This window comes from Simochromis diagramma, unplaced genomic scaffold (assembly GCF_900408965.1).
Source record: "Simochromis diagramma unplaced genomic scaffold, fSimDia1.1 OVJJ01000451.1, whole genome shotgun sequence".
Lineage (NCBI taxonomy): Eukaryota > Metazoa > Chordata > Actinopteri > Cichliformes > Cichlidae > Simochromis > Simochromis diagramma.
Window position 1 is genome coordinate 300,684 of NW_024387276.1, and position 71,825 is coordinate 372,508.

At 41.9% G+C, this 71,825-nt stretch overlaps 4 protein-coding genes across 4 annotated transcripts; 2 read left to right on the top strand and 2 right to left on the bottom strand.

Annotated features, from left to right (window-relative positions):
* Positions 1 to 22,598: 22,598 nt before the first annotated feature.
* On the bottom strand, positions 22,599 to 25,387 carry LOC120715671 (G2/M phase-specific E3 ubiquitin-protein ligase-like). The gene is made up of 2 exons (XM_040002759.1): positions 25,036 to 25,387; positions 22,599 to 23,734 (listed from the first exon to the last, which is right to left on the bottom strand). The coding sequence occupies exons 1-2, from the start codon at positions 25,310 to 25,312 to the stop codon at positions 23,484 to 23,486; spliced, it is 528 nt and encodes a 175-aa protein (XP_039858693.1). The 5' UTR covers positions 25,313 to 25,387; the 3' UTR covers positions 22,599 to 23,483.
* Positions 25,388 to 25,466: 79 nt separating this feature from the next.
* Positions 25,467 to 29,579, bottom strand: LOC120715670. The gene is made up of 6 exons (XM_040002758.1): positions 28,640 to 29,579; positions 28,090 to 28,226; positions 27,646 to 27,860; positions 26,367 to 26,425; positions 26,219 to 26,284; positions 25,467 to 26,016 (listed from the first exon to the last, which is right to left on the bottom strand). The coding sequence occupies exons 1-6, from the start codon at positions 28,759 to 28,761 to the stop codon at positions 25,929 to 25,931; spliced, it is 687 nt and encodes a 228-aa protein (XP_039858692.1). The 5' UTR covers positions 28,762 to 29,579; the 3' UTR covers positions 25,467 to 25,928.
* Positions 29,580 to 30,564: 985 nt separating this feature from the next.
* Positions 30,565 to 35,843, top strand: LOC120715668. The gene is made up of 4 exons (XM_040002756.1): positions 30,565 to 30,610; positions 30,717 to 30,882; positions 34,264 to 34,557; positions 34,858 to 35,843. The coding sequence occupies exons 2-4, from the start codon at positions 30,833 to 30,835 to the stop codon at positions 35,711 to 35,713; spliced, it is 1,200 nt and encodes a 399-aa protein (XP_039858690.1). The 5' UTR covers positions 30,565 to 30,610; positions 30,717 to 30,832; the 3' UTR covers positions 35,714 to 35,843.
* Positions 35,844 to 39,826: 3,983 nt separating this feature from the next.
* On the top strand, positions 39,827 to 48,674 carry LOC120715669 (major histocompatibility complex class I-related gene protein-like). The gene is made up of 7 exons (XM_040002757.1): positions 39,827 to 39,983; positions 43,059 to 43,328; positions 45,025 to 45,303; positions 46,030 to 46,350; positions 47,829 to 47,909; positions 47,992 to 48,009; positions 48,143 to 48,674. The coding sequence occupies exons 1-7, from the start codon at positions 39,899 to 39,901 to the stop codon at positions 48,181 to 48,183; spliced, it is 1,095 nt and encodes a 364-aa protein (XP_039858691.1). The 5' UTR covers positions 39,827 to 39,898; the 3' UTR covers positions 48,184 to 48,674.
* Positions 48,675 to 71,825: the final 23,151 nt, after the last annotated feature.

Below are 71,825 nucleotides of genomic sequence, written 5' to 3' on the forward strand. Positions count from 1 at the left end.
TTGTGTCACCTGCGCCGGCCCCGAAAATACTATAGTCACTGGAGATAGATAACCAGATACAGATACCCAATAACCAGAGGGTTTTTTTTATTTATTACATTTTTTTCTACTTGGAGGTTGTGTCACAGAACAGGGAAAATTGAATTGGTGGTTTATAAGAAGTTTCTGTTTTAGGCTACACTTCCTACTTTTCCAGGAATATTTTCAGGACAGTAATGTACCTAGTAGTGTTGAAAGAGGCAGATGAATAACAAAACATTTGACACTGAGCAGTACAGCAGCAGTGACACAACTGGAGAAACAGAGACTATAGTGGTAGTGATATACTAAGAATTTAATTTGAAACTGTGCTCTCAAAAGCAGATATAGATCACAGTATAATATGAGTCACTATGTAAAAGTTTGAAATTAATTGAGCTGAAAGGTTTAAGCTACACAAAACAACACTTTACTCTTCTTGATGCATTCTCAATCATCCAGGAAAGTAAATCTCCAAAAGTTGATTCTGTTCATCTGGACGTAGCGTTTTGTGGGAGAAACATTTCGTCACTCATCCAAGTGGCATTTTATTAATTTATTTAGTTTATTTAGGTTTCCAAAGTTATTTTTGTATTATTTATTTATTTATTTATTTAATTTAAGGAAGTCAAAAAGGATAGATGAGGAGATGTGGAAAATTCTCATCATGTATTCATCCAGAAACTATTTCACCAGGGTGTAAGGGTTAACACAAACAAATCAAACCCCTAAATAAAAGGTCTGAAGTACATTTGCTGCAATCATGTATGAAACAGTTTGTAGCAATGAAATCCTTGAATCGCTACCTTATCGTGGTGGAGGGGTTTGTGTGTCCCAGGAATCCCAGGGGCTATGTTGTCTGGGGGCTGGAAGGTGCTCCACCTGGAGACTCTGTTGTCCTGCTGGGAGACTTCAATGCTCACGTGGGTAACGACAGCAAGACCTGGAGGGGCGTGATTGGGAGGAACGGCCTCCCTGATCTGAACCCGAGTGGTGCTTTGTTATTGGACTTCTGTGCTAATCACAGTTTGGCCATAACGAACACTCTGTTCGAACATAAGAGTGTCCATAAGTGCACGTGGCACCAGGACGCTCTAGGCCGTAGGTCGATGATCGATTTTGTAATCGTATCACCAGACCTGCGACCATATGTTCTGGACACTCAGGTAAAGAGAGGGGCTGTCAACTGATCACCACCTGGTGGTGAGTTGGATCAGGTGGCGGGGGAGGACGCTGGACAGACCTGGTGCACCTAAACGCGTAGTGAGGGTGTGCTGGGAACGTCTAGCAGAGGCCCCAGTCCGTGAGATCTTCAAAGCACACCTCCGGCAGAGCTGCAACAGCAGAGGGAGACTGGGGACATTGAGTCCGAATGGACCATGTTCAGCGTCTCCATTGCCGAAGCTGCTGCATTGAGCTGCGGCCGCAAGGTGGTTGCTGCCTGCCGTGGTGGTAATCCCCGAACCAAATGGTGGACACCAGAGGTGAAGGGAGCCACCAGGCTGAAGAAGGAGTCCTATCAGGCTTGGTTAGCCTGTGGGACTCCGGAGGCAGCCGACAGGTATCGACAGTCCAAGCGGAATGTGGCTCGGGCAGTGGCTGAAGCAAAAACTCGGGTGTGGGAGGAGTTCGGAGAGGCCATGGAAAAAGACTTTCGGACTGCCTCGAAGAGATTCTGGCAAACCGTCAGGTGTCTCAGGAGGGGAAAGCGGTACTCTACCTGCACTGTGTATAGTGCTGGCGGAGCGCTGCTGACGTCGACTGAGAAAATTGTCAGGCGGTGGAAGGAATACTTCGAGGACCTCCTTAATCCCACTGACACGTCTTCGGAGGAGGAAGCAGAATCTGGGGATGAGGGGAATGACCCGCCAATTTCCAGGGGAAAAGGTCACTGAGGCAGTTAAACAACTCCTTGGTGGCAGAGCCCCTGGTGTTGATGAGGTCCGCCCCGAGTTCCTGAAGGCTCTGGACGTTGTAGGGCTGTCCTGGTTGACACGCCTCTGCAATGTTGCGTGGAGATCAGGGGCAGTACCTGTGGACTGGCAGACCGGGGTGGTGGTCCCCATCTTTAAGAAGGGGGACCGGAGGGTGTGTTCCAACTACAGGGGGATCACACTCCTCAGCCTCCCTGGGAAAGTCAATGCCAGGGTGCTGGAAAGGAGAGTTCGTCCGCTAGTCGAACCTCGGATACAGGAGGAACAATGCGGTTTTCGTCCTGGTCGCGGAACACTGGACCAGCTCTTTATCCTCTCGAGGATACTTGAGGGTGCATGGGAGTTTGCCCAACCAGTCTACATGTGTTTTGTAGACTTGGAGAAGGCATTTGACCATGTCCCTCGGGGTGTCCTGTGGGAGGTGTTGCGGGAGTATGGGGTGTCTGGCCCATTGCTACGGGCCATTCGATCCCGGGGCAGACCCAGGACACGCTGGAGAGATTATATCTCTCGGCTGGCCTGGGAACGCCTTGGTATTCCCCCGGATAAGCTGGAGGAGGTGGCTGGGGAGAGGGAGGTCTGGGCCTCTTTGCTTAGGCTGCTGCCCCCGCAACCCGGCCTCGGATAATGCGGATGAAGATGGATGGATGGATGGATGGAAAATAAATTGATATGTTATGAATCCAAAATATCTGAAATCTCTCAACAGACTGGCGCTAAAAAGCATGTTATACACACAGGTTCATACTCAAGTTTTATAATGTTATGAAAAAGAATAAATGAATTAGTAAATCAGAGGCTAACATAAATATGAATAACAGCTAAATTTTGAATGCGACAATGTTGTTGTTTGATCAATACTATAATCCAGATCATAAACCAAAATTAATGAAAAAAGCTTTAATCCTCACCTGAGAGTTTTCAGTGAACAGCTTGGATTCTTTAATCCAGCAGGCAGAAGCTTTACTCCTGAGTCCTGCAGGGCATTGTTACTCAGGTCTAGTTCTCCCAAACTAGAAGACAGGGAGCTGAGAACTGAATGCAGAGCTTCACAGCTTCTCTCTGTGAGGTTACAGCCAAACAATCTGAAAACCAATTTAATTTGTGATGAAATTAAATAACTTATTTTTAACTTACCACCAGAAAAAAAATTTCTGACTCTGCTTCATAAATAACAATACAACTCGTAGATCAAGCATAGAAAAAAAATAGAATTAGGTTTGAAACAGCACAGTTACACCTCTGTATCTGTTAAGCAAGTAGAGAGCTAGTACCTTTACTGATTATAGATCAATAACCACTGACACAGGCATACTTTCCAAATTAGAATACCAGTGATTGCTGTTTCCTGATACAGTTCAAAATAATTATTAATTATCACATACTGAACCCCCGATGAAACCACCATTCATCATCTGTTGGAAACAAGGTGCATTAGTTCACTACAGGGATTTTTCTTATTTTCTTTTTATTTATATTAGTTTTTGAAGAGTTAAAGAAAAGCTCTGGATCCACTTTGATGAGGGTTACATCCGCAAATGTTTTAGAAATGCTAAGACTTTCTGTTGCTATAAACCGTACTTGCATAAACATTTCAACAATAAACGTGTATATAGATGCATACATACAGAGCTTTGTTAGAGGCTTTGACCACTGGCAGCATTCTCTGAAGAGCCTCCTCTGAAGCAGAGTATTTCTTCAGGTCAAACACATCCAGATCTTTTTCTGATGACAGTAAGATGAAGACCAGAGCTGACCACTGAGCAGGAGAAAGTTTTTCTGTGGAAAGTCTTCCTGATCTCAACGACTGTTGGATCTCTTCCACTAGAGAATGATCATTCAGTTCATTCAAACAGTGGAACAGATTGATGCTTTTCTCGGCAGACAGTTCCTCGCTGAGCCTCTTCTTGATGTACTGAACTGTTTCCTGTTTGTTACTTCGTGTCTCTGTCAGAAGGCCTCGTAGGAGAGTCTGATTGGTCTGCAGTGAAAGACCCAGGAGGAAGCGGAGAAACAAGTCCAGGTGTCCATTTGGACTCTGCAAGGTCTTGTCCACAGCACTCTGGTAGAAGTGTCTCCCTGCAGATTCTTCTCTTCTTTCAGACATCTGGGATGTAATTACTTGTTCTACCAGCAGATTGACTCCAGAGTTGATGACGGTCAGATGGACATGAAGAGCAGCCAGAAACTCCTGAACACTCAGATGGATGAAGCAGAACACCTTGTCCTGGTAAAGTCCTCTCTCCTCTTTAAAGATTTGTGTGAACACTCCTGAGTACACCGAGGCTGCTCTGATATCGATGCCACACTCTATCAGGTCTGATTCATAGAAAATCAGGTTTCCTTTCTGCAAGTGATCAAAAGCCAGTTTTCCCAGAGACACAATCATCTTCCTGCTCTCTGGACTCCAGTGTGGATCTGTCTCAGCTCCTCCTTCATACTTGACCTTCTTCACTTTGGCCTGAACCACCAGGAAGTGGATGTACATCTCAGTCAGGGTCTTGGGCAGCTGCCCTCCCTCTCTGGTTTTCAGTACATCCTCCAGAACTGTAGCAGTGATCCAGCAGAAGACTGGGATGTGGCACATGATGTGAAGGCTTCGTGAGGTCTTAATGTGGGAGATGATGGTGCTGATCTGCTTCTTATCTGTGAATCTCTTCCTGAAGTACTCCACCTTCTGTGGGTCAGTGAACCCTCTGACCTCTGTTACCCTGCCAAGACATTCAGGAGGGATCTGATTGGCTGCTGCAGGTCGTGTGGTTATCCAGAGACGAGCAGAGGGAAGCAGTTTCCCCCTGATGAGGTTTATCAGCAGCACATCCACTGAGGAGGACTTTCTAGGGTCAGTTAGGATAGTAGTTTTGTGGAAGTCCAGAGGAAGTCGACACTCATCCAGACCATCAAAGATGAACACAACCTGGAAGTCTTCAAAGCTGCAGATTCCTGCTTCTTTGGTTTCAGTAAAGAAGTGATGAACAAGTTCCACCAAGCTGAACTTTTCCTCTTTCAGCACATTCAGCTCTCTGAAAGTGAATGGAAATATGAACTGGATGTGCTGGTTGGCTTTGTCTTCAGCCCAGTCGAGGGTGTATTTCTGTGTTAAGACAGTTTTCCCTATGCCAGCCACTCCCTTTGTCAGCACTGTTCTGATTGGTTTATTTCTTTCACGTGAGTCTTTAAAGATGTCTTCTTGTCTGATTATTGCTTCTAGACAGTCTGGTTTACTGGATGTTGTTTCAATCTGTCTGACCTCATGTTCATCGCTGACATCTACAGTCCGTCCCTCTGTGATGTAGAGTTCTGTGTAGATCTGATTCAGAAGGGTTTGGTCTCCTGCTTTAGCGATCCCCTCAAACACACACTGAAACTTCTTCTTCATGTTAGATTTAAATTCATGCTGACACCACTGGAAGTTCCGAGTGCAGGTTCCTTAAGGACCCCCCCCCCCCCCCCCCCCCCACACACACACACACAAATCAAGGATTTATCAAGTGTACATATTTTGAATGTATTTTTGTGTTACTTGAAATATTGTTGAATGTTTTAGCACTTTTTTTCAGAATGTTTTTTTATTTAGAGAATAATTCTCACTTTTCAGCAAACGCTCAGCGAACTTATTTTGCTTCATTCTCTTCATGAGGTCCACTGTAATTGTCACAAATGCTTCTCTGCTTCTCTTATTCTTCTCTTCATCCACACGCTGTAATACATCTTCATCCTCACATTGAATCCTAAAACCTTGTAAGTCATCTGGACTCAGGCCTGTCTGGATCTTCTTCATCTCGTCCTTCACAAAAGTGATGATTTTTTTCTCCAGTATCTGGAACAGAATATTTTATGAAATACCCCAAAACCTTTCTCACACAGGAGAAAAACAAAGAACATAGAAGGAGGTGTGTTTCTGGAAATCTGTTTAATTAGGCTCAATATACACAATCCCTCAATGAAATTCAAACCCTGGTTATCTAAAAGAAGTGGGAAAAGGTAAAATCCACATTTTGTCAGAATATTTTCCATATATCTATCCCTTTATATTGTTGTTAAAGCTAAATGTTGTGTAAACATGTCAAGTTAACAAGTTATGTCTCATGTTCTTCATAAGAACATGTCTCTCACACACACAACTATAAGGATTCTCTATCTGCAGCTAAATCTGGATATTATGGAACATTTATCAGATCTGGTGAAACGAACAGTAGAGCTCTTTTCTCAACTATATTAGTATCTTTCAGCCACCTGAAATGTTCCACCTCAGTTTTATTGCGCTGTGAAGTGTAATACCTTTATGCCCTTTTCAGTACTATAATTTTTACGATCCCACAGTATGTGGCAGGTAGTCCATATAGTACATTGTATGTCCATACATTGTTATTCAGAGCTGAGGAGCCTAGATGTTTCTCTTGATAGTGCCCTACACTTTGAAATACTTATCAGTATTATTACTTGGTGATCATATTTCCAGCTACATAATATTAGTTATCATTCCTCATAGATAACACTACTGCTATTCTTGCTCTAGGTAATATTCCATATGGATTATTATAATTTTATCCTTTCTAGATTATGTGAGTACAAGAAAACAATTATTCGAATATGATGTGTTAAAGTTGTTTAGATCAGAGGAATAAGGAAGGATTTGTCTGTGTGTTTCAATTTGGCTTAGCTGTAGGCTTGTGAGTGTGTGTAATTGTTTAGAGGGAAAGGAATTTATTGACACTGGGGGTCTGCTGTCATAAAAGGAGACAGGAAGCTACAGTTGGGGATTGCGGATGCTGATGCTTGTACCTTTAATAAAAACTCATAATTGTTATAAACTTAGAAGTAGGTTTGCAGGAGACTCTCCACCTTAAATGTAAATGTAAGACAACAAGAGGCCAATGGTCCAGTGGATGCAGAGTGGGAGTCTCAGTGTTTGTAATATGTTAACTCTGTTTTCTATGTTGTGTAGAGGAATGTGGTGTAGCTTAGGTGAGGAGATTACTTTTATGACCGACAGGAAGTCACGTACACAGAGACACACACAGTGCTTTGACTGTTACGACGCACCCACACCTACATGCACACGGTACGCGCACACACAGGCACTCACGTGCTCGTGCATACACACACAAACACAGAGTTTGCAGCACACCATGGGGGTCTGTGTTTCACAGACAAAGGAGTGAAGATTTGCAGAGGGACACCGGCCTTGCACATCTCCCCTTCTAGAAGATGCATGCTTAAATGAAGATGAATAAAGATGAATAAAGGTTTTGTGAAAATGACTACTGAGTTCCGGTGCTGTCTCTGGATGCTCGAGGAATAAAAAAGAACCGGGGTAAAACTGATTTCTCAACAGTTTCCACACAAATATCTCCATAGACTTCAGCTGGTGGAAAATTCAGCTGCTGTTGTCATTAATAGAACGCATTACTACTGCTCTTCAACCATTTCACTGCCTTCCTGTGAAATATCACATTAATTTTAGATTCTGCTTCTTATTTCAAAGTATCTCCATAAAGTCACACCTCCATATCACATCTTCTGCACAGCTCCACTCCTTCCCGTACTCTGACATCATCCTCCTCTGCTACTGTTATTTTCCCATCTGCTCAAATTACCCTCCAGTACTTTCAGCTGAGTGTGCACTGGAACTTTCTTCCATGCCACTTTCACAACATTGGTTTTCTCCCTATATTTAAAGTTGTTGCCCTGTCATATATGTATGTGCTCTTAACCTGAAAGGTATAAATACGGAAGTGTGTGTGCAATAAATGCGGGCGCAGAGGAAGGTGTGTCCCTCTGATGTAAAACTCTAAACAACGTGTGTATGGTTTATTCCTCCGTGAGATATGCGAGTTACCCCGGTATTTCTGCCCTAAAAAATGGAACCTCCAACAGGTTATGGGCCCAGAAGGGATGTGGGAAGCCGGTGGAACCGTCTATGCTTCGACGGAGACGAGAGAAACTACGAATTGTGGGAAACAAAGTTCCTGGGATACCTGCGGCTACTTGGGCTAAAGGCTGCCATTCTGAACGAGCCCGGCGAGTCGGAGAAAGAAGACAAGGACTTGGATGAAAAGAATGAAGTAGCTTATGCAGAGCTAATCCAAGTATTGGATGATAGAAGTCTTTCACTCGTGATGAGAGATGCCAAGGATGACGGACGGAAAGCGTTGGAAATTCTGAGAGAGCACTACGCCGGTAAGGGGACACCACGCGTTATTAGCCTGTACACGGAGCTAACGTCGCTACAGAAAACGCCCAGTGAGAGCGTCACAGACTATATGATAAGGGCTGAGACTGCCATTACAGCTCTGAGGAATGCAGAAGAGACATTAAGTGATGGACTGCTTATTGCAATGGTGCTAAAAGGGTTGCCTGAATCTTTCAAGCCGTTTGCCATACATGTAACCCACAGTGACAAAGCAATGACATTTAGTGAATTCAAAGCTAAATTAAGAAGCTACGAGAGCACCGAAAAGGCCACATGTTCTGAAGACAATGTGATGAAGGCAAATAACTGGAAGAAAGAGAGAGACAATGCAGAAATCATATGTTACAATTGTGGAAAAGAGGGTCATATAGCACGTGAGTGTTACACAAAGACCGAAAGGAAAGAACAAAAAGTGAAGCAGTGGTGCGGTTACTGTAAAAGCTCAACGCATAAGGACAGCGACTGTCGCCGACAAAAGAAGATTACTGCTAAACACGTAACCGATGCAGAAGATCATAGTTTCGCGTTCAAAGCTAAAGACTGTGGAAATCAAGGGCTGAAACAGAGAGGCCTAATGGTTGATACAGGGGCCACTTCTCACATTATTACGGACATTCAGAGATTTAAGAGTTTTGATGAGACATTCACACCTGGAAGACACTTCATGGAATTAGCTGACGGAACCAGGACGAGTGGGGTCGCACTGAAGAGGGGAGATGTGGAGGTCTATCTACAAGACAGCGAGGGACGAAAGGTGAAGGCGACACTGGAGGGAGCACTTTACATTCCCTCTTACCCGCAAGATATCTTCTCGGTTCAGGCGGCGACGGCCAAAGGAGCCTCAGTAACCTTCAAGAAGGGCTGCAACCAGCTTATCCATAAGAACGGGACAAGGTTTAAGATAAGTGAATATGAACGCCTATACTATTTGAACAGTGTTACATCTGATCATTATGTTGACAACGACGAATGTAATGGCTGTCATGATGTAGAAACTTGGCACAAAATCCTCGGCCATTGCAACTATGAAGACTTGGTTAAACTAGAGGACATTACCGAGGGTATGAAAATAAAAGGTAAAGCTAAACATTACCAAGACTGTGAAGTGTGTACAAAAGGCAAATTTATCCAAACCAGGAATAGAGAGCCTGATGAAAGAGCAGAAGAAGCATTAGAGCTAGTGCACACTGACTTAGCTGGACCGATAGAACCAGAAGCTAAAGACGGGTTCAGGTACACGTTAGCATTTACTGATGATTACTCAGGCACAATGTTTGTGTACTTTCTAAAGGCTAAAAGTGACACCGTAAAAGCAACTGAAAAGTTTTTGGCAGACGTCGCCCCCTATGGGCAAGTAAAGAGAATCAGATCAGACAATGGAACTGAATTTACATCTAAAGAGTTTCAGACATTGTTAAATAAAAACACGATAAGGCATGAGACATCAGCGCCGTATTCACCTCATCAGAATGGGACTGCCGAGAGACAATGGCGAACACTTTTTGAAATGGCACGGTGTATGTTGATCGAAAGTAACCTGCCAAAAAGATTATGGACTTATGCTGTTATGACTGCCGCAGTAATTCGTAATAGGTGTTACAACAGACGCACAAAGCAAACCCCTTATTACATGCTGACAGGAAAGAAGCCAGACATGTCGAGGATGGGGATTTTTGGATCAGTTTGCTACGGTTACGGGCACAACAAAAAAAAGTTAGACGCGAGGTGTGACGAAGGAGTTTTTGTGGGTTACGATAAAAACAGTCCGTCGTATCTAATCTACTACCCTAAAACAGGACGAGTTCTTAGACATAGGTTGGTCAAGTTCCTCACTAAAAGTGTAGTTGAGCACCAAACCCAGACCACTCAGGTTGATGACAATAGAGATGATGATTTGACTCCAGGGGACATCTTGAAGTACCCCGCTAGAAAGGACAAAACAGGGAATGACCAGAGATCAGATGAAAGTATGATCCTGGAACCTGAAAGTGACATTCAGGACAATGGCATAAATGATGCACAAAACTCAGACAAACAGAGTGATAGAACAGAGTCTGAACGATATCCCAAACGAAACAGGAGAAGGCCAGATTACCTGAAAGACTATGTCCAAACTGCAGAAGACGACCAAACATCACTGACTGTAGATTACTGTTACAGGGTGATGTACGACATACCAAAGACTTTTGAAGAAGCTATGCAGTCATCGAACTCTAAGTGTTGGTCAGATGCTATGGAAGATGAAATGAGATCCTTGAAAGACAATAATACGTTTACTTTAACCACGCTGCCAGATGGTAAAAATGCAGTGGGGGGGAGATGGGTGTATGTGATAAAAGAGAACCCAAATCAGACTAAAACATTTAAAGCAAGATATGTTGCTAAAGGCTATAGCCAAGTCCAAGGCATTGATTACAAAGAAACCTTTTCGCCGACTGCAGATATGACGTCAGTGCGTACGCTGATGCAATTAGCAGCACAGCACAACTTTAAACTCCATCAAATGGACGTGAAGACTGCTTATTTGCACGCCCCAATTGATTGTGAGGTGTATATGCAGCAACCAGAAGGTTTTGAAGTAAAATCAGACACAGGTGAAAAACTGGTCTGTAAACTAAACAAATCACTATATGGTTTGAAACAATCTGGCAGGAACTGGAATAAGATGTTACATGACCATTTATGTGAAAAAGGTTACAAACAAAATCCTGTAGACCATTGTGTATATTCCAGACAGACAGGGAGTGAGACAGTGATTCTTATCATCTGGGTTGATGATGTAATCATAGCTGCCAACGATGAAGACACTATCAGAAACGTGAAACAAATGTTGGATGAGAAATTTAAAATGAAGGATCTTGGTGAGCTCAAACATTTCTTGGGTATTGACTGTATACAAGAGAACCATGAGATAAGACTAAATCAGACACAGTACATCACAAAAATCCTGGAAAAGTTCAAAATGTCTGACTGTAAGCCACGTTCTACTCCTTGTGAACTCAAAAATGATTTTGGTGCACATGGTGAATCAGTTGATTCAGGAAAATATAGAGAATTAGTGGGCAGTTTGATTTACTTAATGACATGTACAAGACCAGATTTGAGTTGGATAGTGAGCAAACTGTCACAATCCCTGTCTGAGCCAAAAGAGCATCATTGGACAGCAGCAAAACATGTATTACGTTACCTTAAGGGGACACTAAACAAAGAGCTGTGCTATAAAAGGATAGAAGGAAACCTAAATCTTATAGCATACAGCGATGCAGATTGGGCCACAGACTTGAGTGACAGGAGAAGTACAACGGGTTATTGTTTTGTACTATCCAAAAATGGGCCAGTGATCTACTGGAAAACCAGGAAGCAAGCTACAGTAGCTTTGTCAACGTGCGAGGCAGAGTACATGGCGATGGCCGCCACAGTACAAGAAAGCTTATACCTCTCACAGCTACTTAATGGCATGGACATTAAAAGGCAATATTCACCAGTTACCATTCTTGCAGACAATCAAGGTGCAATTGCATTGTCCAAAAATCCTATAAACCGTCAAAGATGTAAACACATCGATATCAAGTATCACTTTATTAGGTCTGCTATAACTGAGAAGGAAGTACAAGTTAAATATTGTGCAACAGAAGACATGGTAGCAGACATCATGACTAAGGCTGTAAGTAAAGTGAAAATAGATGAATTTACGCATATTTTGTTTGGAACATAAAATGTTGATATGTGAATATCATGTAAATATGTATATCATGTAAATGTGTAATGTATAGTGTTAAGAGCAAGTGGGGGTGTTGCCCTGTCATATATGTATGTGCTCTTAACCTGAAAGGTATAAATACGGAAGTGTGTGTGCAATAAATGCGGGCGCAGAGGAAGGTGTGTCCCTCTGATGTAAAACTCTAAACAACGTGTGTATGGTTTATTCCTCCGTGAGATATGCGAGTTACCCCGGTATTTCTGCCCTAAAAAATGGAACCTCCAACAAAAGTAGCTTTAAGACACCTTAGGCCTTAAGACATCTTTTTAAACCTGCCTTTTCTGATTAATGTTATGCAGTATTCACTGCAATACTACCAAATACTATGTAGCATTATGTAGTATGTTCTCTTCTTCTTGAAAGAGTAGCCATACTGTCTGTTATTTAACTGCTTGTAAGGTGTACTCGATTCTTGAAAGGCGCTTCTTAAATAAACAGTTTTGTTGTTTTTTTTCTAAAATACTAGATGCTAGATATTTGCCGATGTATTTGTAGTGGAGGCAAAAATCTGACCACAGCATTCTGTTCAGCTTGCTCTACCCTCTGAGCCAGAACCCAGCAAGAATATGTCTGTCAACAGAATGTAAAAGTAGTTGTTGCACATGTACACACCATAAATATAGAGTCCAGGTGTGTCTGATGCTGCTGGGAAGACTGAACACTGGGAAACTCTGAGCTCTTCTGGTCCACTCTGTGGAGACATCATAAAGAATCAGAATAATACAACAAAACATTATAACCTAAAATGCAACCTGCTGGTCCTCTGCACTAAAAAGAATATGAAATAAAAAAAAAAACAACCCAAAACAACAAAAAACAAAAACAAAAAAATAAACCTCTCACTTAATAATACGTGAATTATGAGGTTATTTTACATGACATGATGTCTTTGTCTGGCACAAAAACATCATGTCAGCTCTCTTATCTTATAATTCTCTTGTTATCTGAACATTAACAACATGCAACTCCAATAACTGTGCACATCCAAACCCTGATAACAAAAGCTGAACAGTGATTTCTGGTTTTGTAAAAATCCTGTTAACAAAAAATGACTATTAATAATTATGAACAGCTCAGTATCCTCATAGAATTTGCAATAAAATTATGAAATCTTTACCAAATATTATAGAGAACCTCAGCAGTCAAAGACAGCAAGAAGAGTACCATTGATTCCAGTGTTTTTTGCATGTCAGAAATGCAGTGTAGAATGTCGCGGCAGTTTAAGAAATTGGAGGCGTAGTATGTTACTGATGGTAGCCTTTGTTACTTTGGTCCTAGCTCTCTGCAGGTCGTTCCAGAACCCGTGTGGTTCTGGGATTTTTGTTCCCTGTTCTTGTGATTTCACCCCCACATGGTGAGATCTTGCGTGGAGCCCCAGATCGAGGGAGATTATCAGTGGGTTTATATGTCTTCCATTTTCTAATAATTGGTCCCACAGTTGATTGCTTCACACCAAGCTGCTTGCCTATAGCAGATTCAGTCTTCCAAACCTGGTGCAGGTCTACAACTTTTTTTTCTGGTGTCCTTGGACAGCACTTTGGTCTTGGCCATCATGGAGTTTGGAGTGTGACTGACGCTTGTGTCATGATTCACTGCGTGGCTGGAAGGAAATAGAACCTAAAAGCAGGGACTCAAACGCGGGGAGGGATGAACTCAAAATGGCAGTATTATTGCTGGAAAAAACACACTGGTACTAAACTAAACACAAGGAGCTATAAACAAGAAACTCAAATCAAAAACCCAAGACACGCAGGGGGCTACACTGGGAACACAGGGAGCATGGAGGTGACACACAGCGTGAGGGGACGACGCTACAACAAATGGAGGTGAGCACAGACAATAAATACAGAAGGAGAACAGGGCAACAGGGAACAGCTGGGAGACACGGCTGAGGGCACTTAGACACAAGACAAAATGGGGAGGACACAGAGACGGACTGGAAGGTGAGAGAGAACATGGAGGGGCACGAGAGAGCACAATCACGACAGGATGAGGGAAACACTGAACATAAGGCACAAGAACTCACATAACTGTATAAACTTAGACACAGAGGGAGACACAGGGGTCAGCTACACAGAGGGAAATTACTAAACAATCAGGGAACTAAACTGGGACCACAAGAAACTAGACCTTATAGAAATAAACTATAGACTAATAGTGATGTGTTGGTTGCGAACAAAATGGCTCTTAGAGCCGGAGCTTTGACGTGAACGACGCGAGCCGGCTCCTTATTGCGAGCCGTGGGTTTTTTTTTCCTTCTCTCACCCTCTTTCTCGCACCTTTTTCCGCTTCACTCCGCATGCAAGCCTTGTGCTTTGCGCTGGGCAGAGGGGGGAGGGGCGGTAGTTCCACACGCAGTAGCACAGGGAGAGAGCAGGAGGGAGAGACAGAGAAAGAGAGCCAGGGACAACAATGTCACATTAGAAAGGTATAGTAATCATCCACAACTATTTTCAATTGCAGATGATAAAGGATTCAGAAAGTTTATTCATGCAGGCCCATATGACAGAGAATGTGCATCTTCTTTTTGTTTTCATATTTTAATATATATTTAATTGTGTTGTGGTTTGCAGTGTTTTGTGTTGTTTCACTTTAAATTTGTTTAAAAGGAAAAAGCTGAAAATTTAAATAGTTAAAAGCTGAACTGTGAATAGTTGTTTTTTGTAATATATGATTTATTTATTACATTTTATGTGGAGTGAATAAATAAAAGTATATTTACGGTGGCCCCTAGAGACAAAGCACGTACAAACCCCAAAACACATACAAAACACAACAGAAGTACTCCAGGATGCTGGGCGCAGTGTTGAGCTTTTGTTATCTAGAGGCTACACAAGCCAGGAAGTACCAACGACCGGATTTGGTGTGTGGTGGTAACAGGTAAATAAACATTTTTTTTAATTATTTGAATATATATGAGTGCTTGTGTATAAATACACAAACAATACACACATGCTTTCAATTGCGTAATTTAAGTGATCTAGGTAGCTCTGTTAAGGAAGTTCAGTTAACACTAGAAATGTGCTTTGGAGTTTGTATGTGCTTTGTCTCTAGGAGCCACTGTATATATTTATATATAAAGATATATAAATAAAACCATTTTTTTACATTAGTTATTACTTTTATGCATATTTTTATATTATTGTTAATAATAAACTAATTAAAGCAACAAAACAACCTGAAGAGCCAGTTCGGAGCCGAAAGAGCCGGCTCTTTTTAGTGAGCCGAGAAATCCCATCACTATAGACTAACAAAGAGAACTTAATACATAATTCATAATACAAAGCAACAAAAACACCGGAACTCAAAACGCCAGGTCAGAAAACCCAGGTTTAAGGTTGTGTCTTTTATACTGATAAAGAGTTCAAACAGGTGCCATTAATACAGGTAACAAGTGGAGAAAGGCCTCTTACAGGAGAAGTTACAGGTCTGTGAGAGCCAGAAATCTTGCTTATTTGTAGTGGACCAAATACTTATTTTCCACCATAATTTGCAAATAAATTCTTTAAAAATCAGACCATGTGATTTTCAGGATTTTGTCTCTCATAGTTAAGGTGATGAAAATTACAGGGCTCTCTCAACATTTTCAGTGGGAGAACTTGCACAACTGGTGGCTGACTAAATACTTCCCCCCCCCCCACTGTATATAATCTCTCTCTCTATCAAACTATCAAACTCTAGATCTCTATCAATTAATAAACTATGGAGCAGCAACTGTCTTTTAATTTCAAAACAGTTATTACCGAGAAATGTATACATCTTCTGCTGGAACTCGTTTAATTTAAAATTACTGATTGTGGGTTTTCAGTTGTTTAAAACCAAAGGCTTGTTTTTAAGAGACAGTTTAAATGAGATTGAGGGAATGACCTGTTTGCAATGCAGTTCATATCCAACAACATCAATCAATTAAGTCAGGTCTCAAAGAGTTCATGTTACTAACAGCTCACCTCTCTGCAGCAGACAACTGCTGGGCTTTAAAATGAATGGGGTCGCTCTTTAATGACACACAGGTGGCATCGGGTTCTTTTCCATGTTTATGTTTTCTCCCACGTTTCCGTCTTTTCCTGGGAATAATTGATTGATTGATTGATCATACTTTATTCATCCCGAAGGAAATAATGATGGAGCAGTGATGTGAGTGCTGAGCTGTGAGTTGGAGAAGAGTTATGGACAGTTAGAGATGGTCATCTCACCTCTGAGCTTTGGTCTGGCTCTCATTTTCCCCAAACAGAGTGGGTTTAGAAGGAGGGACTCCCTCCTCTCTGTCTTCACACTGATCCATGCTGCTGAATTCACGTCCACATCAGCTCACATACACTTTCTACCTTCACCTGCAGAGGAAACACAAATCATTCATGTGCACATCAACTGAAATCCTCCTTTCCATCATGTGTGCTGTCCAAATATCAGGTGTTTCTTTTCTGCTTCATCTCAGTGTCTGCTGAATGCAGTCAGACAGCAGTGTGAGGCAGAGGAAGCCATTAGCTGCTCTACTTCTACTATCAGTCCACTAGATGGAGACAAAGCACACACGAAGCATTCACTGACACACACTGATTCACTGTAAATAAGAAAAATAAGTGACTCTGTCTCTGTAAGTGTGTTAATGTGGACAGAAAACGAAAGGAGACAGGTGGAGGCAGATTTTCACAACAAGGGGAGTTTTTTGTTGTTGTGGGTTTTTTTTTTTCTTACTGTGTAGCTTTAACTTCAATTGGAGGAGAAGAGTAAGAGTTTAAGAGTTAGAGCTCTTTCTCCAGTACTTCCTCATCTATAACCGGAAGGTCACCGGTTCGAGCCCTGGGCTCTCTGTCCTGGTCGTTGGTGTCCTTGGGAAAAACACTTTACCCTACCGCCTACTGGTGTTGGCCAGAGGGGCCGATGGCGTGATATGACAGCCTCGCTTCTGTCAGTCTGCCCCAGGGCAGCTGTGGCTACAACCGTAGCTTGCCTCCGCCAGTGTGTGAATGTGAGAGTGAATGAATAGTGGCATTGAAAAGCGCTATATAAATCCAATCCATTGTTATAATTACTTTCTATTGAAGCAGGTCCACTATTTGTAACAAAGGATTTTTAAACAGACAGAAGCCAACAGATTTAATTCAGTTCTATACTGCATCTAAACATCCACTTGCACTGTAATTATAAAGACCCCCGACCCCCAACCGCTGTTCACACTATAACTGGTTATGGTCAAAAAGATGTGTCCACCTAACTGCAGTTACTGTGGAACAGCGGCCGAGCTCAAACTGCAGTTAGTGTGTCAGTGAGCAGCGGCTCCTCTCCGCCTTCTCCACAGACTGACGGAGGCAGCAATATCACTCTGGTTTCAAATGATTAACAGATCAGTCCTGTGTTTACTGCCATGGAGCTGACACATGCCATACATGAATCCTGAAATCACACGAGTGTACTCACTTTTTTTGCCAACAGTTTAAACATTAATGGCTGTATGCTGAGTTATTTTGAGGGGACAACAAATTTACACCATTATACAAGGTGTACATTGGCTACTTTACATTGTATTAAAGGATCATATCTTCAATGTTGTCCCATGAAAAGATATAACAAAATATTCACAAACATATGAGGGATGTGCTCACTTTTTGACAGACTGTAAATGCAGCTTTTTACTGTCTGTGTACAAACTGATCTTAGAGTCTTACTTCAAACTGGAATTAACTCTGTGTGTCTGTGAGCCACACCTTTATGTGTTCACTCCAAAAAAATGTTGTCTAACTGCTCAGACTGAGTGAGAGTAAAGTTCACACAGTGATGTGCACTGTTGGGGTTGTTATTCAAGAAAATCATTACTCTATTACACAGAACTTCTTGCTTTTCTTAAAAAAAAGTCATGCAGTACAGTAGTACTTGCTCTAGTAAGTAACTACCTGTCATATTCTGTTCCTCAGGCCAAGGGGTCTATGAACCAACTGCTCTTACACATTTTTAGATCTGGGCTCTAAAAATCTGCTCACTGGCTGCCAGCTCTAGTTAAGCAGGACATCTTTGCTCAACTGAGGTTGTTACAGACATGCTAAAGAAACAAATCTTGACTTATTTTTCACTCAGATATACTGTGACATTTAAATGTTAAAAACGGATTTTTATTCGTGGTCTGCAGGAATAACCTTATATGATTCAAAGTTCAAATAAATCCTTTCTATCCTCTGTCTTCTATGGAGAACAAACTTAAGTATCAGACTTGTGTTAAATCTGATTTAACCTTTAAGATAGACATGATCTCCTTCTGGATCTCAGAGCTAAGCTTCTGGTCCTGGGATTTAAAACAGCAAAGCAAAACTGTCAATCTTCAGGAGTTATGTGCAGATATTAGATACAGAAGGACTGAGAACACAAAGTGAGCTGCTTATTGAGAGGAACTAGAACACAAGTAGAACACAAAAAGCCCTGTCCTTCAATATATTCATGAGAAACAAAGCTGCCTCAAGTGATGTGTGGTGTTTTAAGTGAAGGAAACGCTTTTCAGTGGAAGTTTAAACTAGAAAAACTAGTAACTCTATGCAGTAGAGTTTCAATTTGAAGCACACCTGATCTTTGTGAAGCAGTAACAACATGTTATTTAACAGAGCTGAAAACACTATCACAAGCCCAGGAGTTTGTTTGATTTACAGTCCAATTCAAATCAAACATCTGATTTATTGTATGTTATGTATATACAAATGTCTCAATTCACATTCTCCTCCTAAAGTTCCCAAGACAAATTCTAAAAGGAGGAAACAAAGCAAACTTACAGTTTCTTCAAACACAAACACCTTTTCCACCTGCTGCCCTCAGGGAGAAGGTACAGGTCTATACAGGCCAGAACATCCAGACTGGCCAACAGCCTGTATCCACAGGCTGTGAGGCTCCTGAATTCTGCCCCCCTCCCCTCTCTGCCCCCCTCTCACGGACAATAACCATATCCAACTTCTTAATAGCACTGAACTGGTTTGCATTGGTGCATTATATCTTTATTCTCTTTCCCCCCCTCTTTCATAAATAGACAACCATCATATCTCACAGTATAATAATATTGAACGGGTTGCATTGTTGCATTTTGTCATGTTTCTCAGGTCTTTGTCTGAATGTCCTATGAACATTACCTGTCTTGTTCTCATGTTGTTGCTAAGGATTGTCTCACTGCACTGAAGTCACACTGGGTTAAATATTTACACTTGGGTTTTAAGGGTTTTTTTTTTTTTACGGGTTGTACGGAAGCCCCAAACGCAATTTCATTGTTCTTTGACAATGACAATAAATAAATACTTGACTTGACTTGAAATACCAACAACAAGCTCCACTCCACATCCGGACACTAAACACGGAAACACAGGTGAGCTGCTTACTAGAAGGAGGCGGGACTCCACTTGAAACAGGACAAGTAGGAGGGGAAGGAGGCACATTTTTTGACTTTCTGACTGTTTAACTTTGTGTCGTTACATTTAATCTTTAAATCATATGTGTTTTTCACTGAGCAGATTCAGCTTTTTTTAAATAATGAAGTGACTTTGTGTCTTTCTCTAAATTCCTAATTATCAGTAAAGTTCCCTGAAATATACCTCAGTGTGAAAATCAACATAGCTTAGTACTGATACAAAAACCTCCTTTTAATCGCTGTCATTCAAAGTGATCCAAACTGTTTCTAAACTCTGGAGAGCAGCCATCTATTGAGACTGTTCACTGTTGTTCCTGAATGCAGCACATGGAGAGACTTTGTAAGTTTCATATGACTTCACTGCAGGCTGATGGCATGACCAGTAATGCTGCACTAATGAATTAAATAAATGAATTAGACTAACTATTCACTTTAGCTAAAGTTATTAAGTTAGCTAAAGAGTTGAGATGCTGTGTAAGACATAAAGAAAGCTAAAACACAAAGGTTTGGACACTGTTTTGTATGTTTCTCTACTGTAGGGGTCTCTGCAAGCATATGTAACGGAGGTGATTTTATTTCCACAGTGTTTTTAAAGGAGGGAAACTTTCCTCCAAATGGACAGAGCAGTGGAGCCGCCAAGGGAAAGCACACGAATTAAAAACTGTATAATTAAAATATAATTTATTATATTTAAATAGTTAAAAATATAAAATGAATTAAAACAACCCTGGCCAGGGGACAACACAATAAAAATCAATAAAACACAACATTAAAAGTCCAGTGGTGTCTGCCACGGTATAAAAGTCACGAAGAATTAAAAATCCAGTGAAGCGGTGCGGAAGGGAAACCCGGCGGCGTCCTCGCCTTACTCTCCGCATTCCAGTGTGCTAAAGAAAGGGAGGCAGCGGCAGTCACTACTCTTTTAGGCAGCTATCATTCATTAAAGGGGACAGCTCTGAACTCTGCCCGCCGTTTCTTTGTAACCGCCAATCGGCACCGGCCTGTCCGCCGCCTCTAATTTCCCGCAGACGCGTAATCTGGCCTCCTGTTGCTGCAGCAGTCGAACTTATGGCAAGCCATTAGTGCCAAAATTCGCCACTTTCCTAACCCGTTTGGTTAAGAAATGGCGTAAAAAACGCCGTTTAATTATTCAAAACGCCAAAAAAACCCGGCGTTCTGTTCCGACAAACGCCGCTTTTTACACCACTCGGATGGTGCCCTGAACGCACCATCCGAGTGACGTAAAAAGCAGCATTCAAAGACAGACGGAAACGCCGTTTTTTACGCTACTCGGCACAAAACGCCGTTTTTATGCATCTTTGAACGGCGTTTTTTACGGCGTTCTCTGCCAGCTGTAACGGCGTTTAAAACGGCGTTTTATTGAAATTGTGCAGGGCACTCCCCATGGTTCCCTCATCCAATTACTTTCAACTCATTTCACCCAATCAAAGAAGAGGAAGTGCAGACCACACTAATGCATCACCGATTCACCTTGCTGCTAAGCGATTGCCTATTCAGTACCAGTGCTTGTCACAGTATTCACTTGTATTATAATCCCACTATGCATTTTGATGTGTTTAAGGCATGATCGAGCAAACAAACGACAGAATACTTTTTCTGAAACCTTAACTGTGTTACCTGTTATGGCAGCTAACTGAGCCTCTTTCTTATTTTCCTCTTTACTTTTCTTAACCTTTAACTTATGTCTTAGCAATCGGATCCTGCCATCTTGCATTACCGCTTCGTGCTAGTTATGTTGACTTTTCTCTTCTTTTGTCTCCACTTTTTCCACCCGTGTTTGGACACTCTGCGCATGGCTCCTTTGTTTACATTAGGGATCAGCTGTTAGCGCTGCGCCCTGCAGCTGCGCTACCGGCAGACAGACCCTACATCCCCAGTAAGGGAAGAAACGGGGGTGATGTCTCCCGAGGACACCTCACACACCATCTCTCCTTCCTGTAATCACTGTAAATGTGAGATCGCTCCCTGATATGATTGAGGAGCTAATGACGCTAACCCGGTCACAGTGGCAGTACCCCGGCACTGCCCGGTACTCCCTCTGTGAGTAGGCTGCCCGGCTTCCAGCTGCTGCGGGCGGACAAGACGGGAGACAGCGGTGAGAGGAAAGGAGGGGGACTGGCGGTGTTTGTTAAAGACGGTTGAGGTATCTCTGGGCACATCGCTGTGAAAGAACAACTCTGCAACACAGACATTGAGCTATTAGCCGTTAGCATCCGTGGAGGCAGCCTGTGACTCTCTGTGGTCCGCAGACTGCAAACGCAATCTCCGAGAGCTCGTCTTCTAATATCAGGGGACTTTAATCATGTCTCGTTGGACTCCACACTGCCCACCTTCACCCAGTATGTGACCTGCCCCACCGTAGGCAATAAAACATTGTACTTAATGTATGCCAATGAAAAAGTGGCATACAGTTCATCACCTCCCCCTGCCCAGGGAAGATCCGATCGTAACCGAGTGCGTCTTGTCCCTGTGTGCAGCCCTTACTGTGCAGGGAGCCACTAATCACCCACGCAGTGCAGAGATGGTCCGCGGAGGGCATATAAATAAATAGTAAAAGCAAGTAAATGACAGTATGCTCTTTCTGAAACAAAAGGAGACCTTACTTTTATCAAAATACCGCTTTACTCAGTTTAAAGTAATACCACTGTATAATAGCCTTCAAATTTAATAATGTTAACAGTATCTCAGGAATATTTTTCAAATCTCACCTTTTCCCCTTATTTTTCAGAGATTACAAGTTCATGTGTGACATTTATTTAAACCACCATGTAGCTAAAAGTAAAAACAAACACTGTAGAAGCACTTGTGGCTGTGTCCTTTGTGCACACACATTAGGGAAAATGGAATACATTCATTTATAGAGTGTTTGATCTATAAACATGTACCACTGTGTAATCCCGTTTTTGGATGAACTGAGGCTTAAAAATATAGGCTAGAAAGCGACTGCACATTTCAGTGATTTTGGTTGCTTATCAGCGGAGTCAGACAGCATGAATATGATGAGGCTTGTAGAGATGACAGTAGGCAAGCAGACAAGTTTCCTGAGGTTGGGCTGAATGAACCTAGAACACAGGGAGAAACCTAAACAAGCAGAAGGAACTTTAGCTAAATATATTGTCACGTACAGCTAAATGACTGTAATAAAGTAGGTAAGCCGTGACCATAGAAAAAGCAAAGCAATCACTGGATTGACTGTCCAAATTGCTACACACTTTTTAAGCATCGTTCACCAACAAACTGAGTCTAACAAATCATTTTCTTTACTTTGGTAATTACAGTTATTGTCTTATGTATAAAATATAATTTTAATACCAGTGTTCATTATCTTGACGTTATTTTTTTTTTTTTTTTTTTTTACAAAAAACACTGGCTTTACAGCCATCATCTCTTACATAATTCTACCACATTTACATAATTGATTTTTAACCAGGTTATAGTCAAAGGCCAGGTGCCAATCTCAGAGTTAACGCCAAAGTTTAAAGTCAGTTTGTTAAAACTGCTTTGTTCTCGAAAGCAGTAAAATTAATTCATAACTTTTAATTCTGAGTTGAGATGGATTCTTCAGTTCTTGGTTTGAGAACAGATGAGGGTAAATTCATTTAACCATTTACCTTGACTTAAGCACATAATTGTACTACATAGCCCTCGTCAATGGAACCCAATACCAGTATTTGACAGTAACAGGTAAGCCTCAAATTTAATTTTTAAATAGACAAGACACCATGAGAACTGACATTACAATATTTTATTTTACAAAAGTCAGTGTCTTTTAGTTCAAAGTTTGTCTGGCATCTCTTGTACATCTTGAAAATAAATAAATAAATAATAAAAAAAAAAACCACACTCTATGCAGTGTACAATAATTTAACATAAACAACAATCTTTCAAAAGAATATTTCTAGATGAATTGTCATTTGAACCATTTCCTGGAAACTTTCTGAACACCACTTATTTTGCATGGCTTGATGCATGCATACCCTAGTTGTCTTAACTGGACTATAAATATAACTATATACACAATGAACAGTCATTTGTATAAACACTTTTAAAATGTAAAATCTTTAAGAAGCCTGAGTGCCATGAGCAATCCCCTTTAAGAACACTTACAATAACAACTTCATCCCAAAAGCCCACAGGTTTTAACCACAGCTTCCCAGCATCAGTTCATGTATGCAGCTACACCTTTCCAAATCCCAGGGATGCTTTTAATGCATCGTTCATAAGATCTTTGAATTGATCTTCATCTGCAACACCTCTTGGGAGATACAGGGATAAGCTGCACATTGATGTGTATGGGATGCGGCGCATCCCTGACTCCTGATCGTAAAAGTCGATGTTGCAGGACTGTGGGAACCCCAGTGGTGGAAGTAAGTCAGCCCCAGTTATAAAGACCAGGAGCTCTTCAAATGTGTGGTCCACCTCTTGCTCTGTTAAAATACATACAAGTGTTAAATAAGGTGCAATGTGTAGATTTATAATCAGTTACACTGACTGCATAGTAGAGCAGTTGCGTTAATGACTATTTTGGAGTCAAAAACAGGTTGTTAGGCAAAACCATTATTGCAAAGCATTGTATTAAAAAAAAAAAAAAAAAAAAAAAAAAAAAATATTACTCAAAGCAATCCTGCCCTCCTAAGACAGGAAATTAATTTCAGTCCTCCAAGTCAGACCTATGTCAAGGACTGTTTATGCAATGTGTATGTTTTTTTTTTGTTTTTTTTTTAAAGTTATTCATTCTGTCCTTGCAAGAGTACATTGGCTTTCTAGTGATGTCACATTTGCGTGGGTGTTGTCATTGCACCACTCGATTACCCTAGGACACTAATATACAGGAGGTTTCATTATAGTCAATGGAATACCAGAAGGTTCTTCTAGTTAGGCAGTGCATCTAATTAACAAATGACCTTTGTCTCAAAGGGAGACAGAATAACACAATTTGAAACCTGTCTTAAACACTGCAAAAATACTGGGGGCGATCGTGGCTCAAGAGTTGGGAGTTTGTCTCGTATTCGGAAGGTTGCCGGTTTGAGCCCCGGCTCGGACAGTCCCGGTTGTTGTGTCCTTAGGCAAGACACTTCACCCGTTGCCTACTGGTGGTGGTCAGAGGGCCCGGTGGCGCCAGTGTCTGGCAGCCTCGCCTCTGTCAGTGCGACCCAGGGTGGCTGTGGCTACAATGTAGCTGCCATCACCAGTGTGAATGGGTGAACGACTGACTCCTTAGGGACTAGTAAAGTGCTATACAAATACAGGCCATTTACCATTTACTTAATTCTCAGATGTGCTAATACAATTGAATCATAAATTTTTACCATATTTTAAATACAAGTATGTAATATAACTATTTAATATTTTAGTGTTAGGAGAAGTTTTCGGTCATGTAATAAAATTAATGTTTTACCAGAAATCACAATGAAAATCAAATTACATCCTATCAGTCTAAACAAGCAAGATCTGGTAGAGATGACAGAGGATAAAAGAAATAATCTTCCAAAAATATTTGTTGTAGGTGGTTTCCTTTCAAATACCTCACCTAAAAGGTAAAAGAATCAAAAACTTCCTCATATGCTCTAAGAAGGGGTGGATTTTGCAAAGTTCTAAGGTTTTATTGCACCCAAGTGTTGTTTCGATTTAGTTGTCTGTATTTTGTATTGTGGACACTGTATTTAACATTAAATGCCTGAAGCAATTCAAACAGAAACAAGACATGTGTTGTATTCTATGTACTCACCCTGAATGGCCATAAGCCACCATTCCCACTGAAAGATGGTGGCTTCCTCTTCTTCACGTCTGTTACTTCCAGCTGGACTCCATCCAATGGTGAAGAGATCCTGGAAGCTGTTCCTTGTAAGTTTATTTCCTGCATTTGTAAATACAGGAAGGAACTGCTTCCAGCATCTCTTCACCATTTGCCAGAACAGAGCACACGAGTCCATACCAGCAACAAACTGCTGAATCACGCTGGCAACCCTGTTGGCCACAGATTGTACTCTCAATTCATACAACATAGCAAAATTGTGAAACAAAAAGTTTTGTTTTGTCTTGTCAATTTAAACACCACCTTAAGTGCAATACAGATATCAACTCAGCAGATTGATGATTTGTTTAAGTGTTAACTATTAGGGGGGAACACAATGGGAAGACAAGCACTGACCAGGAAAGTACTTTGTAATTTTCTAAACTATACAATGCAACTTTCAAGTTTTGACAGTGCAGTTTTCCCTGCGAACAAAAGATTATCACAGGGCAGCAGTGTCTTCTTTTCCTTTTTTTGTGAAACATAAGGAACTGCCCATTTACTGGGAATAGTTTGGGTGATTTGTAGTTCCAAGTGTCTGAATGGTCAGGCTGACTAAAGTGTTATCGATGCATTTTCAGCAATTAAAAATACCAATATTATGACATCAACAAATCTGAAAAACATGAAAAAGCAAAACAGAAACCGAATGAGGCAATTAAACCATTGGTCTATATTCAGAGCACATAAATGTTATCAGTTCAATACATGCAACCTTTCAAATTTTAATATTCGCTGGTCTCACCCCGTATATTGTACTTATTGAGTGTCTATTTACCTATGGTGTGTGCTTTATAAGTTCCAGATTACATTTAAGTTTTGGCATGTTATTCAACAACTACCACTTGCCTGTTAACCTCTGGTTCCTGGAGACCATGCCTACTAGAATGAGCTGTATGGTTTTCATGCAGACCACTGCAAAGGAATAGAAATATTTCATAGCAGGAAGAGGACCCCAATGCAGATATTTATTGATCTAGACTACACAAAATGATCAAAGTTATAATAATGATAGAATTAGTTTGTACCAAACTAGTTTTTACCAAAAAAATAAATAAAATTGTGCAATAGTTTAAGATTAAAATTCCAACTCATAAACAAACAGAGTGCCATTTACCTGATAACCTCTGGCTCCTGTACATTGTGCCTGCTATGGTCAGGTGTCTCTGTGTCATGCAGCACACTGCAATATGGTAAATATTGTTGATGAGAGGGTGTAATGCATTTATAGTGCTACAGTCCAAAGGCAGTTGTCAAAGACTTACATTGCCATCTCAGACTGCACAACTTCTCCACCAGTTGAGTCCTCATTGGCTTCTGTAATCTAAAACACCAGAGTATTAAAATATAAAAGAAATGGAACAACAAATGACAAACAAGAACAGAGGACAAGTCAAAGACAAGAACCAAAACAGCCACACCTAAAATGAATGAAAGCATAACCACAGAAGATCAGTCTTTGTGTCAGGGCTCTGTGTGCGGGCAGGCAGAGAGGAGGATCCAAGTGCAGGACTCGAACACAGAATTGTAAATCAGAACCTCAGCTTTATTGCTGACATGAAAACCAACCGTGACGTGACGTGACGTGACGTGACGTGACGTGACGTGACGTGACGTGACGTGACGTGACGTGACGTGACGTGACGTGACGTGACGTGACGTGACGTGACGTGACCAAAGAAACACACAGGTATAATCTGAGGGTACAACACGACAACTGGCAGGGAAACACACAAGGCTTAAATACATACTGAGGTGATTAGGGAATGTGAAACAGGAGGAGAGCACAGCTGGGACTCATCAGACATGACGAGGCAAAACTCAACACATTGACATAGTACACAGACTTTCAAAGTAAAACAGGAAACTGAACAGACGTGGACTAACCTAGGGGATACGGTGACAGAACAAGAGACACACTGACAGAGACGACTGTATACTAACAGAACACAGAACCACGACCTAAGAAGGAGAACACAAGAAATGCCCAGGACCTAGGGAGTTAGGAATACTAGCGACAGAAATCAAACCCAAGAGAATCAAAACACATCATGAAATCAAAGCTAACTAATACAAACAGAAAAACACTGAGTCCACAGACTCAGGACCGTGACACTTTGGGTAGGTAGAACTTAGGATAACTGAGGGGGGAAAAAATTAAATAAATAAATAAATAAATAAATAAAGGAAAGGTTAAGGACATTAACAAAAGACAATGAAAAAGCCAGAACCCAGGAAACTAAGATTACAAGAACAAAATGACCCTAACCCTAAAATACTGTTAGACCACAGTTGAAGCTTGCTCTACTGCATTTCTGTTATTAACAGTGAATCACCTGACGGGGCATTATTTAAGCATAGCCATCTGGCATAGTGATCAGATGAATGTCTAAAATCCGTTGGGGAAAATCACAGCATTTATTATTCTGAGCAGTAACATGTTAAAGATGTCTTATAAAATACCAGGGTGACTGGAGCGCCTCTGAGTTACAGTAATAGTGACAATTATGCCATATCAGCCACCCGAGTGGAACATTTGAATACCTTTGGACGGACATAAAGATTGGAGCGACCCAGTAGGTTTCTTGCTCTAATTTCTTGGGGCGTCTCCTCTTCAAGAGGAAGAATGAGCCGCTGTCCATTCACTTTGCATAGATCGAACTGCAAAGGTATGTCTGCAATATTGTCCCGTAGTGCCTGCCTGAATTCAGCTGCATTTAGGTTTACAGGAATGACCACTCGAGTAGCAGGAGTGGCATCTGTAATCAAATTTAAACCAAATTAGCTATCCCTAAAAACGGAAAAGGGTAAATTGTCACATTGTAGTGTCTCAACATCAACTTATTGGTGCAAGAAAATAAAGATTACAAAGGTGCTAAAAATCTAATGCCAAATTCTACAATTTGTAAACAACTGACACCATGACGTAATTCTCTTTTTTCAAACCCATCACTCCAAATAATTAATATTAATATAAATATTGATTACCCCTATGAGATCGGTAGTGTGTCAGTGTGGGATTCCTTAGTACTGACACCTTAAACGTTAACTGGCGATGTCTGGTTCTCCCGCCTCTTGGTCTGCGCACTGGCCCACCTCCGTGCTGTTGGCGGAAAACTCCAAAGCTATCATTAGACCATGAGATAATTTTAGTCAAACTAATGACACAGAGACACCCCCCCCCCCCCAAGAAAAAAAAAGAAAAGAAAAAAAAAAAACACCCAACACACTTATTGCATGCATTTTTCGATTGTCTCGCAAATTAAATGCTCCCTGAAAATATGGGATATGCTACATTTATAAACTAAAATCTTTATGCATAAATGCACATAACAGGGATTAAAATGACTGTCATTTGAAGTCGTCAATCTAGGATAGACATTTATGATTACAGAATTTGTTGTTGAATTGTAACACATAATTAGTAAACGAGCCATTTATTATTTTAAAAATGTAAAAGTTATTTCCTTTTGCAAAAACAAAAAAGGCGCAAAGCTAAAAGCTTGCCAATAGAGTAACCACCACCAAAGCATTTCACCTTTGTAGAAGAGATGTCCCCTCTTCACTGTCATCTTGATTCAGTAGCCGGTTAAATTGGGCATTCATTCTGTCTCTGATATCAGTGACTCTCCGTCGAAATGCAGCGCTCCGTTCGGACATGACTGTCCACAAAAAGTCCGCCAAAAGGCTGGGCAGATATATATATATAGCATCCCTAAAATTCAAAGTACGGCGGGAGAAGGTACATTGTTTGTGATTGGATCAGCAAGACTGAAGGTTGTGTGTTTTTTTTTTAATCCACCCCTTACCACAACCTGTGATCAGAATTTGTGTTAACCAATCACAGTCAACCTCATATTTGTGTTGTCTCAATCAAGCTATGTGCGACAAACTACATACAGATGAATGCATGCGAAATCTCTGCGCCAACAAAAAACACCGTAAGTACCCTAGTTAATCTCAATTATTGTTCGACTTTGCTAACTAAAAGCTAAGCGATGATTCAAAAACATTGCTTTGTCCTTTTAAGCGCATGTTATATGTTAGCTTTGTATTGTAGTAAGCGAAAAAAAAAAGTCATGCTGAGAACCTTCACAGACAAGGCATGCTAACCTTGGTCCGTTAGCAATGTTGCCAACATGCCATTTTAGGTGAGGCATGTTAATAAGGTCTTTAATATGGTACTCCGTTTAGCCACTTTATATTATTTAAAATACGGTTTTATAACACTTGTTACATTAGCCGGAGTAAGCTACACGGTACTGCACTGCCATCCCAGATAGCAAGACGACATTGAATTGATGTTGATTTTTTCTATAAAGTACCGGAGAAAGTAGATTGAATGTTCTTTTGTTATCACTGATTTATGGTCTAGTTACAGTTCACCAGCTATGTCGACGTGCAATTTATGTATATCTGACCGGGAAATTAAAGCAGCGATCACTTGGACTGTTCCGTATCACCCCTCTTACAGTGGTACATCCCTCCATGTAACCATTCACAAGTCTTGTACAGTAGAGCGGGAATTACTCTCAGCGGAATTGAGAGGAGAAAGTGGATGCAAGCTGCCGTTAAACTTGACTTAAGAAGAAGAAGAAGAAGAGAGGAGAAAGCAAAGTAAAGAAATGAATAAAGAACAGTCAGTATATGCAGAAAATAAATAATGAAGTTAAAAGACAGCATGGTCTTCATGAACCCAGGGTACAATACAAAAATGTCGTTTTATTTAAGTGAACAAAACAATGTAGATCATGTTCATTTTGTTAATTAGTTGGAAAAAAAAACAAATGACAGCATTTAAAATAAACAAAGATAAATAACATAGATGGGAACATTTGACAATGGAATTGGAACATTATCAAAAATGATTTTTCAGATATGCAGAGTAGAAGATGCGGAGATTTAAATTTTTAACTTGGATGTGTGTTTGAAATATGAAAATATTAGTTGACATCGTTGACATACTGTTATTAAAGATAGGAATATGTATGAAACGTAGATTCAAAAGCTCTATTAACAGAACTATAACCTGTTAGAATCTGACATTTATTTCAGATGCATTCTGTAACTGTTCACAGTCCCAATACTTAGTGATGACAGAGTGTTTCCAAAAGTGCTCAGTCACAATTTTCAGAAGACTAACATGAAATTTTTTTGATTTATTTAAATATATAAACCTGTTGAAAGTAATAATTTAAATTTTTGTCTTTGTGGGATCACAGTACAAAGTATGGCCTGGAGGATTTTCATCTCAAGGTGCAAGAACATTCTTAATGACTGTACACAGCGGCTGCTGATGGACGATGTTGGGCCAGATGTACTACAGTTAGCGTTAAGGAGGTATGATCAAAGCATGATGGAAAACATTTAACATTTTAACTTGCATAAAATGTTTAAGGGGAATATGGCCTGAAAATATAACATGAATTAAGAAGTAATTTTTTGATGTCTTTGAGGTTGGCTGAATTGATTCAGGAAGTCGAACTGTCTACTCAGCATGGCCAACAAGGTAAGCACATATTGTATCGATTCCTTGACTGATCAAAAGTGTGAAATAAATTATGACTCTGTCTTAACCTATTTTCCAAATACACCAAACGCTTATATATTTTCAGGCTCTTTTGGATACCAGGCACCAGTGGTTTTCAACAGAGGTAGAGGCAGATCCCTTTACCTTATCACTCGGGAACAGCTTTCATTCCTGAAGTCATGTGGATTCACTGCACCTCAGATGGCTGATATTTTGAATGTTTCACTTCGTACAATTCGAAGACGTCTGCGGTCAGTGACTTTTGAAACCAGTGTGACTTTCAGTTCTTTTGTGACACACACCCACTGTTTATTCAAATTAAGTGGTATTGTGAAATTGTAAAAATTAGTATATTTTGCACTCCAGTACGAACACCCATTCCCCAACCCGAGAATCACCACAACATAACCTAACAGACCTACACCTTAGTTCACAGATTCACTTTGTCTAGGGTTTATTTCTGGGATTTCGCACAACCCAGGATTCAAATCATGAATACATAATGGGCTTGGACTGACAGCATTATGAATGAAATGGGCTCTATTATTATTATTATTATTTGGAAGCAGCCGGCCCCCCTCCCCTGTCAACGTGTTGTGTGTGAGACTTTAAATCATCAAACTATAAAATTTAAATTTTAAATTGTTATTGATCCCTTTACTCCTGGTCCTAAAGTGTATATTTATTTTCTTACTCTTCTTATATATATTGTTTGTTTATTTGCACTGCTGTAACTGGAGCCTCGTCGTCTCGTCTCTCTATATACTGGAATGTATGTAGCGGAGATGACAATAAAGTTTACTTTGATTTCAGCAGCGAGCAGGTGCACTGAGGGCTCTCGCGCTCACTTTTCGCATACAGAATTTTGAAAAAAACATCGGTGCAAATTATAAGTCTGTATCATAATGTCTCGTGTTTTCGTGTTTGTTGTTTTGTTTTTATTTTGTTTTATTTTGCGAGTTGGTTATTAGATGCTGCTCCAGCCAGCCAGAGAATCCCCCGCCGCCCCGCCCTCTCCTCCCTGTGCCGCAAGCAGCAGGCGCACCTCGCAAACGGAGGGCGTCATTACTCCCAGCAAATGGGCGATAGAAAACCGATCGGTGCCTATGCCATCCCCAGTATGTGCTGGCATGACGTCGGGGCAGCATGAGTACGAGCAATTTATTTATTTATTTTTGCCGATGCCCGTGATGCCGCTCCGGGCAACCGCCCGTGTCGCCCGTATCAAAAACCGCTACTGATCTGGACACAAGCAATGGAGGCACAACTTGTAGAACTTTGGAAAGCTCATCCGAGACTTTTCGATGTGGCCTCACAAAAATATCACGACCACAACAACCGTGAAAATAATTTGATGGGCATTGCTGCTCAATCACAGCTGCCTGATCAATGTTTTTCATTAGCAATTTAACAAAGTTGATGGTGAGGGTGTGCGTGTCTGTGTGAGTGAAAGACAGAGAGGGAGAGCGAGCAACAGATTTTCTGTTATAACCTTCATTTTATGGACGCACAGTGTGAGCACTCAGGTCGCATCAGAGCATCGGGCCGTATAGTGTGAGACCCTCGTGACCTACGAACTTCGAACCTTTGAGCAGGAGCTGAATAACGCGACTGAAAAAATCGCAGTGTATGCCCAGCTTAAGGTTGTCTGAAAACTCGCTAAATATCGACAAAGTCACTAAATTGGCAACACCGCTACTACTACCACCTCTTCCGCAATGATGTGTTTTCCTCTGATTGGGAGAAAAGAAAGGGGAGTGTACGGAATGATTCGATTGTCTGTTTGAGATTGTCATTGTTATTGTTCTAAATAAAGTTTATTTTAAAAATATGACTACCTCTTCCTCTATCTTTTTATCGCGGTTTGCAAACAACTTCAGGTGCCTTAGGCTACGTTCACACTGCAGGTCTTAATGCTCAATTCCGATTTTTTTGATCAGATCAGATTTTTTTGTCTGCTCGTTCACACTACAAATAAAATGCGACAGCAAACGCGCTCCAGTGTGAACGGTCAAAGCGGCCCGCATGCGCAAAAGAAGACGTCACACACAACGCGCTCTGTTTAGACCCAGAGCAAACAATATTGTTTGACTGATGGCCCTTAATATAAAGACTTCGGACTTTACGTTTCCCAATTTTTGCTTTAAGTTATTTTGTTATTTACATAATGTAAATAACCGAATAATTATCCTTATTGCTGTTTAAGAGAGGAGCGGTGCTTCAAAGGATAGTTGCAGATTTCACCACCTGGGTCTGGGTGCAGTTCCCCCCTCCAGGGGCAAGGGTACCTAGACCCCGGTTCGTAGAGTACGCTTGGGGAGTGTGATCGTGTGTACAGCCTCTCTTTATGTCTGTCTCCACGTTGGTTGAGTGTGGAGTAAGTGCATATGAGAGCATGAGGGTGGGAACGGATGTTTGTGTCTATATGTCAGGTTGGGTATCAGACGCCACCTCTCTGGGGACATCTCAGGCCCTCCAGGGTTTGGAGGCCTATCTCCCCCTACCACCACTTCCCCTGCCAGTGTCGGACTCCCTCAGGTGTCGGTGCGTTGGTGGTTCTTTGTGTCTGGGGGTGGGCGTCCGGGTACACACCGGCTCACTCCTTGGCGGCCGCTTATCGGGGCCTGGAGCCTGGGGCTCGCTCGGGCCACTTCAGAGGTGGGGTGCCCCCGGCCTCTTGGCCTGGGGCTCGGTCACTCAGGCACAGCTGGCTGCCGGTGGAGCTCACGGGCGCGTCACTGCAACCCCCCCTGGCTTCTGCTCCGCGGCTGCTGAGTGAGCCCTCATCTGGGACTCTCCTCAGCTCTTTCTGGGACAGTGGCGCGGCTGCCCCTCTGTTGGTCTTCCTTGGTCTCTTGTGTTCTGGGGGCCTCTGGATGTCTGGAGTTTTGATCTCCTCCATACCTGCTTCATACCCTGGAGGACGGGGCTGTGGCTCCCCACACTCCCTAGCAGATCGTTACATGGAGAAACCTTTGGAATGCAAGCATGCTGATCCACACAGGTATGCACACAAGTGTACACACGGGTATTCACAGACGCGGACTACAGCTTTCTTGGCTGCTGCCTCAAAGCACATTGTGCGCTGTCTATCTTGCGTGCTGCACAATATCGTTTATTATTTAGTATCTACTGATATCTACTGCTAGCTAGTTTATTGTGATGGTGCCGTTTGTTTTTTTTAACTATGTTGCTTTCTCTTCTGTTTTTTTTCTCCATACAGGTGACCCAGGTGGTTTTTTTTTTTTTTTTTTTTTTTTTTTTTTTTCTTTCTTCCCCCCCTTCTCACCGTCTCTTCTCCCCTTTGGTTTTCTTTCTCTCCCTCTCTTTCTTTCATTCTTTCTCCCTGTCCTGTCCCGTTTGTAGCAACTGAAAATAAAATAAATTCATAATTATAATAAAGGTCAATCAAATGGACCAATATGGCAAGGCCATGATGATCCACTTGGTAAAATAAATCCGCTTGGCATCTTTCTTGGCCTTAAGACAACAATTCTGATGGCTAAAGATCCAAACGGGACACAAAAAAAAAAAAAAAATTAGTATATTTGAATGTGCACTAACTAGTCAAATAATGATGTGTGTTGTTATGGCAGTGATAAAATACTCATGTTCTTTTTGTCTGATTTCAGACAGTGTCATTTCACCCGTGCATCAATGAATGCGGAACTGACTGACAGTGCGCTGGATGAACATGTGCAGGACATTGTCGCTGGCAATGAACAAATTGGTCTTGAGGCTGTCAGAGCCTCCCTGCGAGTACGTGGACTACGTGTACAGCGAAGGAGGGTTCGAGCAAGCATGCTACGGATAAATCCTGGAGCAGCTGCCATAAGAGCAGTTTTGCGGAGACCAGAACGAAGAACATATCAGGTTGCAGGTCCAAACTCATTGTGGCACATTGATGGAAATCACAAGCTGATAAGGTAACCAAGCACACTGATTTGTTGAACACCTATTTTGACCAAAGTGAAATTCAGCATTACATCAAATATAACTGTTGAACAGTAAGACACATCCAATAGAGCCAGGCCCTGGGATGGGCAGTCCTCTAACACAACTGGTTATGTTTAAAGGGGAAAATGAGAGAACACAGACATCGCAAGCAACGTACAGACAAACTTGACATGCAATAGTGCCATGTAAATCAATTAAGAGTGTGTGTTTCCATTGTTTCAATAACAAAGCAGAAATAAGATTTTTCTTCTTATGGACCACGGTTTTAGGTGGAGGATAGTCATTCATGGGGCTATTGATGGATACAGTCGTCTTGTGGTCTTCCTTCGTGCCTCAAACAACAACCGTAGCAGTACTGTTTTATCAAGTTTCATCAGAGCCGTGGTATCCTATGGTGTACCCTCGAGGGTCCGGACAGACAGAGGAGGGGAAAACAATGCTGTCTGCCTGGGGATGAACATTTTCAGAGGCTTTGATCGTGGAAGTGCCCTAAGAGGAAGGAGTACCCATAATCAGAGAATTGAGAGGCTCTGGGGCTATCTGTGGCGAGGAATGACCAATGTGTACTGTGATTTATTTCACCACCTGGAGGAGGAAGGCATCATTGACATTGACAATGAAATGCACCTTTGGGCTCTCCATTACATCTATCTCCCAAGGATCAACAGAGATTTGAAAGACTTCACTCAACAGTGGAACAATCATGGCTTGCGGACAGAGACACACTTGAGCCCATTACAGATTTTTGTCCGAGGCAGCCTCCAGCAACAGGGCCGAGCCTCAACTGCCATGCAGGACATCTTTCAGACCAGAGCAGCTGCTGCTGATGGGACTATTGGTGGGACAGCTGATGGTGGTGTGACAGCCACTGAGAGTGAGACGACTGCTGCTCAGGGCTCAGGTGCAGATTCTGGTGGTGGTGCTGCTGCTCATGGTACAGATGAGCTGGGATTGCTGGTCGACTGGCCTGAGAGGATTACTGTGCCAGACATTGAATTTACTCTGGATGGACCGATGATGGAGCAAGTGGTAGAACTATTTAATCCACTAAGTGGCACCAGAGGGAGTCATGATATTGAGCTCATCACTGGCTTAATATACTTTCTGGACTCCACATATCACTGAGACAGTTCAATTAATGACTGAAACATAATAGCAGCAAGTGGAAAGACTTCAAAATATCTAGGTGACTGGATACATATAATGTGAAAAGTTATGATACGTGTTTACTATGTACCATTGAGTAGTGGTGTAAATGCTGCGTGGATTTCATGATGTAGATGACTGATTTATAATAAGTTACATAATATCATGAATATATATAGTTTGTGTTGAAATGTCTTTATTTGAAATGTACATGTGTAAAGTGTAAGAGCTAGTGTCTCGTGAGAATACCCTTAACGAGAGTACACGAGACTTTGCATGGACTGCGAGGGAGTAGATGTCTCTCATGAAGCGATTTTAAGTTAAAAGTTTACTAAAAGAAAAAGCAACACAAGGACTTAAGGACCTCTTTTCAGGACAAGCAGCCAACGAGGTATTTGTCATTTGAGAAATGTTGTTATTTGTGTTTGGACTTAATATGTGTACTATAAAGTTGCTAATTGATTTGTACTGTTCGCTCGTGACCAGTTCTCATGGTGTATCGGCGTACTGGTGATGGTGAAGCCGAGGAGAGAAGGCCCAAGTAATAAACGCCCGTTTCAAAGAACCGACCTGTGTCTGTGTTGTCGTGATCAAGTGGAGATATAAGAACGAGCTGTGTGACACTGACAATAAAAATGTTGAGTGATTTTTAAAGTGTGTAAGATGGAAGTTGTGAAGTTGAAAGTTTACAACTGAAACAATCTCGATAAAGTCAACTTGAATAATCTAAAAGTTACAGCTGTTGATATTGATAAATACAACTATAAAGCATTGACAGTAAATAATTAAAAAACTATAGTAGGTCTTGAAGTGGCTCAGTATAGTGTAGTAGGTATAAAATGGTTTAGCGTGTGTGATGTTGTGACAGTTCACAGCAGAGAAAAATGTTAACATTAGCGAGCAGATTATGTTTTGCTTTGTACAGATTACGCTTTGTACAAACATAGTTCTGAAAATACTGGACTCCGGTGTAAAATGTGAATAAAAAAAGAGCAAGCAGTGATTTGCAAATGTCAAAGGCAAAGTTTATTCACAGTAGAACATAGAAAACATGTCAAATGTTTACACAGAGACTACGTCGTTAAAAATAAGTCCATTTTAATTTGATGGCAGCAAAATGTTTCAAAACAGCTGGGATGGGGCAAGAGAAGGCTGGGAAAAAAGTGGTTCTAAAAAGAAACAGCTGCAGGGATATTTTAAGAGTAACAGGTCAGTTACATGATTAGATATTAAAAGAGCATCTTAGAGAAGCAGAGTTGCTTTGGAGGAAATGTGGGCAGAGGTTGATCAATCTGCAAAAAACTCCATTAACAAATTGTGCAACAATTTCAGAGTAATGTCCCCAAGTGTAAAGTCTTTAAAATATTCCATCCTCTAGAGGCATAAAAATATATTTTATCAAAAGATTCAGTGACTGGAGAAATCTCTTTGCAGAAACAATGAGGCTAAACGCCATGATGTCGTGATCTTCAAACGCTCATAGGAAAGTTATCATCATGGAGCATTAAACAGACTTGATTCTGTCATGGAAATCAGTGCATTTCCTGTATCCTTTGGGGCAACAGACCTGAGTCACACTTTTAGAGAAGTACCTGGTGAGGTGGATTGAGAGGAATATCCATGATGCATGGCAGTTTGTTCACTCACTTCCTCTCCACCACAGCTTCCGAAGTGCAGCCAATCACAGAGCTTGCTCTCCTGATCCAAGAAGAACACATCAAAGTGCACTGCACAAGCTTGCTCACAAAAAATAGCCTGCCCATACACTGCTTGTGTACAGCTTCTGTTTTGATCTTCCAGTTCAGCAAATGTATATATGTGGGTGTCCAGGTATTTGTGCTCCTCCACCACATCATATCAGTGGGTTCAGTATCTTATACTTTTGTCAAGATAATGCACACTGCAGCCAAGAGTTATCAGAAAGAAGCCATTACCAAGTTACATGGATTCTTTTTTTTTATAACTTCATGTCATATAAACTAGTTATGTTATGTGCAACACTGTCATGTGCCACTCTGGTTTTATGTTTCAAATTCGTGTAAGACATCCAGAGTACTCTGATGACATTGACAAGGACATCTCCAGTTTACATGGGAAACTATTATTTCAGGTTCTTGAGATTACTTATTTACGTCACTTTTGAGAAAACGTACATACAGGTCTGATTCAAAACTGTATATCTATTTTTTTAATGCATGTTGAAAGGGCAAAAATATTCCTGAGATACTGTTAACATTAAATTTGAAGGCTATTATACAGTGGTATTACTTTAAACTGAGTAAAACGGTATTTTGATAAAAGTTAAGGTCTCCCTTTGTTTCAGAAAGAGCATACTGTCATTTACTTGCTTTTACTATTTATTTATATGCCCTCCGCGGACCATCTCTGCACTGCGTGGGTGATTAGTGGCTCCCTGCACAGTAAGGGCTGCACACAGGGACAAGACGCACTCGGTTACGATTGGATCTTCCCTGGGCAGGGGGAGGTGATGAACTGTATGCCACTTTTTCATTGGCATACATTAAGTACAATGTTTTATTGCCTACGGTGGGGCAGGTCACATACTGGGTGAAGGTGGGCAGTGTGGAGTCCAGCGAGACATGATTAAAGTCCCCTGATATTAGAAGAAGAGCTCTCGGAGATTACGTTTGCAGTCTGCGGACCACAGAGAGTCACAGGCTGCCTCCACGGATGCTAACGGCTAATAGCTCAATGTCTGTGTTGCAGAGTTGTTCTTTCACAGCGATGTGCCCAGAGATACCTCAACCGTCTTTAACAAACACTGCCAGCCCCCCTCCTTTCCTCTCACCGCTGTCTCTCGTCTTGTCCGCCCGCAGCAGCTGGAAGCCGGGCAGCCTACTCACAGAGGGAGTACCGGGCAGTGCCGGGATACTGCCACTGTGACCGGGTTAGTGTCATTAGCTCCTCAATCATATCAGGGAGCGATCTCACATTTTCAGTGATTACAGGAAGGAGAGATGGTGTGTGAGGTGTCCTCGGGAGACATCACCCCAGTTTCTTCCCTCACTGGGGATGTAGGGTCTGTCTGCCGGTAGCGCAGCTGCAGGGCGCAGCGCTTAACAGCTGATCCCTAATGTAAACAAAGGAGCCATGCACCAAGTGTCCAAACACGGGTGAAAAAAGTGGAGACAAAAGAAGAGAAAAGTCAACATAACTAGCACGAAGCGGTAATGCAAGATGGCAGGATCCGATTGCTAAGACATAAGTTAAAGGTTAAGAAAAGTAAAGAGGAAAATAAGAAAGAGGCTCAGTTAGCTGCCATAACAGGTAACACAGTTAAGGTTTCAGAAAAAGTATTCTGTCGTTTGTTTGCTCGATCATGCCTTAAACACATCAAAATGCATAGTGGGATTATAATACAAGTGAATACTGTGACAAGCACTGGTACTGAATAGGCAATCGCTTAGCAGCAAGGTGAATCGGTGATGCATTAGTGTGGTCTGCACTTCCTCTTCTTTGATTGGGTGAAATGAGTTGAAAGTAATTGGATGAGGGAACCATGGGGAGTGCCCTGCATAATTTCAATAAAACGCCGTTTTAAACGCCGTTACAGCTGGCAGAGAACGCCGTAAAAAACGCCGTTCAAAGATGCATAAAAGCGGCGTTTTGTGCCGACTAGCGTAAAAAACGGCGTTTCCGTCTGTCTTTGAACGCCGCTTTTTACGTCACTCGGATGGTGCGTTCAGGGCGCCATCCGAGTGGCGGAAAAAGCGGCGTTTGTCGGAACAGAACGCCGTTTTTTTCGGCGTTTTGAATAATTAAACGGCGTTTTTTACGCCATTTCTTAACCAAACGGGTTAGGAAAGTGGCGAATTTTGGCACTAATGGCTTGCCATATTTTTTTATTATTTTTTTTTTTTTTACCGCGTTCTGAAATTATTAAACTGCGTTTTTTTTTACACCATTTCTTAACCAGAAGAAAAATTGCAATTTCTATCAGGCTTTCAAAATTTACTTTGAATCTTGCAAAACTTTTACAATTAACATGTGAACATTTCAAAGATTGTTTCTACAGTGACAAATCATGGCATTATCAAAACAGTAATCCCTTACTTTGAAGGCAGAACTTAAACGCAGCAAACGTGGGTGGGAGATGAATGTGATAGTTGTACTCTTTCAGATTTTCAAGGCCTCCAGATTTTCATGGTTTCTTGGTCCGACAGCTTTAATCATAAAGAGAAGATGATATTACTTTTGTTGCCTCTCTTCTACCATGGTTTATTTGCAGGTAAGAAAAATTTTCAACTCTATCAGCAGCCACTTTTTTTTTTAACGTATCCATTAACTAGAATAAAGAGGATATAAACGGGATACAGACAATGCAGTTATTCTTTGTGGCTTTAGAAGGGAATTTTATTGGCACAGCTACTTTTCTTAACCTGTTAAGCCCCAAGGGCAGTGCTGTCAACTTAGCGACTTTTTTTTTCTAAAAAGCGACTAGTGACAAATCTGGCGATCTTTTCTGGTGTTATTGTTGACTTATGAAGACTTTTTGACGTGAAATCACGTATCGCTCTTACTCTCAAGCGGGAGCTGCAGTGGGGTGAGGCGGTTCATTTTTTGTTTTCGTTGCCACTGTTTTTTCTATTGTCTCTTTTTTGTCCATTTTGATTGTTAATGTAGTTTGTTAATAACGTTATGGTTAAAAATGTTCGTCTTTTACTCTTACTTTTTTGTGGATCACAAGGTTTAAAAGTACTTAAAAAGACACACACACATACACACACTAAGGCTACGTTCACACTGCAGGAGAAAGCGCATCAAATCCGATTTTTTTGACCCTATGCCACCCATATCCGATCATGGTATGACAGTGTGAACGGCGCAAATCCGATATTTTCAAATCCGATCTGGGTCACTTTCGTATGTGGAACTGAATCCAATACATATCTGATGTTTTAGAAAGCGACTGCTGTTTGAACGGTCAGGTCGCATTAAACCTGTCTTTTACGTCACCGACACAAGACAGACGCCAATTATCAGCGCCGGGGAAGCGCCCGAGAAGACATCGCGAACGCTTCCTGGCCATCCCGTGTAGATGTCAGTGAAACTGTTGGGAAGACAACGTTGGAGAAACGTGAACATTTTATTTATACTGTATAATCTGCAGATTCTGACAGAAATCTGCAACTATCCTTTGAAGCACCGCTCCTCTAAAACAGCCATAAGGATCATTATTAGGTTATTTACATTATTATGTAAATAACAAAATAACTTAAAGCAAAAATTGGGAAACATAAAGTCCGAACTCTTTATATTAACGGCCATCTGTCAAACAATACTGTTTGCTCTGGGTTTAAGCAGAGCGTGTGTGTGAAGTCTTCTTTTGCGCATGCGGGCCGCTTTGAGCGTTCACACTAGAGCACGTTTGCTGTCGCATTTTATTTGTAGTGTGAACACGCAGACAAAAAAAATCGGATTTGATCAAAAAATCGGAATTGAGCATTAAGACCTGCGGTGTGAACGTAGCCAAAGTAACTCCGCCAGAGTGCGTATTTCGGGTCAAAAAGTGATCGCCTGCCAAAAACTGATTTCCAATGATTCCGTGTGTTTTTTATGTGTAGTATGTTTACATATGTTGCTAAATAGACTTTGGTGAACAGGTATTACAAAGGGGTTATATATAAAATTTAAAAATAACTGTTTCTCGAGTATCTTTAAAACTGTGTTATTGTACTTACATTATAACCAATCCGCTCCCTTTTGTCCACTTAAAATATGTTTACAGAACTATTTACAGAACAATTGTTGCATTTGTTGCAATTTCTGCTGTCCTCTTGGCCAGATTACTCTTAAAAAGACATTTTTAAAGTCAACAAGATTTTTTTTTTTACTGTATAAATAAAGGATACATAAAAGTCACTGCCAAAAACTGATTGCGGCTTCTACCTTGTTACGGGAATGTTGTTTAATGCTCAAGATGACTTTATATCATTCATGAGGGATACATTTGACATATGTTTCACATATTATAGACCAACAAGTTATTTATATCAGTTTAAATACGAGCAATCAGTTTTTGGCAAATACCGGAAATCAGTTTTTGGCAAAAGATCACTTTTTGACCGGTCCCAAGCCCGGATAAAGGAGGAGGGTTGGAATTGTGACATTTAAAAAATTAACAATTTAATTTGTAGTTCTAAATATATTCCAAATGCATTTTGGGTGGTTTTTTTACTCACTTTATGTCTCTTCCACGTTATTTTTCTCTCCTACAGCGTCGGTTACAATTAAATAAGCACGACAAATTATGCAAATTAGACGATGGCGTCATTAGCCAATATCGATTTTTCTTACTGAGTAGTTGTCAACGCTGCCCAAGGATTTTATTGTATATAACCACTTTCAAAATATGCTTTGGTTCACAGAAAACCATTAATCAACATACAAACATTATCTGTGCAAAGATTCATGCTTCTGAAGTGAAACAGTGAAAAATTACAGCACTTTTACTGATTTGGCACATTTTGACACTATGTGAGCTGAAATTTCTTAGGTATTTAACAGCAGAAATGAATTAACTCTATTTATGTGCCTAAAAATGCTTCTTTTTTGAATATTTTGGAAAAATTATCCACACGCTCACATCCAGTGGGCCCATTTTGCCTTGCTCTGTGGTCAGTTTAAATGGCTCCAGACCTTTTAAACTTTATTTTTACTGAAAACACAATCTTTTTCTAAATCCCCCCACCCCCACACCCAGTCGTTTTTAATATTTAACATTAATTAAGTTTTTAATGCCTAAATGAATGATTTTTAAGTAGTAACATATTTTAACAGGATACGATGTGTGGAGGTTTATGAGGTTTATGACTTTAACCGGGTATCTGGTGTGAGTGTCCTGGCTATGCTGCCAGCCGACAGCATCAAATATTTCTGGCACAACTTTACCTACTTCCAAGGTGCATGGAGAAGACAAGGATCTAAAGATGCGGAGACTCCAGCAACACTTAAACGTAATGAAAAAACAACTTTATTAATTGACCAATGCATTTCGACTATACCACCAGCCTCCAACAACCTGATACAAACAGTTGTGTATGTGTACGTGTGTGTGTGTGTTGTTTTTAAGTGGTAAATATTTGATTTGTATTAAGGGACACGAGTTGATAGACAAAAGCTTGTGACTATTTCACAAACTGCCATAAAAGTCCATTGTTTGGCCACATGAGTTTACCAACCTGAGATTAACGTTCTCTTTGGGAGACTGTATAAAACATATTATAGTGAATTAATCATAATTCTGATGATGTTTGTATATTTCATGTACTTATTTACTTATTTTGTAAATATTGTTCCACAGTGAAACACTCGTTGATGCACTCTGTCACTGGATCCTCTGGAGACCCAAACATCTCAGAGTTTGCAGGTGTTGTATTGTTTGATGGCACTGAGGCTGTTTACTGTGACAGCAGGAACAAGATATTAGAACCAAGACAGGACTGGATGAAAAAAATATTCAGCAATGACACTCAGCACTTGGCATTGTACACCCAACAGTGTTTTGAAGATCAGCCAAAGATCTTCAGATTCTTGATTTCTACTGTAAAGCAGCTGTTACATCAAATAGAAGGTACAGTAAATCAAGGAATATACTTAAGTAAAACTGATTAATGTAAAATCGTAATTTTAATCCATTTTCTTCCACCTATCCAGTTCATGGTCAGGAGCTAATCCCAGCTCTAACCCCGTTTTAGGGTAAGAGGCAGAGTACAACCTGAATAGTCCACAAGGGTGTCATACGGCCAATAGAGAGACAGACAACTATTCACACCAACAGCCATTTTAGAGTCACCAGTTAATCACCAGTTAACTCTCATATGCTTTCTGGACTGTGGCAAGAAGTCTGGAGAAACACTTCTTGCGCTTGCATGCTTCATGCTTATGTCAATTTGGCATAAGCATGTAAGCACAGGAAGAATCTGCAAACTCCACACAGAAAAGGAACACCTGGCACCAGGACGCAGCCGACAGTAGTAGTGTGATGCTTTAAGCATTATGGAGCGACCGTGGCTCAGGGGCTTGGGAAGCGCATCTGTAACTGGAAGGTCGCCGGTTCGATCCCCGGGCTCTCTGTCCTGGCCGTTGTGTCCTTGGGCAAGACACTTTACCCTACTGCCTACTGGTGTTGGCCAGAGGGGCCGATGGCGCGATATGGCAGCCTCGCTTCTGTCAGTCTGCCCCAGGGCAGCTGTGACTACAACCGTAGCTTGCCTCCACCAGTGTGTGAATGAATAGTGGCATTGTAAAGCCTTGGGTGCCTTGAAAAGCGCTATATAAATCCAATCCATTATTATTAAGCAAATTTCGAGCTGGGAAATCTTGGATCCTGCTGTCCTTGTGGATGATATTTTGACATGTACCACCTGTTTGCATTGTTGCAAACCGTTTCATGGAAAAAGTATTCCCTAATTGCTGTGGCCTCTTGCAACATGATAATGGACCCTAACACAAAGAAAAAATGGATCAGAAATGAGGAGCACAGCAACGATTTTTAGATGTTGACTTGTCCTTCAAATTCCTCATATTTCAATCCATCCTAGCACTGTGAGATATGCTGGACAAACAAGTCTGATTCATTCAGCCCCCTCCTCACAGCTTACAGGACTTAAAGCATCTGTTATGAAATCTGGGTCCAGATACCACAGCAAACCATCGGGGCTCTAGTGGCGTCCATACCTCGATGGTTCAGCTGCTGTTTTGGCAGCAAACGGAGGGTCCAACACAATATTCAACATGTGGCCATAATGCTCTGTCTGATTGGCATAATGTAGATGTATATTTTTAAAAAAATTGTTAGACTTATGCCCCCAGCCTAGGGGTAACTTGCAACTCCCCACTCTTCCTATTCCCAAGAAAGCGCTTACTGGACAGGATAATTCCACGTAGTGAGCAGAGGTTCTTTTGCTTTTGAGGTGAGTTGTCCCCAATAAAACAAAACAAAAACAAGCTCCCAATAAAGGCCAAACAAAGGACAATTCTCAATCCCATACTCCTAATTAATAAGAAACTTGAATACTAACATGGTTTATAGCCTAGATGTCTGTCACATGATTCCTGGGATGAATCAGTTTCCCCCCTCATCTTTTTTGTAATCTTGATTTATCATACAAACTTTAATAATAAAAAGTCAGCAGATGATCTGACTTGAATCATGTGTAAAGTGCTAATTTCAGATAATAGAAGTTGCCCATACAATGTAGAATATTGTCATAGTTTCTTGCTTACCCTGTTTTTTGTTGTTGTTGTTTTTTTCTTTATCTTTCCAGGTGTTCACATATTACAGAGAACAGGTGGATGTGAATGGAATGAAAACACTGATGAAGTGGTTGGTATGGTACAGTATGGGTATAATGGAGAAGGCTTTCTTGAACTGGATCTTAAGACACTGACATGGATCCCACTGAAACCAGAAGCTGCCATTATCAAAAAGGAATGGGATACTGACACAATTGTACTCAAAGACATTGAAAGCCTCCTCACTAAGGTTTGTCGAGAGTGGCTGAAGAGGTATTGGAGCTATGGGAGCAGCTTCCTGCAGAGAACAGGTAACAGGAATCACATGACCTGATGCAGTTTCACAGATACAGTAGTATCTATTTTATATTTTATTGTTGTTCTGATAATATGAAACAAAACTGGTACAATGTTTAGGTCGATTTTGTATTTAACTCTTACTGCAGTAAATGTGCCATAAATGTTTTATTCTTTTTTTTTTTAGCCTGAAATTTGCTGTTCATTACTGCTGACTCCAGGTCTTTCTGTAGTTCTCCAAATGTGGACCTTCTTTTAAAACTCTTCTGATCATTCTTTTCACTCCTCTGTCTGAAATCTTACATAGAGCACCTGGTCAAATTATATTCTTTCCATGTCCAGATTATTGCCCCATCATTGCTCACTCGAACCTTCAGTAGTTTGGAAATTCTTCTGTAACCGAAGCCACCAGTATGTTTTGCAACGATAAGATTACGAAGATCTTGAGAGGCTGATTTTACCCATTGTGAGATGTTTCTTATGTGACACCTTGGTGATGAGACACCTTTTTAAAGGCGATCAGTTGGGACTAAACCAGCTGAAATTAATTTGCACTAAGGCTTGATCCTCCATGTATTAATGTTAGGCTATGTATAGATTTATAATAGATTTGTTGTCCAAAATGTGTGAGGGATATGAGGGAATTTTGGGCCAGGTCACAATTAATCCTAATCACTCTGTGAAGGTATAGTGTATGAACAGTATTTTGGAGGCAACTCTAAACTCTTTCCCACCTTCAGTTCTTCCTTCAGTGTCTCTCCTCCAGAAGACTCCCTCCTCTCCAGTCAGCTGCCACGCTACAGGTTTCTATCCTGACAGAGTCATGATGTTCTGGAGGAAAGATGGAGAGGAGATTCATGAAGGTGTGGACCACAGAGAAATCCTCCCCAACAATGATGAGACCTTCCAGATAACTGTTAATCTGAATGTTTCATCAGTAAGACCAGAAGACTGGAAAAGATACGACTGTGTGTTTCATCTCTCTGGTGTTGAGGACAACATTGTAACCAAATTACATAAAACAGTGATCAGAACAAACTGGAGTGAAAACAACAGGATGGGTGAGAAAAACACTTAATTCTTATTTCTTTTGTTTGTTTGCTGTTACTATATGTGGTGTTTGAATGTTTTGTCCACTTTTTGTGTTTAAACTCACAGTTCCCAAGGAGCCTTTTTTTCATTGCCCATAAGGTTAATCCTATTTAAATTTCACATTCACTGTTTAGACCATAGGTGTCAAACTCTGGCCCGTGAAGCCATACCAAATTACTATTAGAGCTGGCCTACTGGTATTATACAGCTAATATATGTATCGTTTAGTATTAAGCTTTGCTTGTTCCATATTCAGTTTTTCAGCAAAACCTGTTTGAGTCCATAAGAAAAGATTCATTCTTATATCTGGAGGAAGATTTTTTTTTTTTCAATAATTATTAATGTTAGCCTGCGACTTTGTTCCAGTTTTGAATTTTGGCCCACTGTGTATTTGAGTTTGACACCCCTGGTTTAGACTATGCAACCCTGACACTGATCCTGGAATTTTAAAATTCTTCACAATGTGTCTAATCTTTATTATGTTTAGCCTCACAATTGCAGCGCTGTTACTAAATGAATTTAGGTGGTGTTTTGGGGTGAGAAAAAGGCATGCATACAAATCTTACATAAATGCCTCCTACAATGAACTTCTTTAGCTGACATTCATCCTGTTAAATTCTAAAGTGTTACATTCATATTTTCTACCTTCATGCTAAGTATTTTAAAGTGGCTGAGATTTGTACAGAGCGACTCCCAATCTCTTCTCTATCAGCAGTCATTGCTACACTGATGCAACTAGTGCCACAAGCCACGGCTGCTCAGGATGCAGGTTTAATTTGGGGTTGTCTTAGATGACTTGATAAATAGCTGCAGTCTCTTCCACCCCTATAACCTTCTATTCATTGGCATATATAATGTGTTCTTCTGCATAGTCTTGGTGTGAATTTTAACCCAATAGCTGGGGGTTGGATTGGTGGGTGCCAAGGCATGCCCACACACTGATGTGCCATGCACACTTCACCTCTGGGGATCCAACCTGCTCAGAGATCCCCTCCACCTCTTCCATGCCGCAAGATGCCCAATTTCTGTGGTGTACCATGAAGAGGAAAAGTAGGAGTCTTAACAGAGGAGAGGCTGGCAGGGGGGACTTCCCCACATGGCCTTCTTTTTTGCTTTTTGGCCTAGCCAGCCAGAGAAGCAAACACTAGATGCATCCCACTGCCCTGCGGGCAAACACACAACAAATTGACAGCAGTGATAAATAATATCCTACAATATTTCAGGACCACTCTGGTTCCTAAATTGCTTTTCTGTTGGGGCAAAAAATTTCCATTCCCCCCCCTACAAATCAGACCCATAATCATCATAATGATTTCACATCAGTACAGCCTCATAGAGAGATAATACTCCCCCCCGTTATCAATATGTGATTTAAAGATTTCATGATGAATGAATATCATAGTAATGAGTTCATGTGTGTATTTCATCTTGTTGTTTTTCTGAGCAGAATTAATCTCCATCATTGTTGTTGTTCCTGTTCTCATCGCTATTGCTGCTGTTGGATTTGTTGTTTACAAAAGGAAAAAAGGTGAGAGCTTCAAATAGACTGAGCTGATGCTTTAATTAAACTAAACAATCTGAAATTATGTTTTCTTTTTATTTCATTTCAGAAAAAGAAATTGCACCTCGTAAGTAAACTGTTTTACCATTTTACTTTGGTCTGTGGTTTTAGAAAGGTTGTATTGATATTGTACAATAGTCTTATGATATATAAATCCAAAATAGGACCAGTGGAATAACTATGTGTTTTCGATCTTACAGCTCCTGTTAACATGAAGGAATTTTCTGAGGCATTGAACTGAGATTTGAAACCCAGCCCACACAGCGCCACATGGAAAGCTATACACACCTGCAGTTAAACACATTAAAAGCAAAGATGTCACAGACTTTGAACTCGGACCCGGGATTTTGACAGTTTTTTTCCCCTTGTTTTCTATTTGATTTTTATTCCTTTTGACTTTTTAAACTTAGTTAACCAATGTTGTTTCTTCTGTGTTGTTCATTATTACAACATATAATTATTATTATTACAATATTATTACTATGTGCATTCGTATATTGTTAAGTCTGTCCTTTAGTTTTGTATTTGTGGTTATCTTTTGGTATTGGATGATTCTCCTTGTCACCTCCTGTTCTTAGTTATGTTGGTGGTAATGTTAGTACCACCAACACATGGAGGACCACAAGAGCCACGCGCATCGAAATAAAGATTTCTGTGCTTAAATAATGAATTGTAGAATAAATTCTGCATTTGTAAATTCATTTTTGAATTCCAATTTAATAAACTGCATTTCAAACTCCTTTTTCCAATTGCATTTCAAAAAACATTTTTGAATTAAAATTTAATAAACTGCATTTCAAAATCCTTTTTCCATTTGCACTTTAATAAACTGCATTTCAAAATCCTTTTTCCAATTGCATTTCAAAAAACATTTTCGAATTCCAATTTAATAAACTGCATTTCAAAATCCATTTCCCTTTCCTGTTCGCTCCGGGATTAGCTGCTGGATTAGCTGCTGGATTAGCTCTTCGATTAACAACTTCCTTGCGGCTATTCAATTTAGCCACACCGTGGGATGTAAGGAGCTCTCTGATTGGTTGGATAGACACAGGCTGTCTGCCTGGATTTTTCTAGCTCATAGCTTCGCCCTGCTAAGAAGCGTGTGTGCTTGTACAAAGGCCGTTCAGCCTCGGGATTTACACTCGGCTCGACACGGATATGTGAAAAATGAAGGGACCCTGCAGCGAAACGGAGAGCTCAACCTCTGACTGAGTGCCTGTTTTCGCAGTCTGACCAACTGTTGAAGGCAACGTGCTAACGTGGCTAACGCTACCATCACCGCACATAGCCCCGTTATTTTAAGGTCATCTTAGCTTATGAAAATTTTACGTCGCAGCTGTATGAGCTAGCTACGTGTTTTGTAAGCTGCTGTGCTCTTCACAAATAAAGCTGGAAGCAGCTCAGACTGTTAGTACCAGCACTGAGGCCTGTTACATTTATACAGTGTTACAGCAATGGCTGCAACCTACAGCTTTTAAACTAGCGATTAAAATGCTGACAGTAAACTTGTCAGTCCAGGTATTACCACATTACTCTATGGTACTTAGAGTTAAAACAACTGAGACAGGCTGGTTAAAATAACAGCTGTCAGTTCTCTCATTCCTTATATCAAGACTGGAGATCACACTACTGATTTCAGTTCATTTAATATATGAGTGCACAGATTCATTCTCAACTGGACATAAATGATGATCAAAGGTTTTTTATATGATGAATATAAATAAATACAGAAGAATAAAAACTTTATGTGAATAACTTTACTCTTCTTAAATATAACTCACAAAACAAGTAAAAGTACAAATGTGTACAACTTGGAGACGTCCTCAGTAAGTTTACACTCTTTTGGATTGATTTTAATTGTGTGTTAAAGGAGAAAGAGATTAGGAGGTAAAGTAGAGGATGCACAGTCCATCATCACTGAGGCCGTCTCTCCTGCATGAAGTCCAGGTGCTGGTTTTCCAGTGTGTGCGTCTGATGCCCCAAAGCTGACTCAGAGCTGTAACACCATCAATGGCTGCAGTATGGAACAGATGTGGGTGTGTCCTCATCTCCCAGAGGAGTCCAAATCGCCATCAAACAGCCCTACAGACACAAAAACATGTGAAAATATAAACAACCAGACTATCAGCAGTGATTTAAGTACTTTAAGACCTCCGTGAAAATCATTTACAGTATATATCACAGAATTTTAAGGCCTTTAGAATCACAGAGCATACAGAGAAAAGTACTAAACTGAATCAATTACAGCTTTCCTTTTTCATGATGTATGTTAAGATAAGATAAGATAAGATAAAACTTTATTAATCCCTCGGGTGGGTTCCTCTGGGAAATTCGGTTTCCAAAAGCACAGCACCGACAGAAGTTACAGTTACAGAATGTTATATATATATATATATATACACACACACACACACACATAAATACAGAGACAAATATAAATAAAATATACGAAGGGGATAAATAGAATAAATAGGAATAAAAATAAAAATACAAGTGAATTGCACATTTCAAGTATTGAGGTCTATTGCACCGTTGACTATTTACAAGAGTATTGCACAAAGGTATTGCACAGTGAGGTGAAGAGGCACTACAGCTTAGTTGTTCCCCCCTCCTTTGTCCTCCTGTCTCCCCTCCCTCTCCCCTCCGGAGAGGAGTTAAACAGTCTGATGGCGTGTGGGACAAAGGAGTTTTTAAGTCTGTTGGTTCTTGTCTTGGGGAGAAGCAACCTGTCACTGAACAGACTCTTCTGGTTGTTTATGGCCGTGTGCAGAGGATGCCCAGCATTGTTCATAATGTCCAGCAGTTTTTTTAGTGTCCTTTTCTCTGCCACTGTCACCAGAGTGTCCAGCTTCATGCCGACCACTTCCTGATCAGTTTCTCCAGCCTGGATGAGTCCTTCTTTGCTGTGCTGCTCCCCCAGCACACCACAGCATAGAAAAGTACTCCAGCAACCACTGACTGGTAAAACATCCTCAGGAACTTCCTGCAGATGTTAAAAGACCTCAGCCTCCTGAGGAAGTACAGTCAGCTTTGGGCTTTTTTATACAGGTGCTCTGTGTTGCACGACCAGTCCAGTTTATTGTCCACCCACAGCCCGAGGTACTTGTACTTGTTGACCACCTCCACCTCCTCCCCCTCTATCTGAACCGGCAGTGGACCTTCTCTGGACCTCCCGAAGTCCACAACCAGTTCCTTAGTCTTATATTAATAATTAATAATGTTGTATTAATAATTAAATTTCATTATCTGTATCTTTACCACACATTTGCCACACAGGTGTAGATACTGTAGGTAGATTCAGTGAATGCTGAAATTGCACTGATTAGAATATACTGGACATTCAAAGCTAAGATTCAGCGCACTGTGTTAGAGGCTGGGATTTGATGACTTCATCATATATACAACCTCTGATCATCATTTATGTCCAGTTGAGAATGAATCTGTGCACTCATATATTAAATGAACTGAAATCAGTAGTGTGATCTCCAGTCTTGATATAAGGAATGAGAGAACTGACAGCTGTTATTTTAACCAGCCTGTCTCAGTTGTTTTAACTCTAAGTACCATAGAGTAATGTGGTAATACCTGGACTGACAAGTTTACTGTCAGCATTTTAATCGCTAGTTTAAAAGCTGTAGGTTGCAGCCATTGCTGTAACACTGTATAAATGTAACAGGCCTCAGTGCTGGTACTAACAGTCTGAGCTGCTTCCAGCTTTATTTGTGAAGAGCACAGCAGCTTACAAAACACGTAGCTAGCTCGTACAGCTGCGACGTAAAACCTTCATAAGCTAAGATGACCTTAAAATAACGGGGCTATGTGCGGTGATGGTAGCGTTAGCCACGTTAGCACGTTATCTTCAACAGTTGGTCAGACTGCGAAAACAGGGACTCACTCAGAGGTTGAGCTCTCCGTTTCGCTGCAGGGTCCCTTCATTTTTCACATATCCGTGTCGAGCCGAGTGTAAATCCCGAGGCTGAACGGCCTTTGTACAAGCACACACGCTTCTTAGCAGGGCGAAGCTGTGTCTATCCAACCAATCAGAGAGCTCCTTACATCCCACGGTGTGGCTAATTTGAATAGCCGCAAGGAAGTTGTTAATCGAAGAGCTAATCCAGCAGCTAATCCAGCAGCTAATCCCGGAGCGAACAGGAAAGGGAAATGGATTTTGAAATGCAGTTTATTAAAGTGCAAATGGAAAAAGGAGTTTGAAATGCAGTTTATTAAATTGGAATTCAAAAATGATTTTACAAATGCAGAATTTATTCTACAATTCATTATTTAAGCACAGAAATCTTTATTTCGATGCGCGTGGCTCTTGTGGTCCTCCATACCAACACAACATTTTACTAAATGTAGTTCATTCATACCAAATAAAACTTGTGCATGGATGTAAGATTTCCATCTTTTTTTAGATGTTACAAAACAAATCACATAGTTATAGTTCAATATTTAAAAATAATAGGGAAAAACAGTAAAATACTGGAATAGTAGTAATTGCCATTCTTTTTATTACATTCACAATGGGGCCGAAGAAACCATAGTTATGTAGCTCTTCAGCTTTCGACGCTGTGGCATGATTGTTTAGAAATTTCTAAGCTGTTAAGATTTAACCTAATGGGTTTAAACTTCATTCAGTATGAATTGGGTGAAGCTGCAGAAAAGTTAGAGGAATGAGCAGTTGTGGCAAAAGATAAGATAACCTTTATTACTTTGTAATACTGGACATCAGGGAGACAGTTACAATTGTGTATGGGATGTGTGTGTGTCTGTCTGTACGTGTATGGTCCTCTGCAAAGACCATGTTGTGGAGTCTGACAGTAGTTGTAAGGAAAGACCTGCGAAATCTCTCCGTCCCACACCGTGGGTGCCGCAGCCTGCCACTGAAGGAGCTGCTCAGTGCTGTCAGAGTCTCCTGCATGGCGTGGGAGATGTTGCCCAAAAGCCATGACAGCTTAGCCACCATTCTACTGTCAGTCACCACCTCCACTGGATCCAGAGGGCATCCTAAAACAGAGCCGGCCCTCTGAATCAGCCTGTTCAAGCTCTTCCTGTCCCCAGCAGAGATGCTTCCGCCCCAGCAGACCACACCGTAAAAGCTGGCTGAGGCCACCACAGTGTCATAGAAGGTCTTCAGGAGTGGACCCTCCACTCCAAAAGACCTGAGTCTCCGCAGCAGATACAGTCTGCACTGCCCTCTTCTGTACAGGGCATTTGAATTGTGAGTCCAGTCCAGTTTATTGTTCAGATGAACTCCAAGGTATCTGTAGCTATTCACAGCCACAATGTCCATGCCTTGGATGTTCAGGGGTTGATGTTTGTGCATTAACCACAAACCGCAAACAAAAGGATGTTTGTGCCTGTGGAAGTCTACCACCAGCTCCTTGGTTTTTCTAGTGTTGATCTGGAGATAGTTTTGCTGGCAGCAGTCCACAAAGTCTTGGGTCAGTTCTCTGTACTCCTTGTCGTCCCCATCAGCGATGAGGCCGACTATTGCAGAGTCATCAGAGAACTTCTGCAGGAATCACTGGGTGGAGTTGTGGGAGAAGTCTGCAGTGTACAGATGCTGGTTAAATAATTAGAATATTATCAAAAAGTTGATTTATTTCACTAACTATTTTTCACTAACTAAAGTTGTAAAATGTATACATTCTTTCCACACAGACTGATATATTTCAAGTGTTAATTTCTTTTAATTTTGATGATTATACCTGACAACTAATGAAAACCCCAAATTCAGTATCTCAGAAAATTAAAAGAAAGGATTTTTAGAAATCTTGGCAAACTGAAAAGTATAAACATGAAAATGATCAGCATGTCAGCACTTAATCCTTAGTTGGGGCTCCTTTTGCCAAATTACTGCAACAGTGCGGCATGGCATATCGCATCTTCCTCTTCAAAATACCCCATAGATTTTCTATGGGGTTAAGGTCAGGCGAGTGTTGTGGCCAATTAAGAACAGGGATACAATGGTCAAAGCTCATGGCCATTGATCAGTGGTTTTTGATCAATGAGCTTTGATCAGTGGTTGATCAATAGTCATGAGAATTTCATATTAATGATCAAGGAACTGACCTCCCAGCCCATTGTTCCTTCAGTGGGCTGGTTTCAGTCATTATGCAAATGTACTGTTTATAAGATTGGGGAAATCTGCAGTCAGCTGAGACTGAAGAAGTCACTTGGATGAGTGGCGAAACGTTTCTCCCACTGAAAACGCTACGTCCAGATGAACAGAATCAACTTTTTGGGATTTATTTACCTGGATGATTGAGCATGCATCAAGATGTGAAAAACACTGTTCAATAGTGGCCAGGAAGGATGTACCACTGTGAGAGGGGTGCTACGGAATACTCCAAGTGATAGCAGCTTTAATTTCCCGGTCAAATGTAAATAAATGTTTTTTTTTCAACATGATTCTTTTCACCTGGTCAACTATAAATACATCAACAATCAATGCTAACAGAACAACTGTGAATCAATGTCATTCCATTGTCACTACTATTAGACCGCCAGGTTCATCAGTATTTGAATGTTGATTCAACATTGATTTAACATTGGGATTTCAATCTTGACCATAATGATGGTTCACATAAAAAATGCAACATCATTTCAATGTGTTCTTGTTATCAGGGAAATGAGATGATAGGTTTCACGTCGCGTTCGCTCTTTCCTTCCGTGCTCTGTTTTTGCGCATGCTCACACAGAACTCGGCAGCGAACCCCAACTCACCCTCCCCACTGCTAAATATCTAATCACTGTTAGTACGCAGCGTCAGGTTTCTCAGTAGGCAGGGCAGAGCAAAATTAAGCAGCTACTCTCTGTCTTTGTCATCAAAATCATAGCAACTGTAAGTGAGAGTGAATTATTTTAATGTTCTTTATTGTATTTGTTAAAAACATTTTTGTAATTTTGCTTTAAGTGCAGGACTTTTTTATTTATTTATTTTTATTTTGGTGAAGCAGAAGTAATGCTCAGCACAGACTGTTTTTTTAATGACACAAAGCAAGTAAAGCATGGGTGCACTGCAGGTGACGAATCTTTCACTGCCTTCAAGGTAGACTCAAGTTTATAAAGAACCCGTGTCAAAGTATTGTGGTTAAGTTAAATCCAATTGATTAACCTACCTTTTTGAGACGAAGTGCAGTTGCGAAGAACACTACGGCAGGCAATGAGGTGCACTTAATGTGTCTCTGTTAATCTGACGTTCCATGAAACTGCTATAAACAGGTATTTATGTTTCTACACTTTTATTTGCTGGATTTATTTTGATTGCAGTGTTATTGCAAACCATGTCACATGATGGTTTAAGTTATTTAATTTCACTGAATATGTGAGGCAAGCTATATTAGCATTATATTTTTATGTTTAAGATATGGTGATGTTTCTAAATGTAATTGGCTTTATTTTAATTAGTTCTCACGATGACAACGCTGAGCAATCCTGTTGGTGAACTTGGAATAAATCATCTGTAAACAAAGAACTTCTCTGCGTGGTGGCTGATTCAATTCAATTCAATTTTATTTATATAGTGCCAAATCACAACAAAGGGAGCCTCAAGGTGCTTTATATTGTACAGTAGATACAGATAAAAACCCAACAATCATATGACCCCCTATGAGTAAGCACTTTGGCGACAGTGGGAAGGAAAAACTCCCTTTGAACAGGAAGAAACCTCCGGCAGAACCAGGCTCAGGGAGGGGCAGGGCCACCTGCTGCGACCGGTTGGGGTGAGAGAAGGAAAACAGGATAAAGACATGCTGTGGAAGAGAAACAGAGATTAATAACAGATATGATTCAATGCAGAGAGGTCTATTAATACATAGTGAGTGAGAAAGGTGACTGGAAAGGAAAAACTCAATGCATCATGGGAATCCCCAGCAGCCTATGTCTATTGCAGCATAACTAAGGGAGGATTCAGGGTCACCTGGTCCAGCCCTAACTATATGCTTTAGCAAAAAGGAAAGTTTTAAGCCTAATCTTGAAAGTAGAGATAGTGTCTGTCTCCTGAATCCAAACTGGAAGCTGGTTCCACAGAAGAGGAGCCTGAAAACTGAAGGCTCTCCCTCCCATTCTACTTTTAAATACTCTAGGAACAACAAGTAAGCCTGCAGTGTGAGAGCGAAGTGCTCTAATAGGGTGATATGGTACTACAAGGTCATTAAGATGAATGGGGCCTGATTATTTAAGACCTTGTATGCAGTGTTGGGACTAATGCGTTATTAAGTAACGCGTTACAGTAACTACGTTATTATTGTGGTAACGAGCACGGTAACTAGTTATTATGCCAAAATCAGGAACGCGTTAGTCGTTACTGGGATTTAGATAGGGTCGTTACTCGTTACTTCGTGTGGTGGCTATCGCAGAGCTTCCACAGATTCAGTAACATTAGGAAGTGTTGGAGGCCCGCAGGTGGATGAAGGAAAAGGGACGCAGAAGGAAAAGAGACCCGAGGCGGCCGCCGGTCCAAGTGTGAACTGAACTTCAGGTAAGAAGTTATGACCTGCAGTCCATCTGGGTCAGATATGAACCAAGTTTAGGTGGAGTTTATTTTCGTTAAGGAGAGGTAGACAAGAAGAGATAAGGAAGGGTACTGGAAAAATGAGGGGAATGGGATGGAAAGAGGGAGAGGTAATAGAAAAAGCATTCGACAATAGTGGGGCAAAAAGTAGGTAGTAAAACAGGGGGGGCAGTTCAAAAACATAAAATGACAAGGTATATTTGCACAAGGGAAAGCGGAAAAGGGGAGAGAGAATTGAAAAATACAGATCAAGGGGATTTGTAAGAATTTATGAGGAAATAAGGTGGAAAATAATTTGTGGTCAATAACAAAGACAAATCATCTTTGTAAATAACATGTGTTGGAAATAAAGAGGTCAACGTTTAAGAGAGGTATTTAAAAGTGGAAAAAAATAGATGTATGTTGGCAGCATGCCGCCAGGAAGAGCTGCTCGGAGAAGTGAGTTTTGGGGCTGTCGCCGAGCACCGACTTTCACTCCAACCATCAGATTTTCTATGGGGTTGAGGTCTGGAGACTGGCTAGGCCACTCCAGGACTTTCAAATGCTTCTTACGGAGCCACTCCTTTGTTGCCCGGGCGGTGTGTTTTGGATCATTGTCATGTTGGAAGACCCAGCCTCGTTTCATCTTCAAAGTTCTCACTGATGGAAGGAGGTTTTGGCTCAAAATCTCACGATACATGGCCCCATTCATTCTGTCCTTAACACGGATCAGTCGTCCTGTCCCCTTGGCAGAAAAACAGCCCCATAGCATGATGTTTCCACCCCCATGCTTCACAGTAGGTATGGTGTTCTTGGGATGCAACTCAGTATTCTTCTTCACGCGCCGCCATCTCTTTCCAAGATGGCGGCGCGTGAACAACGCGAGGCTCAGTGTCTCTCCAGAATCTGCTATTTAGCGGTTTTTTTATCTACTTTTAACCGGATTATTCGTCCAGAATTGCTGTGCGTTGCTGACCTACAGCAGACAAGAGCTTCTGGACATCTGGACTCACAACTCCAACAGTTTTATCGCCGATCTCCGACTCATCCAGAGATCTCCAGAACACCGAGGCTGCCCACTCTCCCCGCCGGGCGGAAGTGCACGCAGACGGCGCCGAGATCGTAAACAAAGGCGAGGTAGGCGCGGAGGGCTACGGGCTAGCTAAAGCTAACACCACACCGGCTGCCTTTACCCAGTATTTTTCTCGCCAATGTCCGTTCTCTGGCAAACAAAATGGATGAGATACGGCTCTCCATCACTAACAACAGACGGATTATGGGACTCAAATGTCATGTTTTTCACCGAAACATGGCTGAACAACAGCTGCCCGGACAATGCTATCGAGTTAGCAGGACGCACACACACCGAGCCGACAGGCTAGCAGATGACTCCGGCAAGACCAGAGGTGGAGGTTTGTGCATTTATATTAACAATGCTTGGTGCATGAACTCCACTACTACTGAGAGTCACTGCTCACCTAATGCGGAGTTTTTAATGGTCAAATGCAGACCTTATTATCTCCCCAGAGAACTCACCTCTATCATACTCACTGCCGTGTATATCCCCCCCGACGCTAATGCTAGGTTGGCCATGAAAGAACTTTCTGCAGCCATTAACAAACACCAGAATAAACACCCCGAGGCTGCTTTTATTGTTGCTGGCGACTTCAACCACACCAACTTAAAGACAGTCCTCCCCAGATTCCACCAACATGTCTCCTGCCACACCAGAGGAGACAAGACTTTAGACCATGTGTATTCCAACCTGGCTGGAGCCTACAAAGCCACACCCCTCCCCCACATTGGACAATCGGACCATCTCTCCCTGTTCCTCACACCTCGGTATTCACCACTCATCCAACGTGTGAAACCTGCTGTGAGGACAATTAAAGTGTGGCCAGAGGGGACAGACGCAGTGCTCCAGGACAGATTTAAAAACACAGACTGGAATATGTTCACCCACACAGACCTGGACCAGTACGCCTCATCTGTACTGGATTACATCTCCAAAACCACAGACAGTGTCACCACCCAGAAACGGATCACCATGTACCCCAACCAGAAGCCTTGGATGAACCGGATGTTCGTCTCCTCCTGAAGGCCCGCAACACCGCCTTTAGGTCAGGAGATGCACACGCCTACAGTACAGCCAGGGCTAATCTAAAGAAGGGCATCAAAAAAGCCAAACACCATTACAAAAAGAAGGTAGAAGAACACTTCTCCAACTCCAACCCCCGACGCATGTGGCAAGGACTCCAGACCATTACAGACTACAGGACCACCAAACCCTCCCCCGCATCCTCTGATGTCTCCTTCCTCAACGAGCTCAACAACTTTTATGCTCGTTTTGAGCGAGGGAACCCCACAACCACAACCAAAGCAGACATGACGCCAGACCACCAACCTCTGACTCTCTCCCCCACCGATGTAGGAGCGGTGCTGAGCAGGATCAATGTCCACAAGGCTGCAGGCCCTGATGGCATCCCCGGGCGTGTTCTCAGAGCGTGTTCTGGGGAGCTTGCAGGAGTGCTCACAGACATATTCAATCTGTCCTTGGCCCACGCTGTGGTACCGGCCTGCTTCAAATCCACCTCCATCGTCCCGATACCCAAAAACTCCAACCCATCTTGCCTCAATGATTACCGCCCAGTAGCACTCACCCCCATCATCACTAAGTGCTTAGAGCGACTGGTCCTAGCACACTTCAAATCCTGTCTCCCCCCCCACCCTGGGCCCCCACCAATTCGCATACCGCCAGAACAGGAGCACAGAGGATGCAGTCTCCATCGCAATGCACTCTGTCCTCTCACACCTGGACAACAACAACACCTACGCCAGAATGCTGTTTATAGACTTCAGTTCAGCATTCAATACAATCCACCCCTCACAACTCATCAGGAAACTGACAGACCTGGCATCAGTTCCCTCATCTGCAAATGGTTACTGGACTTCCTGACCAACCGCCCCCAACATGTCCGGCTGGATAACCGCTGCTCATCTACAATCACAATGAACACCGGTGTACCACAAGGCTGTGTGATGAGCCCTTTCTTCTACTCCCTCTTCACCCACGACTGCAGACCTGCTGATGGTTCCAACACCATCATTAAGTTTGCAGATGACACCACGGTGATTGGCCTCATCAGTGACAACGATGAGGCCGCCTACAGGGAGGAGGTGGATCGTCTGGCTGAGTGGTGCGACACAAACAACCTGCTGCTTAACACCGAGAAGACCAAGGAGCTCATCGTGGACTACAGGAGGAATGCTGACCCACATCCACCCATCCACATTAAGGGGACGGCTGTGGAGCGTGTGAGCAGCTTCAAGTTCCTGGGAGTCCACATCTCCGAGGATCTCACCTGGACGACCAACTGCTCCAAGCTGGTCAAGAAGGCTCACCAGCGCCTCTTCTTCTTGAGGACTCTGAGGAAGAACCACCTGTCCTCAGACATCCTGGTGAACTTCTATCGCTGCATCCATCGAGAGCATCCTGACCAACTGTATAAACAGTCTGGTACGGGAACTGCTCTGCCTCGGACCGGAAGGCGTTGCAGAGGGTCGTGAAAACTGCCCAGCGCATCGCCGGAGCACCACTTCCTGCCATAAAAGACATCTACAGGAAGCGGTGTCTGAAAAGGGCTGGGAAAATCATCAAAGACCCCAGTCACCCATCACATGGACTCTTCACCCTCCTGCCCTCTGGGAGGCGCTACAGGAGCCTCCGGACTAAGACCACCAGGTACCGGAACAGCTTCTTCCCCACAGCTGTCAGACTCCTGAACTCTGCCTCCTGACATCTGACCCACATTAAACTCATGGACTGAACATACACACACCCACAATGGACAACTGTACCCTCAAACACACAATAATAACATGGACTGAACCACCACTCACAACCACTAGCACTTTATATAGCCTCTGTAGAAACTATCTACACCCTCACTTATCTTAACTGCACTACTGTATAGCTCTGTGTAAATAATCATTCTGTACATTCGATAATCTTTAATCCTACAACTGTTTTACAACTTGCATAGTTCCCATTTCTGTATAGCTGTATATCTCAGATTCTGTAAAGTTATTTATTTCATATTCTGTATAGTTTTTCATATTTATATCCTGTTCATATCCTGTACATAGCTTGTACTCACTACAGCCTGTACATACTTATAGTTATAGAATATTCACAACATACTTCATACCGTGTACATTATAACATTCCATAATAGACCCATTTCTGTATTATACTCACATATCTATATTATTGCTAATATATATTGTAATATATCTATATCACTAAAGCACTTCTGGATGGATGCAAACTGCATTTCGTTGACCTGTACCTGTGCATGTGCAATGACAATAAAGTTGAATTCTATTCTATTCTATTCTTCCTCCAAACACGACGAGTTGAGTTTATACCAAAAGTTCTACTTTGGTTTCATCTGATCACATGACATTCTCCCAATCCTCTGCTGTATCATCCATGTGCTCTCTGGCAAACTTCAGACGGGCCTGGACATGCACTGGCTTCAGCAGCGGAACACGTCTGGCACTGCAGGATTTGATTCCCTGCCGTTGTAGTGTGTTACTGATGGTGACCTTTGTTACTTTGGTCCCAGCTCTCTGCAGGTCATTCACCAGGTCCCCCCGTGTGGTTCTGGGATCTTTGCTCACCGTTCTCATGATCATTTTGACCCAACGGGATGAGATCTTGCGTGGAGCCCCAGATCGAGGGAGATTATCAGTGGTCTTGTATGTCTTCCATTTTCTGATGATTGCTCCCACAGTTGATTTTTTCACACCAAGCTGCTTGCCTATTGTAGATTCACTCTTCCCAGTCTGGTGCAGGTCTACAATACTTTTCCTGGTGTCCTTCGAAAGCTCTTTGGTCTTGGCCATGGCGGAGTTTGGAGTCTGACTGTTTGAGGCTGTGGACAGGTGTCTTTTATACAGATGATGAGTTCAAACAGGTGCAGTTCATACAGGTAATGAGTGGGGGACAGAAAAGCTTCTTACAGAAGACGTTACAGGTCTATGAGAGCCAGAGATTTTCCTTGTTTGAGGTGACCAAATACTTATTTTCCACCCTAATTTACGAATAAATTCTTTACAAATCCTACCATGTGAATTCATGGATTTTTTTTTCACATTCTGTCTCTCACAGTTGAAGTGTACCTCTGGTGCAAATTACTGACCTCTGTCATCATTTTAAGTGGGGGAACTTGCACAATCGGTGGCTGACTAAATACTTTTTTTGCCCCACTGTACGTGTCTCTCTTCTCCAGGTGTGACAGGGCAGTGTGTAGTGTCAGGGCTATGGCATCATCAGTGGACCTGTTGTGGCGGTATGCAAACTGTAGAGGGTCCAGTGAGTCGGGTAGTGCAGAGCAGATGAAGTCCCTGACCAGCTTCTCGAAGCATTTGCTTACGATGGGGGTCAGGGCTACAGGTCGCCAGTCGTTCAATGAGGAGATGGTGGAGGATTTGGGTACAGGGACGATGGTGGCCATTTTGAAGCAGGCTGGGACTACAGACAGAGAGAGGGAAAGGTTGAAGATGTGTGTGAACACTCCAGCCAGCTGAGCCACGCATGACTTGAGGACGCGGCCGGGAATCCCGTCCGGACCAGTAGCTTTGCGCGCGTTCACCTTCCTGAAGCACTTCCGCACATCCTCCTCAGACACAGTGTGCGCACTGACGTCATCCGCGGTGCGCACACTGTCCGGTCTCATGGTGTTCGCTGCGTCGAATCTAGCGTAGAATACGTTTAGATCCTCACACAGAGAGGCCGTGGTCTGCGGTGTGCTGGTTTTCCCTCTAAGTCTGTGATCGTGTTTAGTCCCTGCCACATACTCCTAGGGTTGTCAAACTGTTGCTCCACCCTGTCCCTGTACTCACATTTGGCTGCTTTGATCGTCTTCCGGAGTTGGTAATGTGCATGTTTGTAGTCCGATGTGTTCGCGGAGGCAAAGGCGGTGTTCCGTGCCGCCAGTGCCGCGCGAACATCTCCGTTAATCCAGGGTTTTTGATTTGGGAAGGATTTAACTGTTCTGGATGGGACGACATCTTCCACGCATTTCCTGATAAATCCACAGACTGAGTCTGTGTATTCATCAATGTCTCTGGCGGCCACGTGAAACATTTCCCAGTCCGCGTGATCAAAACAGTCCCGCAGCGCAGACTCCGATTGGTCCGTCCAACAGTGCACCGCCCTCCGGGTTGGAGCTTCCTGTTTCAGCTTCTGCCTGTAGGTGGGCAGGAGCAGGATGGAGCAGTGATCTGATTGGCCGAATGGGGCGCGGGGGAGGGCTTTGTACGCATCCCGGAAAGAGGTGTAACAGTGGTCGAGTAGCCGGTTTCCACGTGTGTTAAAAAGGATGTGTTGATGGAGTTTTGGTGAGACTTTCTTCAGGTTTCCCTTATTAAAGTCTCCGGCTGTGATAAACGCTGCCTCTGGGTGTGCGGTTTCCTCACTGCTGATCGCGCTGTACAGTTCCCTGAGTGCTCGGTCAGTGTCGGCTTGTGGGGGAATGTAAACAGCTGTAATAATCACTGCTGTAAATTCCCTCGGTAGCCAGAATGGCCGGCACTTAATCATCAGGTACTCCAGGTCCGGTGAGCAGAAGGATTTGACCGGGTGCACGTTCGCATAATCACACCAGCTGTTGTTGATCATGAAACACACACCACCGCCTCTGCTTTTCCCAGTAAGATCCTGTGACCTGTCCGCGCGGTGCACAGAGAACCCCGGCAGTTGTATTGCGGAGTCCGGTACTTTGTCCGATAGCCAGGTTTCTGTGAGGCAGATCACGCAGCAGTCCCGCATCTCTCGCTGGAATGAGATCCGTGCCCGAAGCTCGCACAGCTTGTTCTCCAGAGACTGCACATTTGCCAGTAATAAACTGGGTAACGGTGGTCTGTAAGTGCGCCGTCTCAGTCGAACCAGAACGCCAGATCTTCTCCCTCTGCGTCGGCGTTTGCGGCCTCCAGGGCCAGAGAACAAAGGCGTCTCAGGTGAGATGAATGGGGGGTCTGCAAACGGAGCGTCCGTGTTGCAAAACTTGAACTCCGGAAAGTTATAAGAAAGACCGTCTTTTATGTCCAGTAAGGTTTGTCGGTCGTACACAAGGAGACAAGTGCTGCTCGTGAAAAAATAAAGGAAAAGTAAAATTAAACACAGAAGAAAGCCGTTGCTTGGGGGAGCTCGCGACGAGGCTGCCATACTCGGCGCCATCTTGAAACGCAACACTGCTGTACTGCTACATTTTATGGACAATTATGGTAAATGGCCTGTATTTATATAGCGCTTTACTAGTCCCTAAGGACCCCAAAGCGCTTTACATATCCAGTCATCCACCCATTCACACACTGTTGACGGCAAGCTACATTGTAGCCACAGCCACCCTGGGGCGCACTGACAGAGGCAAGGCTGCCGGACACTGGCGCCACCGGGCCCTCTGACCACCACCAGTAGGCAACGGGTGAAGTGTCTTGCCCAAGGACACAACGACCGAGACTGTCCAAGCCGGGGCTCGAACCGGCAACCTTCCGATTACAAGGCGAACTCCCAACTCTTGAGCCACGATCGCACATTTTTTCACATTTCTATCAGTAAGTTTGACACAAGACACAAATAAGGAAACAGAAATTTGTGGTGCACTGTTACTTATAGTGTGTTCTAATAATCAAGACCAGGTGACCAGCACACACAGCATTATGGACACTCGTGGTTTTCTCCAGTTTTAACATTATAACATATATTCTTTATAGTTCTACACTAAGTCTATGGATATCAATCCATTGGGTAGTTTTTATCCTTTATTTGTAGGTAAGGGGCCTCTCTGAAAAAGTTAGATATTCATAACTGATAATCAGTTATTTGCATGGGCAGCAAAATGTCAAGCTTCAACAAAAGAAACAAAAAAACAAACTCAAATGCAGACTTGAATTGAGAAAACATGAGCTCTGATGAAAGCTGATCAGAACAAACTACTGCCAAAAAAGAATCCAGAAAAGAACAAAGACTATGGAGTCGACTACTGGGTCAAATCAAAGTCAAAACAGACAAACTGACAACTGTCAGAGGAAGAGACACGGCTGCATGCACACACAGAGCTGACTGGACACATGTGAAACCAGGGAGGAAAAGTAAAACCATAAGAAGAAGAAGAAGCTCAGAACGAGTTGCTCTGTGTCTTTGTGGATCCAGATAGAGTGTACAATAGATCATATGACAGATGGAACCAGGCAGGAGTCTCTGTGGGTTGTGATATTTGCAAATAATGTTGTGATCTGTAGTGAGAGCAAGTGGAAGAGAGCCTGGAGAGGTGGAGGTGTGCTCTGAGGAAAAGAGGAATGAAAGTCAGCTATTGAAAGGTTGCCTACATGTTTACAGTATAATTTACTACATATTGCCTGTGTGCATTCAGCGGCCTGCTGCATTGGAGTTTGCCTGGTAACAGATGACTCAAACGGAGTCAGGAAGTATACTTCTAAAATGTCTTTGTTTGTTGAGTGAGGTCATGTACTGAGGTTAAAATACAGACATAAGTCTGCCTGCACACAGACTTGTGTTGCTTGTAAACAGTATGCTCATGCTCTGTTCTGAAGTGCAGAGAGTAGAATAACAGGAAGCATGTGGAGGAACAGTGGAAGTAGCAGTTCCTTTTTTAGAATATGTCCTCACTGGAGTTACTGGTCATCATAAGTATAAATATCACACCCACCTATTGTCAGGCGGGAGATTGAGCCTGATGTTTTGCAGAGCCCATCTTCACCACATATATGTATTTTAATAAAATCATTTGTGTTGACCCACTATGGACTTTCTGTCCTATGTCTCTTCCTCAAAAATTCGAATCACGACACACAACAGAATATACATGTGTGAATGAGTGGGAGGCAGGTAGGAAGAGTGGAGTGGGTGGAGACGAGTGTCAGGAGCATACAGCAAGACTGAAAGAGAAGGTTTACAAACTGGCAGTGAGACATGCTATGAGGTATGGTTTGGAGACAGTGGCATTAACGAAAAGACAGGAGGCAAAGCTGAAGATGTTAAGATGTTCAGAATGGACAAAATTATATGATTGTTGGGTTTTTCTCTGTATCTATGAAGCGCCTTGAGGCGACTTACAGTGGGGCAAAAAAGTATTTAGTCAGCCACCGATTGTGCAAGTTCCCCCACTTAAAATGATGACAGAGGTCAGTAATTTGCACCAGAGGTACACTTCAACTGTGAGAGACAGAATGTGAAAAAAAAATCCATGAATTCACATGGTAGGATTTGTAAAGAATTTATTCGTAAATTAGGGTGGAAAATAAGTATTTGGTCACCTCAAACAAGGAAAATCTCTGGCTCTCACAGACCTGTAACGTCTTCTGTAAGAAGCTTTTCTGTCCCCCACTCATTACCTGTATGAATGGCACCTGTTTGAACTCATCATCTGTATAAAAGACACCTGTCCACAGCCTCAAACAGTCAGACTCCAAACTCCGCCATGGCCAAGACCAAAGAGCTTTCGAAGGACACCAGGAAAAGTATTGTAGACCTGCACCAGACTGGGAAGAGTGAATCTACAATAGGCAAGCAGCTTGGTGTGAAAAAATCAACTGTGGGAGCAATCATCAGAAAATGGAAGACATACAAGACCACTGATAATCTCCCTCGATCTGGGGCTCCACGCAAGATCTCATCCCGTTGGGTCAAAATGATCATGAGAACGGTGAGCAAAGATCCCAGAACCACACGGGGGGACCTGGTGAATGACCTGCAGAGAGCTGGGACCAAAGTAACAAAGGTCACCATCAGTAACACACTACAACGGCAGGGAATCAAATCCTGCAGTGCCAGACGTGTTCCACTGCTGAAGCCAGTGCATGTCCAGGCCCGTCTGAAGTTTGCCAGAGAGCACATGGATGATACAGCAGAGGATTGGGAGAATGTCATGTGATCAGATGAAACCAAAGTAGAACTTTTTGGTATAAACTCAACTCGTCGTGTTTGGAGGAAGAAGAATACTGAGTTGCATCCCAAGAACACCATACCTACTGTGAAGCATGGGGGTGGAAACATCATGCTATGGGGCTGTTTTTCTGCCAAGGGGACAGGACGACTGATCCGTGTTAAGGACAGAATGAATGGGGCCATGTATCGTGAGATTTTGAGCCAAAACCTCCTTCCATCAGTGAGAACTTTGAAGATGAAACGAGGCTGGGTCTTCCAACATGACAATGATCCAAAACACACCGCCCGGGCAACAAAGGAGTGGCTCCGTAAGAAGCATTTGAAAGTCCTGGAGTGGCCTAGCCAGTCTCCAGACCTCAACCCCATAGAAAATCTGTGGCGGGAGTTGAAAGTCCGTGTTGCTCGGCGACAGCCCCAAAACATCACTGCTCTCGAGAAGATCTGCATGGAGGAATGGGCCAAAATACCAGCTACTGTGTGTGCAAACCTGGTAAAGACCTATAGTAAACGTTTGACCTCTGTTATTGCCAACAAAGGTTATGTTACAAAGTATTGAGTTGTATTTTTGTTATTGACCAAATACTTATTTTCCACCCTGATTTACGAATAAATTCTTTACAAATCCTACCATGTGGATTCATGGATTTTTTTTTCACATTCTGTCTCTCACAGTTGAAGTGTACCTCTGGTGCAAATTACTGACCTCTGTCATCATTTTAGGTGGGGGAACTTGCACAATCGGTGGCTGACTAAATACTTTTTTGCCCCACTGTATGTTGTGATTTGGCGCTATATAAATAAAATTGAATTGAATTGAATTGAAAAATGAATCCCTCAGAGGGGTAGCTCAGCTCAGGCAGGGCGGTTTGGAGATGAAGCTAAAGAGGCGAAGCTGAAATGGTTTGGACGTGTGCACAGGAGGGATAGAGGATATTTTAAGATGAAGGATGTTAAATGTGAAGCTGCCAGGCAGAAGGAGAAGAGGAAGATCACAGAGGAACCTCATGGATGTAGTGAAGGACAAGCAGAGGGTTGGTGTGACAGAGAGGTGAGACTGAGGTAGATAATCTGCTGTTGTGCCCGTAAGGAGAGGAACTGAAAGAGTTCTTCAGCGTTTTCCAAACAGTGTATTCTCCAACTTTTCTTTTAGCTTCAGCTGCTGGTGGATGGATGGATCTACATTATTTTATATTAATGTTTGTGATTAAAAGAATGATTTTACATGAACTGAACCCATGTTTTCATTTAGTGCATTCATGAGTTCAACATTTCCATTCGTGCAGTAGTTACTGATAATATATCTGTGTTTCTAAAGTTGCATTTAGTTTAGATTGTGCCATGATACATCCGTATCCAGCTGCTAATAAGCTGGTGACACTCACTCTGTTTTGAATTACAGATTTAGTTTTGATTTTCACATCCTTGAGTTCATGTCAGTTATTTTTTGCTGCTGCCATGGTTTTCATTTAACATGTAGACGACACTTGTTTCACTGCGATGTTTCTTTTTCTCTTTATTGAATTTCTTGTTTATTCTCATCTTCTTACCTTACCTGTTTTTCCTTTCTCATTATTATTTCTTCCATCCATTCTCACTCTCTCTCTCTTTCCCACCCTCCCACTCTCCAGTTCCTCCCTCAGTGTCTCTCCTCCAGAGGACTCCCTCCTCTCCAGTCAGCTGCCACGCTACAGGTTTCTACCCAGACAGAGCCGTGATGTTCTGGAGGAAAGATGAAGAGGAGATCGATGAAGTTGTGCCCCACAGAGAGATCCTCCCCAACAATGATGGGACCTTCCAGATGAGTGTTGATCTGAATGTTTTATCAGTTAGACCAGAAGACTGGAGCAGATACGAGTGTGTGTTTCAGGTCTCTGATGTCAAGAAGAACATTCTCACCAAAGTTTTTGTTTGGAATCCAAGAATAGCAGCTGTTACTACTGAATAACTAATGGAGATGCTTATAGACAAGAAGAAACAAATTCAGTGCTTGTGTATATTGTTACGTTCTAAGTCTAGGCGTGTCCTGAACGCAACAAAACATTGGCCCACCACACTCCACCCAAAACAAGAACCCAAACAATAGTATCTTTTAAAATGCTAAGCAGCCATTTATTTGCTTCAGCAGTGAGCAGTGCCAAAAATAACAAACAAAACTCCTAATGGTCCCTACGCTTTCCTACCCAAAATGAAAACCCAAACAAAAGACAATTCACTTACCCAACTTCCTAAACAAAAACAGGAGAAAACGTAATCAACAAAAATGGCTTCTCACGCCTACTAGGCTGCTGCAGTGAACAATATATACAAGGTGGAAAAAATACTCAATTGCTACTTTACAAATCTATTTACAGCTATTTACAAAACTAAGATACCAACACCACAGTGATCACGACCCATGACAAACTGAAACACAGGGCTTAAATACATAGAGGGAGCAATCAGGGAATGGACAACAGGATGGAAACACAGCTGGGGCAAATCAGAACTGACGAGACAAGGAAGCGTAAACTGAACACACTGAGATAAGACAGACCTTCAAAGTAAAACAGGAAACACATAACAGTCACGCCTAACACAAAACACTGACAACATTGGATCGTAACAATATATAAAGTTATAACTGTTTTTTTTATTCCAAAAATGCAAGATACCAATGTTATTAGTATTCTTAAAATGAATCCAGTTTAAATTTCAGGTTCACAGTTTATACCAGGGGTGTCAAACTTATGACCCGTGGGCCACATCTGGCCTGCGATACAATTATATCCACCCCATGAGATAGTTTCATGTGAATTATTAATAAACCCGTCGACATGGGGGAGACGAATCTTCAGCCCTTGAGAATCCATGCAGGCAGGAGTGGGAGATTATTTTAATGGGCACACCATGTGGCCAATAACATACAAAGACAGACTGGGATCATACCATGTGAAAGAAGGAAGGGGGGTAGATGTTCTGAGAACAGCAAGTGTAGTGGTAGGCCAGGTACACAGAGAGATGGGGTTTTAAATGCAAACGTTTCAGGAAAAAGTGAAACAAACAAGCAAAAACATGAAATGAGCAGCACCTCAATGATGTTGGAAACTGCAAAGCTGAGTGCAGAATTTATAAGACTAGGAGCTGGCTAAAGTGATATCTGATATTATTTTCAGCCATTTTCCTTTGTAGAGGACAAAAGGTTTCAAACTTGTCCAGGCCTTAAAACTCATCTGTGTTCTCCTTGGTAAATGCATAAAAATAATGCTTTTATGAAAACAGAGAATAACAATAGCTTCCTTGGAAAAAAAATAGATTTTCAGTTCAGTATTGAATATTACACAAAATATATACAGAATGTCTTTGAATGGTAGAGATGCAGATATGTGTGCATGTAGCACAGAGCCATGGCTCTCACAGGCCTGAATGTGTGCTTGAAGTCATTTATAATTCTTAACTTGTTTGGTCTGCTGCTCACCACACACAAGCACAATGAGAAATTTTGGATTTTTAAACTGTAATTTCACAAGTTTTACACATTTTCCAGATAAAAACCTCCCTTATGGCCATTTATACTACAAAAAGTACTTAGGCAGTTAACAGTTTAATCAAAAATAGGTTTCTGTTTTTCTCTTTCTATTATAGAAATGTCTGTTTTTTATGACTACAGTTATAAAAAAAGCAATTTGACACATTTATTTCTTACAATTTAACTCCAAAGATTCGTACTGACAGATTTCTTTCTTTGTCACGGCAACCTTTTCTTTATCATATAGAAAAACAGTTAGATATGTAACTTCTTTACACTGACAGGAAGGTGTAATTCATTATTATCAGGAAGTCCTAAAAACTCCCTGAAAAGCCTTCAGCTAATCCAAAATGCTGCAGCAAGAGTACTGAAAGGGACTAGAAAGAGAGAGCATATTTCTCCTGTTTTGGCTTCCCTTCATTGGCTTCCTGTTAAATCCAGAATTGAATTCAAAATCCTGCTCCTCACATACAAGCAGTGTTGGGTAAGTTACTTTAAAATAGTAACTTAGTTACATTACTAGTTACTTCTCTCAAAAGTAACTCAGTTACTTCAAGTTACTCGTTACTTTCAAAGTAACTAGTTACTAGGGAAAGTAACTTTGGTTTTACTCAGAATTCTCTTGTTAATGTGTTCTTCCATAACTTTGCCAGTCTTCTAGCTTGCTTACTTGCCACAAGTGCACTGTGCCACCTACCAAATAGAAAGGAAAAGATAATGTGCATATTTCCACGAGAGAAATCCCACGCCTGGACCGTCATTGACTGCTGCCATGATTCTAGCCTATGTCACAGCGTCATGTGCGCCTTTTACATCCAACACAAAAACTGCAGTCGTGGTGCTTTCGATTGTACTCAGAACTCGGAAATTCTGCCTTCTGCCAGACTGCAGATGAGCTGCATACAGGGCTGGACTGGGACAAAAAAAATCGTCCCGGGCATTTTGACTAGAGACTGGCCCACCATTATAGGAAAAATCATAAAGCCTTTGAATGAAAATAAACACTGTTGTGACAGTGATGTTCACTGTTTTGATGGTATATATGTATCAATCTATCAATCGTTTGTTGTAAGATTCAGATAATTATTTTTTAAAAGCTAGACATTTGAAATGAGAATAAGAAAGAAAAGTATTTCTTTGTGCCCCCCTTTCCCTGTTAATGCCCTACCTGCCCCCCTGGCAACACTTTGCTAGACCCGCCCCTGCACAGTTACCAGCTGTCGGCTACTTAGAAAAGGATCCTGGGGTTATTTGTCTCTCAGAAACAGTTCATAACTTCCCTTCAACTCATTCATGTCACCTAAAAGGTAAACCTGTTTCTCCATCACCTGTTCAGCTCTGATGATCCAGTAAGGACATCTCCTGGTTTCATCTTCATGTTTCCCTCTCACCAGATAACCAAACCATATCATGACCAGCAGCTTTACAGCTGTGGCTCCAGCAAACATCAGCTGATACTAGAAATTAATATTAAATAAATTCTAACAACAGCTGATCAAACGTGCTGCTGTTGTTTAACGCGACATCCGCTGGTTTCCTCTTTCGGCGCAAAGTGAGCGATAAACAAGAGAGCCGATCAGCTGATCATTGATCAGTTTTCATGATTGAAGCAGAAACGGGAGAGGGAGGGGGGAGAATGAGAGAAGAAGAGGCAGCTGTGCAGCGTAAAGACACAGAATAACTCCAGCTTTGTGCCTTTTTCATTGTAGCTGAATTACGGGACAAACTGTTCCTTTTCACCTCAATAAGAAACGCGTAATATTTTCTCTGAATACCAGACGGGACGGTTGGCAACTCTAATAACTTATGAACAAAATAAAGTGCAACATCATTAACTTCATAGCACCACCCAGCTGTATAGAAACTCCGTCATGCTAGCTAGCACGCAGTACGGAAAAGTCGAATAAA

Excerpts from the sequence above, each read along its gene's own strand:
- LOC120715671 (XM_040002759.1), bottom strand. The coding sequence starts at position 25,312 with ATGTTGTATGAATTGAGAGTACAATCTGTGGCCAACAGGGTTGCCAGC. Across the intron at positions 23,735-25,035 it reads GTGGCTTATGGCCATTCAGG|AGCAAGAGGTGGACCACACA; the intron begins GTGAGTACATAG and ends GTATTTTAACAG.
- LOC120715670 (XM_040002758.1), bottom strand. The coding sequence starts at position 28,761 with ATGTCCGAACGGAGCGCTGCATTTCGACGGAGAGTCACTGATATCAGA. Across the intron at positions 26,285-26,366 it reads GTGCAGTCTGAGATGGCAAT|TGTGCTGCATGACACAGAGA; the intron begins GTAAGTCTTTGA and ends ACCATATTGCAG. Across the intron at positions 26,017-26,218 it reads CAGGAGCCAGAGGTTATCAG|TGGTCTGCATGAAAACCATA; the intron begins GTAAATGGCACT and ends ATTCCTTTGCAG.
- LOC120715668 (XM_040002756.1), top strand. The coding sequence starts at position 30,833 with ATGGCTGATATTTTGAATGTTTCACTTCGTACAATTCGAAGACGTCTG. Across the intron at positions 30,883-34,263 it reads ACAATTCGAAGACGTCTGCG|ACAGTGTCATTTCACCCGTG; the intron begins GTCAGTGACTTT and ends GTCTGATTTCAG. Across the intron at positions 34,558-34,857 it reads GGAAATCACAAGCTGATAAG|GTGGAGGATAGTCATTCATG; the intron begins GTAACCAAGCAC and ends CCACGGTTTTAG.
- LOC120715669 (XM_040002757.1), top strand. The coding sequence starts at position 39,899 with ATGGTTTCTTGGTCCGACAGCTTTAATCATAAAGAGAAGATGATATTA. Across the intron at positions 39,984-43,058 it reads CTACCATGGTTTATTTGCAG|TGAAACACTCGTTGATGCAC; the intron begins GTAAGAAAAATT and ends ATTGTTCCACAG. Across the intron at positions 46,351-47,828 it reads GAGTGAAAACAACAGGATGG|AATTAATCTCCATCATTGTT; the intron begins GTGAGAAAAACA and ends TTTTCTGAGCAG.